The sequence below is a fragment of the Phalangium opilio genome, unplaced genomic scaffold (assembly GCF_054372755.1).
Source record: "Phalangium opilio isolate 3A_F unplaced genomic scaffold, DU_Popi_V2 ptg000032l_1, whole genome shotgun sequence".
Taxonomy (NCBI): Eukaryota; Metazoa; Arthropoda; class Arachnida; order Opiliones; family Phalangiidae; genus Phalangium; species Phalangium opilio.
In genome coordinates this window covers 9,293,992-9,366,080 of record NW_028324159.1, presented here as the reverse complement: position 1 = coordinate 9,366,080, position 72,089 = coordinate 9,293,992, and the positions used below count along the sequence as shown (strand labels likewise).

The following is a 72,089-nucleotide window of genomic DNA, read 5'->3' as shown; positions in this document are numbered from 1 at the left end:
TTGTGATAATTTGAAACTACATGAACGATTTGTTTAGTGGATGCCAGAGAATTCTTTAATTAAATTGCCATGAGTCTGGAAAATGGACTACAATTAATTTCCTCATTGATCTCGAGTTTTTGTTTTATAAAATGTCCGAAAAATGTGGGCACTCTGATCTTTTCCACACTGTATACTGCTGTTATAAGGCAACCTTTGTTTGAAGAAGTTATTTTGTGAATCCTTTTACCAGCCGTTGTCTTTTCTCACAAAGTTCACATAATGTCCCTCGGCTAACGATTCACCTTTATGAATAATCACCCCTTTAGTTTTAAAAAGCATTTTGTTCATTGTGATTTGATTTTCGAAACTTGATATTTTAGTCGAAACATTAATTGGTCGACCATCTTTGTAATCGCCACGTAGAAGACACAGAAATACGTACTTTCCGCTGGATATCAATACATCACGCTCTTGTATTGTAGGATTATCACAAAATATGCATCGCATTTCTGTTAATGTCATCCTTTTTTCCAAAGATTTCCAATCAATTTTATCTCGGTTTTCTAGCGGAAGATTGAAAATGTTGCTTTGAACAATATTTTCCGAATTTTGTTCAACTTGACATTTTGGACATTTGGTAACGTTTCGAGACTTTGACCAAAAAAGATCTTTTTGAGTCCTAGAGTAATCGCCTTCCATTTCTTGGCTTAGTGTCGTCAAGAGGACCATCCAAAATTCACTGGCGTCTTGATGCTCATTTTGCGCAAAGTGATTACCAACAGCTATTCACAGTTCCAAGCCTTTACGGCTAAAACTACCTTGAGAACTCTCGATGTCGTTTATCGCGTTATGGAGGCAGCGTAAAACAGGTTTTTCTACGAATGATTCGTTGTAAGATTTGACCAATCCTCTTAATTCCGGCACTAATGAGAGTAGTTGCAAAACGCTATTAGAATAGCATGTTACTTGATCATCGTTAGCTAAACCCTTCAAGGGAAAACTATCCAAACTCTGTTGGTCCTTCCTTTTTTTCTTTGGCATTTCCTGCGCCGTTTCGTCACATCTCACTTCCTCGCCTTCTAAAAGGCTTTTAGATAGAGTAGGTGCACTTCTTTTTCACCTCGGCTTGGACATTACTACATCTCAAGAATGGATTTAGGAAGGTTTTGCAGCCTTTGCTTAGGATAAAATGATATATATAAACCTTACGCGTACTTTACAATACTTCGATTTTTACCTATGAAATGATACACTCAAAGAAACCTCATAAAGGCCTATGGTTTTTAGAACTACTATTAAATATTTGGTCATTTATGACAAATTAATTCTAATAAAAAAATAAGTAAAAAATCAACTTTCCGTTTTTCCCCCGAATAATTTCTGGGTTTTCTTACTGTTTGTGGAAAAAACATCAAGTGTCATCTAATAATCAAGCATAATTGAAAAATTTAATCCACTTGGCGTTTTGAGTTGTTATTAAGGTTTTCCAGGCTACTTCCGGGCGACTTGCACGAACGCGAAAATAACGTAAAATGTCGGGCGTCCCGCATAGCTTTAGCTTGGACTGGGTTTGGATTCCGAGAGAAACTGAGACGCTAACTTTTCCGTTGAAATTTTCATTACCGAAATTGAAAAACCTATGTACACCACACCCATTTAGAAATCTAACCCGACACGTCAAGACACTAAACACGCACGTTTAGGAACCCATACGCATGTGTTTAGAAATTTGAAGGACATTGTTGAAATTTTCTGATGTTTAGTATTTAAATAGAACTAGTTCGGAGGTCAATCAATGTATGGTTTTCAGGCTAAGGTTTTATGCACCTTTTCATTTTGTTTTGAAACATGTTGAAGAAAAAGGTTTAGAAACTTTACATGTATAACCGAGATTTAATGACGAATTCCTAAACCCTGTTTTTTTTTCTGTGTAGAAAAAACAAATTTGAGATTAGCAGAAAGTCTTTTGAACAAACTAAAGAACTGCTTTTAAACTTGAAAGACGAGGAAGGAAATCTTCTTGTAAAAGGCAAAAGGGTTAGCAATTTCAATCACCAGCATCCTGGCAATATCAGAAAAACACCTCATGCCTGAAATGCCTCAATTAGAGTGAGCAATATCACATGACAACGAAACATCAACATTAGTCATTTAAATACAATGCAAACCAAATGTTTCATTCCTTAAATTTATTTGCTTACCTACAAATTTTCCCAAGACTACATGGAAATAATTTTTAACACAATTCTTTTAAAACGAGGCTGGAATAACAATCAAACATCAAAACAGTTTGAAGTCGCTTACAAATAATCTTTAGCGACTCGCCTTACTCCTACTTAAACAGGAAATGTAACTGCTCTGGAATATGCGCCAGAGCAATGCTGGCTCTGAATATCCTGCACAGATAAGGGCCAATGGCGTCTATGCCTTCCTGGAGGAGGGCGGGAAAGACACCATCTGGGCCAGGCGACTTATAGGGTTGAAACGAGTTTACAGCCCACTTAAGTCTAGAGTATGTAACTATCTTATTGGCGATGCCCCAGTCCGCCCTGTGTGCTCTCCGAAAGAGCACGGGGGGAGCGTCGGTGCTTGTGAGGTCAAAAGCCTTGGAGTCCGGAAAGTGTACCTTGAGCATATGCTTAAGAGTATCAGTCCCTGACTTGGTAAACTCACCTTCTGCCACCTTGATGGTGCTGAGCTGGTGAGTGTTATCATGAGCCAGGATCTTCATGATCTTGGCAGTAGCGGCCGCATCAGAAGGAAGGGGAAACTTTGAGGAGAGTGACGGAACGCCGTTCGCCCGACCGGGCCGGTTAGCTAGCCTAGTTGGCTAGCTGAGATGTGCTTTGTTTTTAGGCGTCGTTAGTCGTAAGAGGTTTTATTGTTTGCAATACAACAAATAAATCTCTTTAAGCAAATTTAAGCACTTCAATTCTGGAAAATTCTATTCGTACTAAAATGGAACATGTTTCCATAAAATATTTTGGCTGTCAACCAGCTCTAAATTTATACCTCGATTCTGTCAATAGCCGATACAAAAAAAGATAACCTAAAGCAGCTACAATAAAAAAAAATCAACGTCGTTATCATCAGATGATGACAGCGATTTTTCTTACAATATATGTGATACAATCTTAATAATAATAATGTTAAGTACAAAGATCTCTAGTCTGAAGTGCAATTGTTTTTATTCTGAAGTATGAAAATTATATTTGTTCCAATTTTAATTAATTTTTTTAACATATATAAACCAACGTGGGATATAGCAATTAATACATATAAAACAAGTAAACAGTATATTAAACTTAAAATCGTTTCAGTGCAGCTCTGACAGTATGTATAAATATTAAAACCCTTGGACTCTACTGGTCAAATGACCAGCTTAAAAATTTTCCTTATCTCTAACCCTGTTTCCGCGTCGACCTCCCATTGAATTGTGTATCTACTCTTTTAACATACTCTTTTAACATATCTATGTTACACTTCTCGTGCCTTTGAGATTATGGTTTTAATAAGTTCCTAATTGCTACTGACATATTTTAGCGGTTTTCGATACAGGTTTCAAAAAAATATAGTTTCTATACAATTTAGAGTCTCAGTTTTTCGTTTATTTTACAATAAATTAATGTGAAACGGATAAAAACGTAACCGACTACACACGAGTAGTATACCCGAGCACCGGCTGAGAGTCAGTTATCGCACATCCAAATTGAAACGTTCACAAGGTTTAGAAACGTTCACAAGGTTTAGAAACCCGCCTACTCCCAGTACTCGCAGATATTCAATTTTCAAAACGCAGATATTCCCAGTTCCCAAAAAATCAGGTTTGAAAACGCAGATATTCCCACAAACTAAAAAATCAGTTTTCAAAACGCAGATATTCCTAGTACCCAAAAATAGCAGGTTTCAAAACCCAGATGTTCCCAGTTCCCAAACACTTGGTTTCAAACACCCAGATGTTCATAGTTCCCAAACACTTGGTTTCAATCCCAGGTATTTGAAACCTAAAAATGGGTCTTAATACCCAGATATTCCCAGCTGAAGAACATTGTCTTCAAACCCCAGATATTTGCTTTTTTCAAACCCATTTCTATTCTAAGATAATTCTATTAGTTTCAATTCAAGATATATCTAAACTAAATCAAATTCTTATTTAATTGCAATATCACAAACTATTCAAATCCTTATATTTCAAACATGTCTACTCATAAAAAACATTGTCATGAAACAAAGATTTCAAGTCACAATTTATATTTTTCAAACAAATTGGAATGGAGAAATTATGTCTCGCGTGGCTTACAAAGCTAAACTTATCATACCACGATATTGAAATATTTAAAAAAATATTAAGTTAATAGGATAAATTCTTACGAAAATACTTGCCTTGTTTCACTGGCTCCTATTCGTTCCACAGTAGTTAGTATGTTTACACATATAATAACGAATATTTTTATTCATATTTTTTCATATCATGCAATTATAGCACATTTCAACATTTGTCACTAAAATTTTACTTTGGATGTCTTTAAAAAATAGAAACAATATACATTTTCATCCAAAATTATTTCACATTTGTTCATGTTTACCCACTGATAATCTGGGAACAGAAAATACTTTTATCGTAAAATTATTTGAATTTTGAAACTTAAAATTGTAATTATTTGACTAATGTTCACCGACAGATAATCTGGTATCAGGAAATACTTTTAACACAAAATTATGAGTTTTGAAAGTTAAAATTCCTCTTATTTGTCTAATGTTCACCCATAGATAATCTAGAACAGGAAATACTTTTATCACAAAATTATATGAGTTTTGAAACTAAAAATCCACTTACTTGGCTAATGTTCACCCATAGATAATGTGGGAACAGGAAATACTTTTATCACAAAATTATTAGAGCTAATTCCACTTATTTGACTAATGTTCACCCACAGATAATCTGGGAACAGAAAATACTTTTATCAGAAAATCATTTGAGTTTTGAAACTTAAAATTGTAATTATTTGACTAATTTTTACCCATAGATAATCTGGGAACCGGAAATAGTTTTATCACAAAATTATATGAGTTTTGAAACTTAAAATTGCGATTATTTGAGTTAATTCCACTTATTTGACTAATGTTCACCCATAGATAATCTGGGAACACGAAAAACTTTTATCACAAAATTATTTGAGTTTTGAAAGTTAAAATTCCGCTTATTTGTCTGTTTACCCATAGAAAATCTGGGAACACGAAATCACAAAATTATTTAAGTTTTGAAACTTAAAATTGTAATTATTTGACTAATGTTCTCCCATAGATAATCTGGGAACAGGAAATACTTTTAATACAAAATTTTTTGAGTTAATTCTAGTTATTTGACTAGTGTTCACCCCCAGATAATCTGGGAACAGGAAATACTTTTATAACAAAATTATTTGAGTTTTGAAAGTTAAAATTACACTTATTTGACTAATTTTCACCCATAGAAAATTTAGGAACTGAAAATACATGCATGACCCATTCCTATTGTACTTTATTAATTATCTTCACGATATTCTTCATTTAAATTTTTTTGGCTTTGCGATCATGATGCATTTGACTGAACCTTTTTCAGCTTAGTAATCATTTTCTCATTCACTTGAAAATTTTGTTCTTTCATATCTAAACGTCTTAAGCCATATTTTGCTTGCATAATGCCTCTAAGAGTTTTTTAGGACAGTTGATTTGTTTTGGACGTTTTAACATTACTTAAGTTGCTAGAATATCTTTCAGATATTGCGTTGGAGTAAAGAAGGCAAAGAAATAATTTGACTAGTTTAGGAAGCTCTGTGAAAAGAGGAACGTTTTCTGATTTTTGCATTTTAAACAGGGTTGTCCAATGACGAATTATTTCCGTTTCACTGATATTTTTAACCAATTGAATCAAATAACACACACATTCAACTATGATTACTTTTGGGTGGTTGTTCGTAATTAATTGAGAAACTGATTTATTACATCCTATCATTGTGTTCGTTGTGTCCGTACTAAATCCATCCCAATTACTAAGAGGTAGATTTCCTTTCTCCACAACAGACTTAAATGTATTATACATTTCAACATCATCTTCTTGTAAGCAAGGTACCATTCTAACGAAATCCACTTTCAACACTAAACTGTCATTACAATAAACAACAATGACAGTCAATTGCTTGACTACACCATTATCAGTGGTTCCATCAATAAATTGCGAAAATGAAGTCTTATTAATTTCTTCAACCAGTTGGTCATTGAAATATAGACCTAATCCTTGACGAGTAACGTGCTTCCCTAAATGCACTTGCTTTAGTATTGACTTATGTGGGAGAGATTTTATGAATTGTACCAGAGTGTCTACCGAGCTTAAAGGCAAATTAAGTTCACAAACTAAAGCACAAATTGCTGCTTCAGTTTGTTTAACTTCATTATTTTAGCTCCCTACTCCTACATTAAAATCAGTTAATTTTCTAGACTTGAATTTCCTGTAGTTTAAGAACATGTTTTTAACAGTTCCATGTTTTTTAAGCTGAGACTTCTTGCATGACACATTACAATCACATATAAAGCAGCTGGCTTTAAAACTGTCACTTGGGTGTTTTCTTAATTATTCCTTTAAGTCCTTGTCTTCCACCCAAGACATTAAAAATCTTTGTTTAGGCCTAACACTTTCTTAAATTCAGTTTTCTTCTTTGTTGCTTCAATGTTTTAGCTCCTCGTTTGTTGAATAGCCATCTGAATCCACTGCCGTACTATAGGGTTAAAATTAAGCCTAGGCTAGTTAGTTAAGTCACTCTAGTAAAGTTTACTACGCTGTAAAGTTTACTGAACTTACCAGTTCCCACCCTCTGGAGTCCTCTCTCTCTCGTCTCGACTATCCTCTTGTTGTTAAATTTGAAACTCCAAACTCTTCGATTATACTACCAAGATTCTACGGAGCCTAGACGCTAGCCGCCTTGGCCCTTATCACGAGGAACGAAACCGTCCCCTGCTTTTTAAATTCAAGTCGGTAGCCCACCGGCAATTTTTCGTACGGAGCATTGAATACTGGCGCAGTCACCAAAACTTTCAATACCCTTCTGCAACAACGTTCTGTCCATAGACAACTAGTCGCAGAACTTTGCGAAGGACGCGCAAATGGCGAAACTACTCTTGTCATTCACCAAGGTCGTCTAATCAGCTCTATCTCTCCTACAACTTCGGAATATGCTTCCGACAATATGTCGCCGATTGTGCTCTCGTACCCAAATGATATACCTCTTCAACGTAACCGCCATAGGCTCTCGGTCTATCCTGCGCAAAAAAACTAATTTCATCTCCACCTCCTACCCCTAACCACACCCTTATAGTCATATTATTTAATGCCCAACATTTGTACGGTAAACAAAATTAACTAATGGCATTTGCCTCTATTTGGAATGCCGACTGTATTTGCGTAACAGAGACGTGGGCAACTCCTTCACATGATGATGCTATCTTCATTCTCCTAGGTATAAGCCTTTATCTACCTTTCTTCATTTGTAGTTTATGGGGGTGGGTTGGGCTGTTCAACGTCTTACTAGAGGGGTGATGATGCAAGACAAACACCTACCTCTTTTCACTTATGATTCAACCTCGCTAACGCTAGACAAGATGTTAGAATGCAGTCAGTTGTGGAGAGTTAAGGCCTTTTAACGGGAACGAGGGGCTTATAAAATTTCTGAATAAAAAGTAACCGCGTTTGATGGCATGTGTCAATTGAGAGTCAAAATAGATTCTAATCCAAATTTTAATATTCAACATTATATTCAATCGTTTTCATAAATTTTCACAAACTTTTATAGGGGTCAAAATAAAAAAATTAAAATCAAACTTTATATCTAAGGTAGGTTTGAAATTTATAATCTCTATGGAATGTCCCCTTTAAGTTTCAAATTTAAATTTTAGGGGTGTTTAGGTTAAAATCGTGCAGTTACGCGCTAAAATAATAATGTTCAAAAATAGAAAGTTAAGATTTTTAAAATTGAATCAATCCGTCAAACAATTATAAGTTCATTAACCATTAGTTTCAAGTCAGTTTATCAAAATAGTTTCAACCATAGTTTCAAGTTTTTAATTTCTTACGTCAAGTTGCTCCTCTTCCATATTCCTCATAAGGGTTAAGGTTTCTTCTTACACGATTTAAGGTTTAATTTTATTTTCTTTTAATATTTCGCGCACTCGCGCTCCTTCTCTTCTTAAACTTAAGGGTTTAAAAAAATGTCTCCGAGATTTTCTCCCGAAAAATTAAGGATTCAAATTGAATAAAAATAAAGGTATCAAAATGAATAAAATTGAGGGTTTCGATTTAAAAATTTATTCCGCACGTCTAAGGATTTCTTAAGGATGAGCCGACAGGGTTTCGTTAATGAGTTCAGGTATCGACTGAGTATATATAACTTCTAGTTTCTTTCTAGAATCTCTGGGACAATGACGTTTGTCGATTGACTTTGGTTTGACGAATAGTGGACCATATTTATGATGTAGCCGGGCGGATTCATGTTATCAGCGAATAGGCAAAACTTTTTGTTTTGGAACTAAATACGGATTGGTCAGTTTAAGGGTTTAAAAAAAATGTTCTAGAAGTTTCTCCGGACAGGTACCAGGATTGTGACTGAGGGTCTTGTTGCTTGGGGTCTAAATAAGCGAGACATTTCTCTGGGTTCTTGGAAAATACTTTAGTGGCTAGTGGTTTCACTTTGCACTGTGGATATAGAAATATAGGATCGTTCTAGAAAGTTCTGTGTCAATTTTGATGGACTAGTTCCTCTTCTATTGTACGAAACCGTGAATATCTTTCCAGTTTATTTTAAAGGGATAGGGTTAAGTTTAAAGGGCTAGGATTATCTTTATAATGTCAATTTAAGGCATTTTGTTATTAATTTATGATTAATTGTAAATTTTATTTTTTTTTGAGTTAAGATGGTTATAGCACGAGACGAAAACCATCAAAAAAGAAAGGTGATAACTGCTTAGTTGAGGATGTCAAGGGAGAGAGTTTTAGATGGTATGACTTAGAGGCGTTGAAATATATACCATTCAGGGAAGCCCAAACGTGAAGCCGATTGAATATACCATTCAGGGAAGCCCAAGCGTGAAGCCGATTGAGATCAGTCTGCAACGCTTAGACATCCTCAGAAAAATTAATCACCGTGTACAACTTAATATCATCTGCGTATAGGGTGATAGAGCTAAGGACCTCCCTGGGCATATCATTTCTGTAAAGTAAAAACAGTAGCGGGCCTAAAACACAACCCTGGGGTACCCCATAATTACATCAACGGGATCGCTAAGGGTACCCATGAGAGAAATCCTCTTGAGAGCGTTTGGTAAGATAGGTGAATAACCATTTTATTAAACTCCCATTTATACCGTAACATGAAAGCTTGGATAGTAAGCGATGGTGAGGTACCGCGTCAAAAGCCTTAGATATGTCTAGATAATTAATGTCAACGGGGAGACCCTCGCCAAAAGCCCCCAGCCAGGTGTGAAAAGTCGAGAGAAAATTTGTGGTGGTGTATTTGCCCTTTATTGAGCCATATTGGCATTCATTGAGCTGTAGCGTGGGAGCATGGAAACCAGCACTGTTTTCTTTTAGCGATCTTTAAATTTCTACGTTTTACAATTCTCTCTAAGCCTAACAATGTTCTTGAAAGTTTACTTTTTAAAAAAAACAACCCAAAACCAAAAAACACGTGACCGAACGGTCAAAAATCTACTCGCTGACTTCTCGTGACCTCGCGCATGTATCTCTATCACCTCTCACGTGTCCTCACTAATACAGCCTATCTCATAAACTTATTACATATTGTTACAGAGCTATGCCGCAACATCGTTAAGAATAGTGGTTTCTAGATATTGTTCCAGGGTCTTACATATGGAAGAGGTCAAGCTTATAGGCCGGGAATTTGAGGGGTCAGATTTTTTTCCGGACTTCTTATAAACTTGGATGAAATGAGCCGTGAGCCAATCGCCAGGCAGAACTCCATTTAGTGAACAAGCAAAAATTAATTCTAAAGGGCAGGAGATGGTGTTGTCACACACTCGAAGAAAGCGACTTGGTATGAAATCGGAACCTGCAGAAGATTGTGTTTTGAGTTTTTTAAGGAGAAGACGAATCTGAAGGCTGAAAACGAGTTGCGCGAGAGGGTATCTGACAAATTGAGAGAGGGGGAGCGAAAAGAACTAGTGAAAGTTTCATAAAATCGAGAGTTAAACATGTTTGCTGATTCAGCTAAAGACGGAACAGAGCCGTCTGTAGTTTAATATCTGGGGTAGTACAAGGAGATTTGATACGCTGATTAACAAATTTCCAGAAATTGGCTGGATTAGAGCGAAGTTGTTTTAGTTTTCGATTTTCGAGTCGACGTTGAGCTTTATGGATTTCAGCCTTGGCATCAGCAACCACCGCGTTATATTCCCGTCGTAGAGAAATAACTCGAGCAGTCTGACCGTTCGATATAGCTTTTTTTAATTTACGTCAGAGACGTTTTTTTTTCCGAAATTTACGTTTGGTATTGTGTGAAATCCATGGCTTAGTAGGCAGGGAGTCTTTCGTATTTGGGGACATGCCAAGCAATAGTTTCGCGGATACGCGTAAGAAACGTCGACCAGCAGGAGTGGAAATCCGGAACCCAGTCAGTTTCTGCAATGGCCTTATTGAGTTTTTATAGTCAGTCAAGGCAAAATTAGGGAATATTTTGATGGGACAACAATTAGTCAAGGTTGAAGGAAAGGCCTTAAGTAAAGGGTAGGTGACTTGGATAATTGCGTGATAGCTGCGGCCCAAAGGGGATTTTCACTGACCTCAGGTTCGATATTGGAGTGAGTAATGACTAAGTCTAGAATATTTTAGCAGTGTTTGCTGGTTTTGCTTTAAGGAGCCGGTAAAGACACATGCTGTTTTAGAAATCAGGTAGTTATGAGATTAAATGGTGACCTATGATCTTGGGAATCTGAATCTCCTACTATCCTTTTTTCCTGTTCGTAGAAAGATGAAGTAGGAGCAGCTGTAAAAGTATAATTATAAGTTGTATTTGGTTTTAGTTGCAGGATTGTGTTCCCATCCAAAACGTGCTAGTCTTTGAATTCATATTTTAAGCGGTAACTACCAGCCTTTCCTCCATAATTCCTGTTGGGAATTTTACAGCTTTGATTTTGAAAAGAAAGAATTCTTCCTAATTGAGATGTACGTGTCACAACTCCTCTTTTCTTTCCGTTTTGGCACCCTGGTATCTCCACGCATAGCCATCAATCACGTTATTCTTGACGGAAAGCTTCATGGGCTGACCACACTTTGGACACTCATGCCCCTTTCCAATAATAATAATAATCTAAGCTCTGTCTACGAAGGGATTTCCAGACTAAGCCTGTGGCTTATTTACAGGTGGGTCTCTTTACAATGCATAGAGGGGTGGTGGCTAGCCCCTATGCCACAGCTAACCGACAGCGCCCTATACTATCTATTACCGTTTACCTCAGCAAGTTTTGATGGATAGGAGAAACCGGGTTGGACCGCGGAGGAAAACTCCTTTTAACAAGCGGGGAGAGAACTTGCAAACTCTACGCAGAAGGATTTGTTCCCAGATTTTCACCCGGTGCCACAGTCCGGGATCGAACCCGTGATTCTCTTGCTGCGAGGCGAAAGCGCTAACCGCCACCCCACTCCACCCCACCTCTTCCAACCATTGGCCTTCTCTTCCAACCATTTGATCGCCTCTAACGGTTTTTTGATCAATTCGCGGAGCTCATACTTAGTAAAAGTTTCTCCTTCGTCCACCAAGTTATCTTCTTCATTTTCATATAATTCGAGCTCTCCTCATCTTCAACCTCTTCTTCGGATTCAACATCTTCGAATTCAGCTTGAAAACTTTCCATATTTGAAACACTTGCAGCCATGTTTAAGATTTATTTATATCGTATTGAAAGAGTTACGCATGGACTGACTACTTGATATGCTTTATTTCAAAAAGAACAATACATTTTATTTCTGAAATTCGAGAGCAACGATCCTAGTGAGATGATATTTTCCGTCTGCAGGGGGCTTAAGTCGTCTGAGAATTGATATAGAGATGGGCCGATACCAGTTTTAACCGATACCGATATCATTTGATACTTAGAAGTTGCGGACGCAAGCTAGATGTGGTGTTCTCTTCCCCCCCTTGCTTTGGCTTCCCGCTCGCGTTTTTAACTTTACACACGCTAGCTTGGGTCCTCATCAATGCGATGTATCACACCTCCTCGGTGGTGAGAGCTGGTAACCACTACGTTGTGTGGGCTAAGCTGATGCGCGTCCTTCCCAAGCCAAGGTGTTGAGGCATCGTGCCGAGGGCTGCATGGTACTGGGGAAGTAAAACTACGGTATCGCTAACGATCCCCTCGGGGCACCAGGCGACACCCCGTTGTATCTAGCCTTCCACCCGGGTGGGGGACTACCGGGTGGTGACCTTTTTACTTGCCCCCTTACTCGTGGGATTCTTATGGAAACCTCTATTAAAACAAACTCTAACACTACCAAACCTACGGTGCAGGGGTCTGCTCAGTGCAGAACCCACACTGATACCACTACGCTAGGGCCTGTATCCAGCGATACTCGTGCAGATTTATCGGTGCTTGTGACTGGTAAGGCTTCGAAACGTACCGCGCGACGTCGTCTCAAACGACAGATCGCTAAGGAAAAGGCCAAATCGGGGTCTGGAACGGTCTCCACCCCCGCTGGGGGTGCGGCGACACGTGACACCCAGTTGAAGAGGCCTAGAACGGAGGACTCGACTCCCTCGCCCAGTACCTCGCAGGCGGCGTCGAAAAAGGCTAAGTCCTATAGAGACGCCGCCAGCGCCGAAAATATGGCCATTGTTAAAAAAGGCTATCCGAAGGCGGTCATAACGGAGGAAGACGTGGGCCCAATCCAGAAGACGATTCTAGGGGCGCTGGATGGGATACCTTCGCGGAGCCATCTACCGCGCCTTGCGAATTTTAGCCTGACGGCCGGGGCCCTGGTATACTCCTGCGAGGGTACGTTCACTGGTCAATGGCTGAAGGATAATTTAGCCTACTCGGTGGTGGCTGATGCGGTGCTCTCAGTAATGAGAGCTAGCGAACTCCCTAAGCCGTTTAAGGTAATGTTCCGCACCAGAGACCACATCACTAAAGAGCCGGCGGTGCTGTTCCGGCGCCTCAAGGCCCTTAACGATGGCTTTGCTACCAAATACTGGAAATGCATTCGGACATACGTGGACAGGGCAGTGCGATACTGGGTACTGTCCATTGATGGCTCCTCGCTGGAAGCCATTAAGAATGCTGGCTACGTGGGCTTCACTGGAGTGGACAAGGGTTCCTTCAAACTCCTACAGCACACGGAAACCACCAAAACCACTGCAGCCGAGGCTACGGCAGGGGGTGGGACTAGCGAGATGGGAGATCTCGCTGGTGTCGCTCTAGGCACAGAGGGGGAGGGGGTCGCTCATTCGGAGGCTTGTTCTTCCATGGATGAGTCCACCCTACTGGAAGAATCGGATGGGACCCTTCGGGGTTCAGCCGATGAGCGTTCTAGTGGTCCTGGTGAGGGGGAGGATCTTGGGACTGGGAGCTCGCCTGTCGGGGGAGGAGGTGCCATTAGCCCTCTCGGGACCGATGAGGTGTAGCTAGGTCCCTTCTGAACCCCTCTCTTAAGGACCATGGGGACGCTACGTGCAATTCAAATCAATTTGCACCATAGTAAGGCGGCCTCTGCGGTACTCTGCAGGAGGTTTGCTATAGAGGGTCTTGATCTGGCCCTCATAGAAGAACCGTGGATTTGCCATGGCAAAATCCTCGGTCTTGACGCGGCGGGGTCACTATTTTATGACCAAACTGCTGCTAGACCTAGGGCGTGTATTTTGGTTCGGAGGGATCTTTGTTGTATCTCTCTACCGCTGTACACGTCCCAGGACACGGCGGCCGTGAATCTAGTCCTGGCCACTGGGCATGCCAAGTTGACTATCACGGCTGCCTCCGCATACTTTGCCCACGACGCGGACTCTCTCCCGACAATTGAGGTGATCAATTTGGTCAATCAATGTGAAAAGAGAGGGGACAAACTAATCATTGGCTGCGATGCCAATGCTCATCACATCACGTGGGGCAGTTCTGACTGCAACAGGAGAGGTGATGATTTACTAGAATATTTAGTTGGTTGTAAATTCCATATTCTTAATCAGAACAATGAACCTACTTTTGTTACTTCTAATAGAAGGGAGGTCATTGACCTCACGCTAGCCACGGAAAACCTCGTGTCTTCCGTGTCTAACTGGCATGTGTCTAATGAGCCGTCTCTGTCGGATCATAGGCACATCTGCTTTACTGTCGCGACTACCTCTGTCCCGGTGGGGACGGAGATACGCAATCCAAAACGGATCAATTGGGCCGGCTATAAGGAAGACCTAATCCTACGCTACGGAGATGGTCACACCCCTAAACTTACTTCACCTAACGATCTCGATAGGGCTGCTGGTGACTTACAGTGCTCTATCATTGAGTCGTTCCACCGGAACTGCCCACTCAAGACCGTTAACCGCTCGAGGCTTGTTCCTTGGTGGAATGCGGATCTCAGCCGGCTCCGGAAATACACGCGCAGGCTCTTTAACAAAGCCAAGCGCACGGGAGACTGGACTGGATACAGGCAGCTCGTTAATACCTACAACAGGGCCATTAGAGCTGCTAAGAAGGACTCTTGGCGGACCTTCTGTGAGCCAGTCTCCTATGTCCCTGCCACGGCTAGGGTCATGAAGATCCTAGCGCACGACAACACACATCGGCTTAATACTATTAAGCTGCAGGAGGGTGTGTACACTAAGTCTGGGGCTGAGACTCTCAAGCAAATGCTGGAGGTCCATTTTCCTGACTCTACTTTAATCAATCCAACAAACCCCGACTCTCGATACCCTATCCTGCACAGGGCGAAGAGGGAGGACTGGCTTGTAGCCAGGCAGGTTGTTACGATTCCCAATCTTCGATGGGCTGTCAACTGTTTTGAGCCCTACAAGTCTCCGGGACCCGATGGGGTCTTCCCTCGACTTTTGCAGGAGGGCTTAGACCACATCGCCTCTCCGTTATGCAAAATCTATAGACTTTGCATTGCTCTCGGTCACATACCTCGTGACTGGAAACGCTCTAGGGTCATCTTTATTCCCAAGCCCGGGAAGGTTTCCTATCTCGAGGCGAAGGCATTTAGGCCCATATGCCTGACCTCCTTCTTCCTCAAATTCCTGGAGAAGCTGGTGGACAGGTACATTAGAGACGAGGTACTTTCGGTAACTCCTCTCTCTTCTTCACAATTTGCTTACCAAAAAGGTAAATCAACTGAGACGGCCCTTCACGGCCTTACGAATTGCCTGGATAGGGCATTCGAGTTTCAGGAATTTTCACTGGCCATTTTCCTCGATATCGAGGGGGCCTTTGATAAGGTCTCTAGCTCGGTTATTACTGAAGCTGTCAAGAGATTGGCATCAGCGACACTCTTGGCCGCTGGATCAAGTCCATGCTGACCGACCGAGAGGTGACGGCGTCTCTCCTTGGGGACTCTCCAGGGGTGACTACCAGTAGGGGCTGCCCTCAGGGTGGAGTGCTCTCCCCCCTGTTGTGGTGCCTGGTGGTGGACGAACTCTTGGAGAGGCTCAGGGGTTCTGGGGGCTGTCACTGTTTCGGGTATGCGGACGATGTGGCGATAGTCTTTACCGGGAAGTTCCCGGATACTGTCACCGCACTTATGAGATCTGCTCTCTCTAACGTGGAGCAATGGTGTCAGGCGGTCAACCTCACTGTTAATCCTAAAAAAACTGTCCTTGTTCCATTTACGAGGAAGAACACTAAGGATCTGTTCAATGATATCTCTTTCTTTGGCCAGGTCCTGACAAAGTCCACCGAGGTGAAATACCTGTGGGTGACCTTTGATTGTAGACTCACATGGAAGCCGCATCTTGATCGGTGCATCAAGAAGGCCAAAATGCTTTTCTGGAGGACCAGGAGCTCTGTCGGCCAGACTTGGGGCCTTAACCCCAAGGCTGTACACTGGCTCTATACTGGGATCATCAGACCCATATTATCCTACGGGGCACTTGTCTGGTGGACAAGGGTCCGGCTTAAAACGGTGCAGGCTGCCCTGCGCAAGCTTCAAAGGCTTGCCTGCATCGGTGTTACGGGGGCCATGAGATCAACCCCAACTGCTTCCCTGGAGGTGCTCCTTGACATGCTTCCTCTTCATCTTTTTATTGAGGAGGAGGCTATCATGGGGGCCTACAGGCTCCACATTAATGGCTGTTGGGTCCCAAGACTCTGGGATTACAGTCATACGAAGCTCTTCCGGGAGTACGCCGCACTCGAGCCGTCGCTTACGATGTGCTCGGACAAAACCGTTACCAGTTTTGACTTCACTAAGCCATTCAGCATCCACTTTCCCAGTCGGGCCGAGTGGACAAACCTGCTGTCTCTTGGCACTGGAGGTGAAACTATTTGGTTCACCGATGGTTCTAAGACTGACTCCGGCGCTGGCGCCGGCTATTACTGCCAAACCACAAGGGTCGGCTTTTCTGCATGCCTGGGCACCTTTGCTAGTGTGTTCCAGGCGGAAATTGCCGCGATCTGTTATTGCGCAGATTACTGTATTAACAAAGGGTACACCGGACGGACTGTGAGAATTTACTCTGAAAGTCAGGCCGCCTTGAATGCGCTGAACCAGTGTGAGATTACCTCTCAACTGGTGCGCAGCTGCCTTGATCTGCTAGCGCGACTGGCGTCCTGCAACAGGGTTCTGTTGTATTGGGTGCCAGGGCATAGCGGGTATTATGGCAATGCGCAAGCCGATAGTTTTGCGAAAAGGGGCTCGGAGGCCAAGCTCTTGGGGCCGGAGCCGGCCGTCCCCATCCCCTACGGGCACGTCAAACGGAGTCTGCATGACAGGTTGACTGTCATACAAAACCAGCTCTGGCATAACATGGAGGGCCAGAGAAAGACAAAACAGTTAGTCAATGGTCCCTGCAGGTCTCGCGCTAGAGACCTAATTTCGCTCAGCATATGGGATATTAGGCTGGCGACCGGCCTTCTGACCGGACACTGTCGGCTTAATAGACACCTCCATCTGATGGGTTTTGCTGACGACCCTCTCTGCAGGTCGTGCCGGGAGAAGGATGAAACATCCGCTCACGTACTTTGCGAGTGCGACTGCTTCGCCTCGCTTAGACTAGAACATTTTGATTCACACACTGTGGAGCCCTCAAGGGTCTCCTCTATTACGGTGGAGCGAATTCTTTGCTACGCTGTAGCTACGGGCCTATTCAAGGCCTGAATACGAGGATGTACAATATGCCTTTGGCATCGGTGCTAGGGCGCGTACCCTCCTCAACAACAATAATAATAATAATTAGGAAACCGATACGTACCGATACCGATATTTTCCCGATCCTTCGAATAAACTGATATAAAACCGATACCGATAAATTAACGGATATCAATAATAACAATAAATAAGAAAATAGATGCTAAAATAAAGTTTGGAAAATAGTAACTTTTTTGATAATAAATCACAGCTTGTAACTTGTTCCAATAAGATAATTCCTCATATTTTTGTAAATGTTCTAAACTCTATGCGTATCACAGAAAAACACTTTTGTCCCCTGTTAACACGCGTTAAACTTGAAGGTCAGGCATCCAAAGAAATAATACCAATTGTATTATGTAATAGTACAGTATTTAAAGAGTGCACATGTTCAAAAACGCCAACTTTTCGACATTTGAGGTTTCAGGCGACTTCTTTTTGAGTAACAGAATCCCCAGTTATACGTCTACTCACTCTGCTGTAATTCTTTAGGCTTGTGATTCGTTTAATATTAAGTCTTATCTACTCTCAACATAAGTAATTTTCATTCAAAAATATCGCATAGAAATATAGGTTTATTTTAAACCGATACCGATAAATCGGTTAAAGCCAGAATTGAATTTGTCGCGCTAGTAGCAGACGACATGGAGCTCTAAGCCTCCCCGTAAGCCAAAGTTTTAAACTTTTGAAACTTTTTAAATAATTATTTGCGCAGAAATAATTTTGCACCATAATTCTTTTCATCTCATTTTACATAAAATAATCGTAAAAACAAAAGTGACCTGCTACCAGGAGCTATTCTAAAATATGTCGTTTATCCTGGCTATATGGAAATTCACAAACGATAATACAGCCTCATTAACGGTTAACTCTTTCGTGCCCAAAATAGCTTTCAAGCATTTTTTTAATGTTTCACTAAGGTTATTAGTAAGAGTACATTCTTTAAAGGCTGCAAATTTACCCGTTACACTTTTAATGCACCCTCTAAGCAAAAATACTTTAAGAAATTTATCAACATACTCAACGAAAGGTTGGGACCACTTATCTCGGAAAGTATTGTATAAATATAGAAATTCCTCATTTTCACTTTTTATCAAATCCATTATAAATTCTATATGTGCATTTTTATCTTCTTGCTTGGCATAAGTGGACATTTTTCCGTATTCGGTAAGACGTAAGAGATTAGCCACAAACTCTTAAAAACAATTTGTGAATTGCCATGTACTTTCTGTCATGGAGCATCGCAATTACCAGATAACTAGGATTACCTTCCAATTCTGTGTTTCGCACAGCTAACATAGAAGTGTGAAAATTCCCTATACCAAAGGTTGTTTCGTAAGTTATTTGCTGTTCAATCTCTACGTTTTTGATGACTCCATCAATAAAGGTTTAGCCAGAGTTGCACCTGGCAAAGATTACGTGGAAATTTTCTAAGTAACTGACATCTAAAATTATCCCTTTTAAAGGACCATAAGTTAGCTCCATTAGATTATAATAGTTATCGTTTGATATCTTATTTTGAAGATTGAGCGTGGTACAGAAACTTGCGCCAATGTCTTCAACATCATCAGGAGTCATAGGTACTTCGTTGTCTTTTAAATGTTTCTCTTCAAGGCGTTGTTCAGCCTCTATCATGTTAGAATGGTATTATTTGAAGGGTGTTTTGCCAGTGGAAAGCTTGGTTTTCAAAAGCTTTTTACTGTAGGAAAATAGCCTACCAGATTTCTTAGCATTGCCATGTCATCGGCATTTAACTAAACTGTCATCACGAAGGTAATGAAGCGGTACAGTTGCATATTCGCTGCTCTCTCTGATACCTCGAAAACGCGGTTTGAAAATCTTGAATCCATTCTCTGGTCATTTCCAGGCTGTAAGTAAAAAATTCTTTTAATTGCACCTGAAGTCGTACGATACCTACCTGTATTTCACCAACATATTCTATCTGAAACTAATACATCTTTTTTTTTCAGTTTTAGGAGCTTAAATAGGTATGACCACCTTTAGGATTCACAGACAGTGGCATTGAGGTGGAATATATTGGGTATCGTGAACATCTCATCAAAACCTCTGTCAAAAGTTCATTCGCAAAACCACCTGTCATTTTTATGAAGAAGTTACTTTTTGACGGCCCTTGGACAAAACTATATTTATTAATTGATTCTTAATTTGTCTAGTTAAATATTCTAGACGTTACGTCTCTTTTTTGGGTATCTAGATTTTCCTTAGATAAAAATGTGCTGTCCATTGTTTGATTGGTACGCAGGTTTTTCTTGTGTAAATAATTTAAATTAGGATCTTGCTCCTGTTTTGTTTGAAGTATACCTGGGTCTCCCCTAGGTGCAGAAGCAGCGTTCAAAATCTTATCTTCCGTAGATTCCTATATACCTTACTCTCCCATAGGTACACTTGGTACGTTGAAAGATGAATTCTCCGTTGCTTTAGGATGCGTGTAATAAGAACCAAAACGATATAAAGAGTGGGTATATTTTACTGATGACTAATATTTTTGTAGCACCCTAGGAGCGAAGGCACTCGGCGTTGCCCGTCAGCCCGTCGGGACATTTTTTATTGCTTTTCATACTGACATTATTCCATAAAGAATGGTTTTGAAGTTTTTGGCCGCTATTTAAAAAGATGGCAAAAAAGAGCACCCGAAAGACCTTTCAGCCCGTCTATAGCTTTCAGCATAAGTTTATCATTAAAGGAAACCAGTGTACTAAATATTTGTGAAATCCGCTGAAACGCGCGGACTCTGTTTCGTAGAGAAGTGTTTTTACATTTCTAGGCCGCATTTATTAGGATGGCGGCGGATTGGAAAAGTATTTCTTAGTACGCGCCTACTACTTATGAGTAGCGTTTCTGCAAATTTTCAGCCTTCTAGGGCAAGCGGTTTGGGCTGAGCCTTCGCCAACATTATTATCCAGGCCTGAGCGCGCTCCTTTTCCGAGATTTTTTCCGGTATCTTTGAATTCGCCGAATGCATCCGCAAGGGGCGCTTTTCAGATACTCCTACGTCACAGACAGACGTCACAAACTGACGTCACGAGCAAAAATTTGAAAATATTTGCGTCGCTTTTCGGTTATTTCTTCGTCAACATTTACGTCTTGGGAGTTGGGACGGTGGATGAATTTCGAAAGTTTCAGCAGAGTGTAAGTTAAATTTTCGTTGTAAAATAAATTAAGAAGTGCGATGTATATTAAAATTGAAAATCAGTAAATATTTTTAATGTAGAAAATGTAGTAATATTTACATATAAGTTGTGAAGGAAATCCAAATTTTCAAATAACTAGATAAGCTAAGGCTTAGCGAAATTCTTAGTCTTTTTAACTTGTTTTGGTGGTTGTTATTAACAAAATAGATAAATTGGAGCCTTTTCTATCATATTGCTAATTAGATTTGTTTTTACCCTGATACTTTTCCTAAATATTGCAACATTAACTCTAAATCGGCCTCTCTAAATTAGGAGCGTATTAAATTTTTAAGTTATTCGTGCATGGTTCTACTTATTAGCTTGAGTAAAATAGTAATATTATTTTCTAGTGCTCGTAAGTATGGACAGGATGGCTATAAAATGCGTAGTACCCTCATGTAATGAAAGTACTGGAACGAAGAGTAAAAAGAGAAGCCAAAATGAAGATAGAGTACAGTACAGTTTTCATTCATTTCCTAAAGAACCTGAGAGAAGAAAGAATTGGATTTGTGCAATATTTGAAAAAGTTCCTACAGATGATATTAGTCATTATGAAAAAAATGTATTTTTCAATAAAAATTCGCCATCTAGGCAGTTATCACCCAAAAGAACAAAATTGGATTGTACTAGAACCCCTCTATCATCAATTGAGAATGTGTCAAATTCCAGACATTCAATTTCAAGGACGCTTAATTTTTCAAATGAATTGGCCAACACCGAAACTTTGTCCCCTACACCAAATAGTAACATTTCTCCTGTTACAAGATGTAACGAGACCCATGACGATCTTTCTCCTGCCACAGTCCCTTGCTCTTTTGGGCACCATGAATCTCTTAGTGGTAATGAAAATCAAAAAAACCATATAGTCAACTCAACTGGAAACAGTGAAAGCAGGGAAAAAAGTGTGTCAACAATTAAATTTGAATTTTCAAGCTCAAATGAAGAAGACTAAAAATCTGACTACTGCAAATAAGAATTTAAAGAAAGAACTGCTTAGTAAAGATATTTTGCAATTGAAGAAAATTAAGGAGCAATGTCTAGCCAATAATACTCAAGCAAAGTTCCTTTTAGAACAATTTCAAGCTTTTGGGGAGAAAACGTTTCCTTATCAGGAGGCAACTCTGAGAATATGTTGCTTGATATTCAAAAAATCACCGAATGCCTATTGTTTTATGCGAGATCTTAAGATTTTACAATTGCCACATCGTACAACTTTGAAGAGATATATAGGCAGTTCAAAACTTTCACAACTTTTACTAGAAAAGTTTCTTCGGCCCCTTTTGAGCAACTATGCGTGTGATGCGTCTGATCGTAATGAGAAAAAAAAAGAATCTAAATAACAAACCTTTATCTAGGAAAATCTTAAAAATTTAAAGGATATTTTTTTTAAAATGCCATTGTAGTACAAGTTTCTAATTGTGATAAATTTAAATGTGATGTTATACCAAAGTTAAAAACACTTTTTCATAGTTTTAAATTTAAAATGTGATAAAAAAGTCTGATGTTGTTTCAATATATGTTATGTTGTAACATTCCTATTTTTAAAATGTAACACTACTTAAAAATGTGATAATTGTTTCAAAGAAGTCAAAAAAAATATTTCATGTTTTAACATTAATATTTTTAAAATGTGACACTGCTTAAAAATGTGATACTAGTTTAAAAGAAGTCAAAAACAATTTCATGTTTTAACATTCCTATTTTTGAAATGTGATGAAAAACTTGCTACAAACATAAGACAAATAAAAAAAATTCATTTACAAATGACTTATTTTATATTTTAAATATATTACTTAAAACCATTCCCTTAGATTTCTAATAATTCGTAGTTTTCAATTACCCAAGTTCATCCCTCTACCCACAGTTTTTCTGGGTTTTAAACTTCGCGGGAGGTAAGAGGTTCTCAAAAGCGCCACCTATGCGTGGTGCCCAAATACGCCTTTACTCCCTTTCCCGAGATAGCGCGCTCAGGCCTGTATAATAATGTTGGCGAAGGCTGAGCCTTGATTATCAGTCTATCAACTTGTCCTCTTGAATTTAAATCTAACTTGCCCCTTCTAATTCAAATTCAACTGCCCTTTCTACTTTAAAATTTAACTTGTCCACCCACTGTAATTTACCTTAATACTGATATCTAAATTTAACTATTTTTTTTCTTTTTTTTTCTGAGGTACTAACCGAGCCCTAGTGGCTTATAAGAACTATTAGTAGCCAATAAATAAATCATTCAGTCAGTAAGGGTTTATATAGATATAAATTTAAAAAATTGTCCAGGGATTCGATAATTTGAAGATTTATTAGAGGATTTGAAGATTTGTTTTGGGATTAGAATTTGAAAGCCATATGATATTATTAATTTTAAGACCTTTTTTCGGTAGGCTTAGTTATTTTAAACAACTCTTTTGAAAACATGCCATATATTATAACTTTATTTCGTGCGATACTAGTTACTACCCCTTTAAAAACAGTCAATTTGGTATCGTCCAAAATGGGGAAGTGGAATGGAAGTTATGGAACGCTTGACTCAAGGCTAGTAAATGGAAGAGAATATAAAGTCCTTTCGTGGGAGGGAAGCATTCCCTTCATGACTGCTTCCCCCCGGAACATACGGACTTTATGTAGTCAGGTAGGGGAACGCTTCAAGAAATGTAGCAGTCACGTGGTATAACTTTCCGTGTGGATTTAAAACATGAGAATCATTTGAACGTTGAGTTGAAGAATGAAAATTTCGAAATAATTTCAAGATTGAAGGGAGTATATGGGATGAAGATTGAAAGATTGGGAATGTTTCAATTTATTTATTATTTTTTTTCAATTTTTAAAATTTATGGAAGTTGTGAGATTGGAAAGATTTATCAAGGATTAGAAAGATTTTCTGGGATTTAATTATTTCCCTTAGATTTGAAAGATTTTCTTGGATTTGAAAGATTTTCTTAGATTTGAAAGATTTTCTTACATTTGAAAGATTTTCTTACATTTGAAAGATTTTCTTACATTTGAAAGATTTTCTTACATTTGAAAGATTTTCTTACATTTGAAAGATTTTCTTACATTTGAAAGATTTTCTTACATTTGAAAGATTTTCTTACATTTGAAAGATTTTCTTACATTTGAAAGATTTTCTTACATTTGAAAGATTTTCTTACATTTGAAAGATTTTCTTACATTTGAAAGATTTTCTTACATTTGAAAGATTTTCTTACATTTGAAAGATTTTCTTACATTTGAAAGATTTTCTTACATTTGAAAGATTTTCTTACATTTGAAAGATTTTCTTACATTTGAAAGATTTTCTTACATTTGAAAGATTTTCTTACATTTGAAAGATTTTCTTACATTTGAAAGATTTTCTTACATTTGAAAGATTTTCTTACATTTGAAAGATTTTCTTACATTTGAAAGATTTTCTTACATTTGAAAGATTTTCTTACATTTGAAAGATTTTCTTACATTTGAAAGATTTTCTTACATTTGAAAGATTTTCTTACATTTGAAAGATTAAAAGATTTTTCTGGGATTTGAAAGATTTTGAAGATTTTTAAGATTTCAAGATTTAAAATCTTCTACTGTACGAGATTTGAAGGAGCGTCGGACCCCTCGGGTGAATCAAATTAGGGATCCCCAAAATTATAAAGAAAGTCCAAACACAGAGACTGAGATAAAACAATCGCCTCGTGTAGTTTAGCTCAAACCAACAAGGGGAAAATATAGTGTTATTACAAACTGCATTAGCAATGACAAAAAACCCTTATAACAATCAAAACAATCAATTAGCTAGGTGCCTCTTTGATGGGGGAGTCAAAATAGCTTCATCAAAGAAAGCCCATCACGAAAATTAAATCTCCCAGTAGTAGGTGAACAAGAATTGGAACTTTATAGTATCGGAAATGAAAAACCACAATCAAAACTATGCAAAAAGGTTAAGGTAGTTTTACAAAACAGGGAAATAGCTGAAAAACAAATAGAAATAAGCCTAACTGAAATTCCATTCATATGCTCCGCCGTTACGTCACTAAAAAGCCCTGAATTAGTCACGGTAATGGAAGAAAAAGGCTTACAACTTGCGGACAACACGCATGGGTGGAAAAATCACGACTCAGATATAGAAATTTTGATAGGGGGTGATTTCTATTGGTCTATTTGCACTATCAATATGACTAGATTAAAACCAAATCTAGTTGCAATGGAAACAATGTTAGGATGGGCGTTGCATGGACCCACGGGGAGAAACGGCCCAGTTTCAAATTCAGATGTTGCTTTATTCGCGGGGAATAAGCAGGTGGACATAGCTTTAAGAATTTTTTTTGAGTTGGAAGGGTTGGGCATACAAAGCCAAGAAATATCCTACAATAAAGACGAGGCAACAATAGGCCAACTATTCAACGAAATCACTTTCAAAGAGGGAAGATACGAGGTCAAGTTCCCATGGAGCGTAAGCCGAGATAGATTACCAAACAATCTATCCCAGGCTGAAAGGAGATACGAGGGATTAGTTAAAAAATTCGAAAAGGACCCCCTCTATTATTCTTGAATACAAAAAGGTCATCGATGACCAACTGGAAAAAAACATAGTAGAAATAGTATCCAAACACGAGCTAGAAACAATTAAGCCAGGAACCTACTATCTACCTCATCAAGGTGTAGTGAGAAACGAAGTAACTACCACAAAATTAAGAGTAGTTCTTGGTAGGTCATTCCACGGAATTAATTGCCCCTCATTAAATGACTGCCTGGAACAAGGGCCAAAAAGTTTTGTGATTTGATCCGGCGATTCTCTATGCTTCAGGAAAGGCAACCTTTTGATATATTTTGGCCACAATGATTTTAAGCCAATTATTCCTTCCATTGTAAGCATAGGATTTTTGTCATTTGTCGACAACATCAAATCTGACCATAAAAAAACTTTTTATTTATAGCTGGTATGGATTCAATGTTAATTCAAATCCTTACCTGTTCCACATATTAATAAGGCAATAATTGAGAAACTAAATTGTCGAAAAAACAGTATACCAAAACTGTACCCAGAGTGTTAGAGGGTCACAAGGCTTAAACCGTAGGCATTAGACATATGCCAAAAATTACCGAATCTCCTGCATGACTAAACGAGGAAACAAGACTACAACACAAACTAAAAGTAAACTTGAATTTTACCACTAGACCAAAAACCCGCCTTTATACAATTTATTATTACCAAAAAGTTTTTAATGCCTAAATTTGGTACGATGAAAAGTGTTTTAGTTCAGACACAACGCTATACAGCAAGCGTGATCGAGTGGGCTGTAATTGAGAATTTCTGATTCGCTTAACAAAACGACGCCCAGAAAATTCTCGAAGTTCGAAAGAGTACGAAACGACGCAATTTATGATTTCTGAAGTTTCATCGTGGAAATTTTGTTGTAGTTTGTTGCTATGAGAATCAGGTTATGTCCCGGTTAAATTGTGATTAATGGGTTTAACATTTTGTTGCGTATAATTTGTCCAGTAATGTGATATGACGTAAAAGTAAAGGTATCTATTAGCCGACCTAAAACGCGGTTTAAAAGGTCGAAAGTGAGGAACTGTTTCATCAAACCGATTCACGATTATCTGAAAACGTTTCTTCCTGGATCTAACGATATTAATTACTTTAGCGATGGTGTAAGCTCACAGTTTAAAAATCGTAAAATTTTTATTAAGTTATGTCACCACGAAATTGATTTTGTAATAAAGGAAGAAAATTTTTTTTAAGTTATGTCACCACGAAATTGTTTTTGTAATAAAGGAAGAATGGAACTTTTTCGCTACCAGCCATGGCAAAAGTGCTTGCGACGGCATAGGAGTACGGTACGGCAAAACGCCTTGTAGCCAGGGCCTCTCGCGAATGCTTATTACAGAAAAATAGTCACGCCGAATCAACTTTTTTGAGTGGTCGAGAGAAAACATTAAAGGGATAAGATTTTTTTGGGTTTTTAAGAAGAAGTTCAACTTCACAAAGAGATATTAGAGGAAAGATTTTCCAAAGCTTCTACTGTGATTAGAACGAAAAGCCATCACAGATTTGTCCCCTTGAATAAACGTGAAATTGAAATGTACCGCGTATCATCGGATACTTACAGCACAAAATTTTTTATTGGGATAAATGACGATAAAAACACTATTGCTTTTTTGGATATATCAGTGGGACAATAAGTTGCTGCTATTTACGACCAAGAGTGGTACGTTGCCCTTGTGCTGGCCTCCTTTAAGGATGAAAGCGATTTCAAGCTGAAATTTATGGTGAGGGACTTACAGATGAATTTGCTCAGATGGCCTATGAAAACTGACGAGTGCTTTAATTAGTCTCACTGAATAATATTATATGCTTATTACACAGGCTTCAAGCAATTTTAGAAGATACTAAAAACTCGATGATGATTGCCTTAAGCAAGTTCAAAAAATGTTTCATACTTTCATCTAAACGTAATTTACCATTAAAGTAAATAAATATTTTATATTTTGAAGCAAAATTTGTGTTTATTTGAATTAAACATTTAGGCTCTAACTAATCAAATACTCTAATATATTAATTCACCGTTGGAAAGGTCTTTTCGAGCTCTATAGTTCAGGATAATTTATAAGACTTTTCGAGTTGGAAGTTTTTCTCCATAGGCCCAAGAACGAAACCCCCGAAAATTTATTTTTTCTCAAAAATGCTTTTGCAACTCGTGAACAAAACTAGATAAGGTAATTTTGAGTGGCTTAATCAATTCCCCTGGTTATATGGAAATCTGATTGAATTCGCACACAAAACTAGAAAGTTATTGCATACTTTCTAAAAGGTACCAAAATGACTCATGAGAAACACCGTTTTTCTGGGTTTTACAAATTTTGACGTAAAAATTAAATCGATGAATGTTTTTAAAAACTATTCCGGTTACTCTTTTCTAATAGCCAAAGCATCATTTGGGCCAAATTTCATCTAAATCCGCAGACCCATGGTTAACGACTTGGCTCATGTCACATTGAATGACCCTATAATATTTTGTGCATGAAGCGCTGGGGTGTTTTTTACTTCAATTATATATTGTTCCTTCCCTCACTAGTTACTTTATATTAGGACAAGATTTCCTAGAGGAACAAAGGGTTAAATTAGATTTTGAATCTTCACAATGTTTAGTGGGTAACCGAAGGATCCCTTTTTCAATTCCATTGGAAACAGATCCAGTAAAGCAGGAAATATTAGATAACATTAGGGAAGTGGTTTCCGCAGCCCCTATTTCTAATGACCAAGGTCTTCAATTAGAATCCCTATTATTAAAATTCCCTGAATTATTTTCCGATAAAGTAGGAAGAACAGGACTAATCTTCCACGAGATTCATACGGGTTCTAGTCCGCCCATAAAATCTCAACCTTATCGCGTTAATGATGAGAAGAAAAAGATTATTGAACAACATGCTAGGGAAATGCCAGAAATACATGAACCGAAATTATCTACGAGGCTTTTTTTCGCCACAGGCAATGCCTCCGAGTAAATGGGGAGGGAGTCTAGAAGGAAGCCTAGTAAATTTTACCCTCCTGCGACAGCGGGAAAAATAATTTTGGAATCATAGGTAATTTCGTTGCCATGGTGACGCCAAACAATTTTTTTTCTTTCTTTAAAATCGTCGTGACGTCGTCTGCAAACCTAGGCCTAGTTGTCAATGGTGCACTGGTTGGTTTGTGGTGCGTTTGCAATTATGCTTAACGTGGAAGAATTAGTAACTTACTTAAAAAACCTTTCAAGACCATTTATTGCTCAATTTTGATTAAAAAATAAGGCACTTGATTAAATATTCACTTCTGGTTAATCCCTACAAGAAGAGCAGACTGCCATTATTACAAAGACTATAAGAAACACTTTCCCACAGTATATTTTTAGTCTGTGTATAAACATAGCTTCTTGTAGCAATCGCTAGGTAGCGTATTCAAAGCTCCCTCTTGAATCAGAGATGATTGTATTTCTAACAGGGTGCTATAAAATACGGCGCCTAAGAAGGAGAAACAGAGAGAACTTGCCTCTAGCGTTAGAGGAATATGTCTCCGATAATTTCGGTCCATGTATTTCTGGAAATGCTGAATGACGGGATCATTAGATCCTCCTTATCTCCTTGGGCTTCGCCCGTAGTTTTAGTTGATCAAACAAACCGGGGAAAACCCTATCGGTTTTGCATTGACCACAGAAAACTAAATACTGTTACCATAAAATACCCTTATCCCTTGCCCAATATAGAGGATATGCTAGCTAGAGTGGGAAAACCTAAATTTATTACCACCCTTAACCTAAAATCAGGTTATTGGCAAGTAGAAATTCACCCTAAAAGTAGACCAAAAACTTCTTCTGTGACTCATATGGGAAAGTACGAGTTTAACGTACTCCCTTTTGGGCTTTGTAATGCCCTAGCTCTTTCCAGCGTTTAATAGACGAGATATTTGAAGACGCTGATTATTTCCAATTAATTGACTATTTAGACGATTTAATCTCCCTTTGTGAAGATTGGGATCAACGCCTAACGTGTTTGGAATATATCCTAAATATATTAAAGGAATCGGGTCTCACCCTTCAGTAATTAGGGCTGGGAGTATCGAAGATTTTTGGTATCGATACCGGTATCGAGTATTGAGCATTGTAATCGATACCGGGTATCGGTATCGGAGAAAAAAATACTCGATACCAAAAGTATCGAGTACTTTAAAAAAGCGCCACCTATATTTGATTTTGCGTATTAAATCAATATTAGTTTTGTAACTGGTGTTTATTTCTCGGGCTAGCATTTCTGCAATATTATAACATTTAATTTAAATTTATTAAATGTAATTTTTAAGATAAGAAACTATCGAGTCCATCCATTGAAGAATTCAATTAAGTTAGTAAATCCCTTATAATGAATAAAAAACCAAACATAATGAAAACTGTAAAATTTTAATTCAAAAGATTTTTTTAAAACAATGTTTTTACACAAAAGTTAGTCTTTTTACATGAATATTGTTAAGATAAGTTTATCTTTTAAATTAATTCACGAACATTTATCACCTTGTCTTTGTACTTTAGATTGAGTCTCACTTTTATGCATAGATAGGAACTCTTGAACTTTTAAGTTAATATTAATGTAACTATTAAAGTTAACAATGTATATTTTATTAGTTAATTCACGAACAATTATCACCTTGTTTTTGTACTTTAGATTGAGTCTCACTTTTATGCATAGATAGGAAATCATGAACATTTAAGGTAATATTAATGTAACTATTAAAGTTAACAATGTATATTTTTTAGTTAATTCACGAAAATTATCACTTTTTTTTGTACTTCGCGTTGCATCTGACTTTTAAACATAGATAGGAACTATTAAGATAATTAAGTTACTATTAAAGTTAACAAAACATAAGTTCAATTTTTTGTTAATTCACGAAAATTATCACTTGGTTTTTGTACTTAGGATTGAGTCTCATTTTTAAATATAGATAGGCCTAGGAACGTTATAGTTGTTTTTAAGTTAACAAACTAAATTTTTTAGCTAATTGACTAAAATTATCACTGGTTTTTCGTACTTAGGATTGTGTATCACTTTTATACATAGATAGGAACTAATATGACCAAAAACTCAAAAATAAAATATGAATACTGGTTACGCCTAGGGTATACCAAAATGGCCCCCATATTCCATAAAGCTTAAATAGATAAATTAACTAAACAAGTGGATGATGATATATAAGGCTTAATTCCTTTAAGCTTACTGAGACGACTCCCATTCCTTTCGACTAAATGAGCTCAAAAATGTTAGATTTTTCAAATGCTTGCCGCTTAAACTTTTGCGTTTTTCGGAAATAACATTTCCAGCTCTTGAAAATAAACGTTCAGCTGGTACGGAAGTACCCGGAATTACTAAATAATTTAAAGCTACCGCAGCTAACTCTGGGAATATTAGTTTATACTTAGACCAAAACTTAATTGGGCATTCTGTTCTTTCTATTAATGGAAGGCTCAAATATTGTTTCAATGATGGATCAATTTCACCATCAGAGTAAGAGTGATCTAAATTAACTTTCGAACTTTTAATTAAAGTTTCATGAACACCCCAAATGCTTTGAGGTTCAGTAGTAGACGGAGGTTTAGGTGCAGCTAATTGTTCTGTTTCAGTTACAAGAGTATTAATTTTCATTTTCCTGTCAATTTTTCCAAGCATTTTGGAAAAAGCCAATGGCGATTCAAAATGTGTTTTCTTAAATCTAGGGTCAAGAATTGTTGAACAAGCAATTAGTTCATTTTGCTCTAGAAAACGAAAGCGCTTGGAAATTAGTTCCAATAGTTTTGCTCTTAATGAAATACCACACTCCGTTTTACAGTCTTGTTGCGAAATGGAAATTTTTAAACATCTACCTAATGGAATTAATTTTGAAAGAGTAGTATGCTTTTCTGAAGAAATCTCTGTTGTTACCTCAAATAAAGGTATCATCAAAGATTTCAGTTCTAGTAGTTCATCAAGTTCGGATGCCGAAATTATTGGCGGTGCTTGCCTACTTTTAGACAAAGCTACAACAACACTTTCGTGAAGCGTGATATAACGTTCAATCATTAAATAACAAGAATTCCAACGAGTTGGTACCTCTTGAATAAGTTTTAAAATAGATTTCCCTGTTTTGGTCTGTGCATCATTTAATTGGGAAGTAGCTAAAGGACTAGATTTAAAAAAATGTACAAGGGTTTTGACTTTTTTAACTAAAGTCTTTTGTTTGTCGATAGATAACGATTCTTGGGCCACCAGATTTAACGTATGAGCAAAACACGGTAAATGTTTAAATTCGCCAAAGGTGTCTTTTACGGCCCTAACAATATTGGCTCCATTGTTTGTGACACAGCCTACCACTTTCATAACTGATATGTTCCAATGAGCTAAAATTTCAGATAGTTTCGTTGCAATGGCCTCCGAAGTGTGGCTACCTGGGAACTCCTCTACCGTCAAATTATGCGATCTATGTTCTTCCTCAAAAATGTAATGAACCGTAACCCCAATAAAAGAGGTGTTAGAACAACTTTCCGACCATGTATCGGAAGTTAATAAAACATGTTCTACAGAATTAATTACAGATTTAAGAGTTTCAACTAGTTTTGTGTATTTTAAATCTAAACCAGCCGTTACTGTTTTCCTACATGAGAGTTTATAACGGGGGACTGCAACTTTCATTAAATAACGAAAGCCCTCTCCGTCAACCACACTAAGGGCAATAGGTCTCGAGCAACCATGAACTGAATAGCATCAGTGAGTTCTAAATTCTTATTGCCTCCCAAATTAAATGCTGCTGCTCTATGAAAACTTTCGGTTAAAGTTAGCTGGTTGTGAGTTTCTGAAGCTACTTGGATGCTAGGTTTTTTTTTACGCTACTGATTCAGTTGAAGATGTACTTGTACTTGGTAACGAAGTCGCGGTGGGGTTTTCATTTTCGATTGAAGTCGCGGTTCCCAATAATATAGTGGGGTTTTCATTTTCGATTGAAAGTGCAGTAGGGGCTTTTGGTACTAAAAGGTCAGGTTGGTCTGCCTTGGATTCAACGTTTAGATGATGATTAGTTCGTAAATGTTTAAGTAAATTACTCGTGTTACCAGATGTCGAAATAAGTTTGTCACAATAATTACATGCCGCAATATTTTTAGTTCGTTTAGTGAAATGATCCCATGCTGCACTTTTTCTCTTAATGGGGGCCATTTTGGTATACCAATAATTTATGGTTGGTTATACAATAAAAATACTAAATACTTCTCAACCACATTATTAACTATGAAGAGAGTCTACATCACTCTTGTCTTTGCAATGAAAGAAGTGTAAAATGAATCTAACCTAAAATGGACTATAAAACTTCCACTATAAATTTTAGAAATAACAAAATTGACTTTCTCAAATAACAAAATAACGAATTTCTTTAAGAAAATTTAGGTGTGGGATGACTTTTAGATTTCCAAGGGCAGTTGCAGCTTTCCCAGGTTCAATACTGGTCAATATCCAAGTTTCGAACTTACAGATTTTCAAGTGGTCTTTTCATAATCACATATTTCTTTGGATTAGAGATGTAAACGTAGAAGTCTTCAAATGAACATAAATGGACCAAAAGTGGAATTTTGGATGGACTTCAAATAATAGATAGTCAAACTGCACCCAAGAAAATGGTGAATGCCTACTGAAAATAATTAGTGGTAATTACATACAGCGGAAAGGACAAAATATTGCAATTATTTCAGTTCATACCATTACACAAAAGACAGCCTTGAATATTGACTCCGCTTGACTAAGTAGTAATTATAATGCAAAAGTAGCGATGGCATCCTAGGATTGTCAGGCTCTAAGAATTTGTAATTAAACTGCATTGTATGTGAATGCCTAAAATACTGAAAATAAATATTGGTTACTAATTATATACAGCAGTAAGGACAAAATATTGCAATTATTTCACTTCATACCATTACACAAAAGAGGACCTTGAACATTGACTCCCTTTGACTAAGTAGTAATTGTAGTTAACTAGTAGATTCATAAATTCAATGCAAAAATAGCGATGCCATCTTAGGATTGTCAGGCTCTAAAAATTTGTAACTAAACTGCATTGTATGTGAATGCTTAAACTAATGAAAACAAATAGTGGTTACTAATTACATACAGCAGAAAGGACAAAATATTGCAATTATTTCACTTCATACCATTACACAAAAGAGGACCTTGAATATTGACTCCGCTTGACTAAGTAGTAATTGTAGTTCACTAGTATATTCATAAATTCAATGCAAAAATAGCGATGTCATCTTAGGATTGTCAGGCTCTAAGAATTTGTAACTAAACTGCATTATAAATAAAATAAAAATCATTACATTAAATTATTTAACTCACAAGCTTGATAGATAGTATTTCAATACTTACTTTTAATTAAACCAACGATTGGTTACTGACAATCGACAAATTGAAGAACTGGGACGAAACCCAACGCGGAATGTCTCTATCCTTTATAAACAAGACGGCCCAAGGGCTCGTAATAGTAGCCACATCGTACGAGTGAATAGCCCCTCTATACCCTACCCTAATGAGTGGATAACCCCTCTATAACTTACCCTAATGAGTGAATAGCGCTATCTTTTACAATGCTTAAATGATTTACCGTGCATAAAATCAGAGTTAATAGCCCCTCGATGCCCTACTCTAAACAGTGATAAAATTATAACCGTATAAACTTACTTACGCTGTAATTCTAATATTCCGGCGAATCGAAGAACAGATATTTATGCCCAGAAACGTTTGAAAGCGAAAGTTTAGTTATAGTGATTATCCCCTCGAATTACCTTTAGCAATGCTAAAATGATCAAACGCGTAACGCTCATTTAACACTATGTTAGCTCTATCTAAACCCATACCCCAAAGATACAAGTTCAGAAGTATCCGACCCCAAAGATACAAGTTCAGAAGTATCCGACCCCAAAGATACAAGTTCAGAAGTATCCGACCCCAAAGATACAAGTTCAGAAGTATCCGACCCCAAAGATACAAGTTCAGAAGTATCCGACCCCAAAGATACAAGTTCAGAAGTATCCGACCCCAAAGATACAAGTTCAGAAGTATCCGACCCCAAAGATACAAGTTCAGAAGTATCCGACCCCAAAGATACAAGTTCAGAAGTATCCGACCCCAAAGATACAAGTTCAGAAGTATCCGACCCCAAAGATATAAGTTCAAAAGTATCCGACCCCAAAGATTCAAGTTCAGAAGTATCCGACCCCAAAGATTCAAGTTCAGAAGTATCCGACCCCAAAGATTCAAGTTCAGAAGTATCCGACCCCAAAGATTCAAGTTCAGAAGTATCCGACCCCAAAGATTCAAGTTCAGAAGTATCCGACCCCAAAGATTCAAGTTCAGAAGTATCCGACCCCAAAGATTCAAGTTCAGAAGTATCCGACCCCAAAGATTCAAGTTCAGAAGTACCCGACCCCAAAGATACAAGTTCAGAAGTATCCGACCCCAAAGATACAAGTTCAGAAGTATCCGACCCCAAAGATACAAGTTCAGAAGTATCCGACCCCAAAGATACAAGTTCAGAAGTACCCGACCCCAAAGATACAAGTTCAGAAGTACCCGACCCCAAAGATACAGGTTCAGAAGTATCCGACCCCAAAGATACAAGTTCATTATAGTGATTACCCATTTTAGTGATTATCCCCTCGAATTACCTTTAGCAATGCTAAAATGATCAAACGCATTACGCTCATTTAACACTTTGTTAGCTCTATCTAAACGGGGAAAATCGTTATCTATTTAATTAGCACATAAATAAAAAGAAAATAAATATAAAAACCCCAAACATACAAATTCATAAGTATCCGACCCCACAGATTAAGAGGTACCCCACCCCACATCACCCCGACATTTTAGAGATAAAAATAAATAATAAAAAACTCGGGGTTTCTATCAAGTCTCTATGGCTCAATGGTAGAATCTTTGCTTACCACGCCAACGACCCGGGTTCGATTCCCGGCTGCGATCCGAAAAAATTTTTAATTAAAATTAAATCTCTAACCGAGCCCAGTTACCCCTATGGGTGGGTTGTGGTAATGTGGAGTTCCTTTTAAGCCAAAAAATAACGATAACGAAAGCGAAAACTCCGGCCACATGTACTACTACTACTACTACTACGGCTCGGGTCAAACTAAGAGCCTCATCGTATACTACGATGTGGCTAAAAATGAGTAGCCGCCATAGCTTAGCTTACTATTGCTTGATTTCGTTAAGTCGTTCTCACGCCGCCGCGCGACGTCGCGCTTTCCCGCTAAGCGCAAAGGCTTAAAGTTTTAAAAAATAATAGCTAGCCGCCATAGCTATGTGGTTTTCCGCGTCACTTATTATTAGTTATACTCGTTTAACATTGTTAAATTATTAAGATTAATTCCGATTAGGGGTTGGCACTTGGGAGTTTAAACTTACAACAGCGACAGACAATTTAAACAAAGAAGTTGAAAGAAGAAGAAGTGAAGAACCTCATCGAGTCATCGCAAACATCGCAGATAATTAATGGCGGCAATTTACGGCGTATACCTGCAGACTGACCGAGTCGGTAGTCCGTCACCCTCACCCGGATCAGCGAGAAATTAGGGGAGGCCCGCCCCTGAGCGCATGCGCCGTGGCCACGGTGGCCAATCACTTCGCAAATTGCGCATCGGATGACAGTGACGTCATGCAACACGCGGGTGCCGCATGTTGAACAAGCCAAGACAAGAACGAGTGACGTCAGTCAAGAGTCAACTCTAGGAACGGACGATGGACCCTCTTGGGACTATGTCGATGAGGGAAACATTCACGTGATAAAATATATAGCAAATGATTGGCCACAAGTTATAAAAATGAAACCTTCCTTAGATCGCAGGGGGGGGGGGGAAGATAGGGAAAAAAGTACTCGATGCTTCGGATTTTTTTAAAATACTCGATACCTGTATCGGATCTCAGAAACGGTACTCGATACCGGTATCGAAAGATTGAAGTACTCGATACCAAGTTGGCATCGAGTAGTATCGAACAGCCCTAAAAGGGTGGACATTCAGGAGAATGATGCCATTCTATGCACTTCAGGTTCAGTCAAGAAGGACCATTACAAGAGACTTGGAAGGGTATGTAGCGAAGATAAAAGAGAAAATCCAAAGTGTTTTTTATACTTTGCCGGCGAAGTACTGGGGAATAGAGTTCCGTTTTATTGACGAACCATGGACTTTCTGAAATATAACTATTGGTTTTAAGAGGTTTGGAGGGAAAACATACTTGTGCCAACATTTTATCCAGCTTAAAGCAGATTTTGAGAGAAGCCGACCTTGAAATTGGCTAAGTGAGTAAAACATTTTGAACCATAAAATATTTTTATGAAATATAGCACTTATAAAATAAGTTACAAATCATTTTATTGGTTATGACAGTTTGCGCTGATAATGAGTCAAATATGATCAAGGTATTTAGCATGACTGACTTATTCGAAGATGAATAGCTTTCAAACATGCGCCATTTACGCTTTGTAGAGTGAAGTCAACGAGGGTCAAGAATTGGAAGAAGCTGCCCGAAATTCGAACGACTCCGATTCGGTCCACCTTTCAGACCTTGACAGAAATACGTATCGTTGTAAAAGTATAAATTATTTTTTTAGAAATAAAAATTAACTATTTTCACAGATTGGAGTGGTTTGACCACCCTATTTGGTGACGAAATTGTCGAAGAGAGAGAGCCAAGAGATTCTCAAGCTAAAGAGAAGGAAGTTGATGTTGATCAAATCGATGATGGATCAAAAAAAAATAGTGAAGCAGAATCATCGTGTAGCTCTGAGATGGTGGATGATTTGTGCCTGTCACCGTCGGTCCCTTCTACTTTTCGGGAAGATATCCCTTTGGATTCCTAGTTGGAAGAAAAAGGGTTGGGTAAGCCATACGCTCCAACTTGTAGTGAATGCCGGTATAAAAAGCGATGAAGCCGCCCTAGCTTTTTCGGGAAAGCTCAATGAAATTTTTAGTTTTTTTCCGAAAGTCGTCTACATGGACGATGGAATTAAAAAGAAATTCGAAAGGGGAAGACAATTCCCATTGGTGGTGTTCGTTGGAACGCTTTCTTCTTTGCAACAGAGCGAATTTGCGAGGTAAGATTTTATAGCGTTGCTGTTAACTGGGCAACAGTTGTCATCACGACCTTAAAAGGACTGGCCTGAGCTGTTGGGGTGAGGAGGGGTGTCAAACTGTTGGTTAGCACATTGCTACCCACCCGTCATTCCTTAAGGCTAAAGAGCTGTTTGTTTTTCCCCGAAACTAACGGCGGACTTCTTTCCAACAGCTCCGGCTAGACCCTTTAACACGAATTTCGGCTCGTAGACTGTACATTGCTAGTGTTCAGACGTGGCTACAGCCAGAGCAACATCAATGCGCAGCATAGCAAAGTGACGAACCGAATCTCGTGCTTAAAACCAAAGGAGTGTGTAAACATTTATTATCTGCATGAGCCACCATGAAACGTTTTCTTAACCTGGCGCTAGTTTCGCTTTGGTTCGTGTGGTACACAATTTTCTGAAATTCTTTGTTTATACTCCCTCTAAGGCCATAATGCAATTGATTAATAATACTTAGGCTGAAATGATCGACGCCGTTAACAAAACACTTCGCAAAGCGAAAAAAGAAAAGTATTGGGTGAAAGTTTCCCAACATTAGAACACGGCATGATAGAAGAGGCCAAAGAATTAATCGGACTCCTGGAACCGCTGAAAGAAGCAACAGATCGGCTACAAGCCGAGGCAATCCTTTCGCCAGAAATCATTGGCGAATTAATGGAAACTTTTGATTCTATTTATCAATTTGACTGCGAAAATTTTGGAGTTATGAAAGCCGAATTGTTAACCCAAATGGAGGATAGGTTTTCACCAACATTAAATGATCCAGACTTCATAATCGCAACAATACTGGATCCAAGACAAAAGTCATCAATTTTTGGAGGTAAATATATATAATTAATCATATACCTACAAATTACAAGTTTACATAGTTATAATTAAAGGAATTGGCAGACTGTCGTGAAAATAGCACATTCAGGATTTCGAAATTTCATAAACCTCAAATTTAATGTATATCTAAGCTTTTAAATAAAAATACCAAATAAATTTTTTTTAGAACAGTGCCCCTGCATGGGCTAATTTGTACGGCCGGTTCAAAACGCCCACAAAAGAAGACGCCAAAGACGTTTTTAAGGAGGTTTTTCAATTTGTCAGTTACGACGACCATTCCTGTTGATAAACCGGCAAAAACAAAGAGGAAACAGTCAGGACCACTAAGGTTCCTGAATAAAATGCAGGACGCGGGAGAACAGGTGCCGCAACAAGAACTGGAAACCAATCTGGATGAAAAACTGTTGAAGCATCCAAGCCCACACGGTCCTGAAATCCCAGACAGATGGGAAATTTTGGAATTTTGGAAAAGTAACATCAAAAAATACCCAACGCTAGCAGAGATGGCAAGAAAATATTTGGCTATACCAGTGGCAACAGCTGACACGGAGAGAATAATGTTCTCAAGGGCTGGTAATTGCCAGATGGCTAGAAGAGCCAACCTGTCCTTGGACACATCGAACAGCTGATGATTCACAGAGAATACAGGCTACGACAGGTAATACCATCACATCGTGCAGTGACACAACCTGAGATGACAGAAAGAGTGTCTCTTTTTACCTCTCCGAGTGACGTATGTCACGGAGAGGTTCTGTAACGATCGTGTGTGTCTGTGTGTGTGTGTCTGTTGTTACACCCACGTGACCGCGTTCGCAGTTTCCAAATCGGAGCAAACGTGTTCGCCATTTCCGAACTGCTTTCACAGTCACGGAAATGGCTCCTCTACTTGAGTTCTCACACCACCATCTTCTGGTCTTTGTCCATTCCACACGGACACCAGTCTGTACTTACTGGCTTCTAATCACCACCATCTTTTGATCTTCGTCCATTCCACACGGACACCAGTCTGTACTTACTGGCTTCTAATCACCACCATCTTTTAGTCTTTGTCCATTCCACATGGACACCAGTCTGTACATACTGGCATCTAATCACCACCATCTTCTGGTCTTCGACCATCACACACGGACACCAGTCTGTACATACTGGCTTCTAATCACCACCACCTTCTGGTCTTCGTCCATTACACTTGGACACCAGTCTGTACATACTGGCTTCTAATCACCACCACCTTCTGGTCTTCGTCCATTACACTTGGACACCAGTCTGTACATACTGGCTTCTAAACACCACCATCTACTGCTCTTCCGTCTATTCCACATAGACACCAATCTATCTCATTGGCTTCTAACTCCATTGTCATCGTTTGGTTTAAGACATTCGCGGCGATCAGCCAGGGTTACGAGAAACGTCTAGCCTCCCTATGGTGGATTGTCCACCAAAGGTTTTCGCAATTGCGGTTGTTCTTGCTTTTAACTGTAGTTCGACACCCTTATATACTACCTATTTGAGTAAGGCAAAGCAACCGGCGTATGCTTCATTTCAAACGCCAATATTAGTCAAGTCTCTGAAGAATGTTTAATTGTTCTTTATCAAAACGATGTAACGCTCAATAAGGCGAACAACAAACGAAGAAAATATTTAATATTAATTATATTTATTTTAATATTTAAGATAATCTTGTTTCTCAACTCAAAATTAATACGGAAAGAGTAAAAAAGCAGTCTATGTTTTTGTCTGTGTGTGTACGAACCTCTTAGTCCTTACCCCTCTCAACCAGTGACAATTCAACCAATCCTGTAAGCGTAAGGTAGGTTCGAATTAGCAGACGCCTGCACTAAACCAATGGCGGATGGCGCAGTAGTACTTGATTATTTTTAAGACTAATTAAATTCTAATTATTTTGTTATAAAAGATCAGCTATTTTTTGTGTAATATTTTCCCTTTACCCGCTCTTTTCCTTTCAGTTGTTAAGGCTGTTATGCCAATAGGAAGTAAATTTGTTTCTGATATATTGATTGGATACAGTAGCTGAATCATATAAATTTAATTTGTTGACCATGGTGGGAGTAAATGTACAAATGTTTAAAAACTTGACAGATAAACCTAAGATCGATTAAAAAAAATCGATATTTACTTTGAACAAGAAATGGCGGATTTGGTTAACGTACGTAATTATTTCACGTGTGCATGGGGGAAGTAGATTGAACAATGAATGACATTCGGCACATACGCGGAGGGATACGTCGATTATTTACTTTGTTACGTTAGCACAACAACTATTGAAGAACGCGTCGTCTGCTACTCATTCTGGAATCTGGACTCTCAGGCCATTAATGGAATTGAATGGACTCCAAAAAAAGACATTTGCGGTGATCATTTTTGTCAAGTTGACTATCACGAAAGCTCAAAAATACATATACCACTATCGGTTAATGCGGTTCCTTCTCTGTTTTTACTAGAATCTAGCAATTTACTTTCATTATCATAAGCGCTTTCTAAACATTTACTATCTATATTACGAAGTTATAGCAGACGCCATAGCCCATAGTAACAAATATGTATTTTTTAAGTGAAGTAGATAAAGTTATCCGTCCGTCCCATAATTTCAAAAACGATGGTCGCGCGAAAACCCGATATCCAAATAGAACTCTAAAAGAATAAATGTTCTGAACTCAAGGGCTACTATCCCTAACCGGAAGTTACAAGAAAATTGGACCAAATATCAGTTTTGGTCCAATAAATTGGGGGAATGAAGAGGAGAATCAAGGAATAATTCGGAACATGAAGTTGGCGATAAAAATACATGGGAAACACGGTTAGTGAACAATCCCTAGCCTTAGTTAATCCATGCAACATAAGCCAATTTGAAAATAAATAGAATTATTTAAAATTCTTTGTTTATTAGGCCTATATAAAATTGTTAAATTACATTTCACTGACTACTATTTCGTTACTGATTAGCCTCAAACAATTAATTGAATTAAAATTAAAATGAAATTAAAAGTTTTTTAAAAACAGTGTTAAAAATTAAATTAAAAGTTTTTTAAAAACAGTGTTAAAAATTAAATTAAAAGTTTTTTAAAAACAGTGTTAAAAATTAAATTAAAAGTTTTTTAAAAACAGTGTTAAAAATTAAATAAAAAGTTTTTTAAAAACAGTCTTAAAAATTAAATTAAAAGTTTTATAAAAACAGTTAAAAATTATTGCATTATCAGAGCTAATATCATCACCCTAATTAATTAAAAATTTAAAAATTAATTAAAAATTAATTAGAAATTTAAAAATTAATTAAAAATTAATTAGAAATTTAAAAATTAATTAAAAATTCAGGAATTCCAGCCATAAGAGTCTCTTTGATCACTCTCTGGGCTCTTTGATCTTCGGGAGTCAATTCTTCAATCATAGCGGAAGAAACAGGTTGATATCTTGGGAATTTCATCTGGTGATCTTTTAGGACGTGGAAAATAACCTCCAAGGCATTAGGTATAACACCTGGATTTTGAGGAGAGCCTTGGAGGGTGTGGGTTTTCCCCGAATTTGTGGCTCCATAGGGAAAAACCAGGCAGTTTTTGCCATTCCTGGTTTTTGACATTGACGAATTCTTGAACGGTACCATCAACAACTTCCAAGAAGAAATCTTGCTGGCACGTATCAGGGCCAAAAATCTTTGTGAACGTAAATTTTATGTTGCGGCGGTCAGAGTCCCGAGAATTGTTTTTGAAGGTCGCTGAAGAGACGGGGGCTTTTAGAATCACGTCTTTGTTTGACAGCACCTCCATGCACGTCTGGAATGAAAATAGAGGCTTGTATTAACACATTAAACAATATGGCTAATGATTATAAGTTTTTACTGCCATAACCGCAGCTTTTTGCTTTTTCGCTAACTTTAATCTTTACATACCTCATTACTGTCAGCAGGTTTTTCATTGGCAGTTAACGGTCGTATCCGTAAAAAGGTATCCATAATTTTGTGTTGTAATTGGGACTTTGTGGTTAATTTCTTGCGAATTGTTATCGTGTCCGCAGCAGCCATCGTAATTAAAAATTTTAAAATTTATGACTAATAACAATAAAAACGAATCCCAACCACACTGTGAATACAAACCGTCCACAACGTCTTTTTATAGTTCAAAATCTGGAGGCACCAAAGAGAATTTAGAAGGGGAGCGGAAGGGGTGGTTTGGAATGTAGCGCAACGTCGTCTGCTAAACGTTATCTAGGCAGGTCGATTTCCGGTATGATGCGTTTGTAACAGAGAGATTTTAGAACATGTGACCGGAAACTCGCCTACCCCAAAAAGCTCAACGCGACATCTTGTTTGGGCTTCATCACGTTTAATAGAGTCAAAGGGGGGGCCTTCCACTCCACTTCTAAATTCTCTCTGGAGGCACGAGCCACACGAATATGTTAACCAATGAGAATAGGGCATAGATAAAATATACTCTAAGGTGCTGGAGTGGAACTCAGATGAAACGAGGAGATGTGGTTTTTTTTATAAATAAGTCTTTGTCAAATTAGAAAGAATTTATATCGAGAGGAAAATAGTTTTTATATTATAAAACTAAGTTCAAGTTGGCCGGGAGTGCGGCGCACTCCTGTAAGCCAAGCTTCTGGGCGGCAAATTTCAGGGAATACGACACATGTCGGCGATCCTACCCTATAGGTGCCGACTGCCCCGTGTCAGCCGGAGGTGACTTGACCCCCACAAACTTGGAAAAGGAAAGAGGAAAAAGCGCTTCAAACTAGTGTCGCCTGCTTAGCCGTCTGTCGTAAGAAACAGATGATTCCTGATTTTACTAATAAATATTCACATACGGTTATTTCGAAACGAAAATCTAGTTTGTTGTGAAGCCAAGAAGATGAAAATGATGAATACAAGAATAAAATTTCGAGATAGATAATAACACCATTTTAAAATCTATCTATGTATAGTGTTAATCATATACCTTGGCATGGTAAGGGTTTAATTCAAACTTTATGCAAAGACCTATGAAAATCCTATAACCTAGTCACTGCCTGTCTATTAATGATTGATTATCATCAAAATCTAAAAATACTGCATGAATTATTTCATTGGAAAAGGTTTAAAATTTTTGTTGTGTTTTCTGTTTCTACTTGTTGTATCTCAAAACCAATCAAAATGAATCAGCCAATCATGTTTACTTAGATTATCGGTTAAGAAATAAAGGGTCCGCCCGAGTTGAATTCCCATGAAACCCATGCTACGCAATTCGTTTGATCAGGCAGATGATACAAATAAACTAGGAATAGCCATGTTGCCATAAATCCCAGATCCAAATTATGGTTTCGTAGCACCTAAAACCGTGTTTTTCAAAAAAAAATAATAATTATTTCTTAATTAACGTAATGGCTATGGTTCTTTAATTGAAGTTAGCTGCTACAGGAAGAGCTATTATATCTCCCCCTAATTAGTTTCTACTAAGCGTTTGGCAGCGCCTCATCAAATGTCGCTATACGGGAAATTATGACGTTTCATCTGTGGTCCTAGCATAACAGTACCTTCTTTGACTCCTACGCCTAATCGCAATTTAATTCGTCTAGATGAACTTCGGAGCTTCATCAATAATTGTTCTAAAGTCCCAAATATGAAGATTCGCTATTATCCAGTTTTAAAGTTAGTCCAAAAACCCAAATTTTGCGTAGATCGCCTGTAATTACCCCACACTTTGAACATGATATCTCTTGGCGATATGCTTTAAGTAGCTGAAAGTTATTGCCAAGCTTTTCCTTCTAGTGGGTGATTTCAAAATATCCATTACGATATTTTTCTACAATGAAAAATAGTGAGGTTTTTTATTGTTTCAACATTCTTGCAAGGACCTTGTCACCTATGTATATTTGCGATTCCGTCAAATGATCCCTTACCTAACTGAATCGAATGAAACCGTATAGTATTGTAAATTTCAAGCAAAGATAATCTATCCGTTTACCCCACGATTTGAAATTATAATGAAGGTCAAGCGTCGATCCTATTTTTACTTTATGTGGTAAATTTCTGTCGATTGGTTTTAAAGATTCGCCCTTTCAATCTTTTTAGAGTGTCGAAATTCAGATCAATGAAGAATCGAATGAGCAGGATTTGGTTTTTTGGCAGACGGGAAGAATGAAAGAGCAAATGGATTTGTATCCGGAACACTTGCTTTGTGACGCAACATACAACCTAAACAGTTGTAAAATGCCGCTTTGCATCATTATGGTTGTGGATGGAAACAACGTTAGTGAAATCGTGGTGTTTTGCTTAGTTAAACTGGAAACTAAAGACTCTGTAACAAAGATGTTCCAAGTTTTTCAAAAGCATAACCCGAAATGGGTTAACGTGAAAACGGTCATGGTTCGCACTTCGGGTTTTTTCCGATGTAATTTAAATAAATAAATAAATAAAGATTTTAACTGAAGAAATTAACTTAAAACAATTTAAGGCCTATGTAAAATTAACACTAGATCCAAACGTTTTCTAAATAATTATTTTAAAACTAAGGATTGTAAGAACAAAATAGTAATAAATCAGCAAAATTTGACATAATAAAACCAATTGCAAATTTTTATTTATTTTATTATGTTATATTCATCATGAAAATACTTTAAGCCAGACGTTTTAATATAATTGAAGTGTATAACCGCTCCAAAGAGGAAAAGATGTCCTCCTAACCAAACCTAAATTAACAGTATTTTTTTGGAGAAGTCCATGAAGATAAACATCAATATTTTGGAAAAGGCGTAACATTGTCAATGATTTATAAAATATTACTAATCTAACTTAACCATATAGTGGCGTTTTATCTTATATTCATCATGAAAATACTTTAAGCCGTTTTAATATAATTGAAGTGTATAACCGCTCCAAAGAGGAAGAGACGTCCTCCTAACCAAACCTAATCTTACAGTATTTTTTTGGAAAAGGCATATTATTTGAGAAGTCAATGAAGATAAAGATTAATATTTTGGAAAAGGCGTAACATTGTCAAGTATTACAACTAACCTAGCTTAACCAAATAGTGGCGTTTCCAAGTCAGTAAAAATGTATTTAAAACGCTTTCAATAAAAAACGACACTAATAGAAATTAAACTACATAACATTTTGGGGTCGCTGTTTTCGACCAGAAGAGTCATTTGAATTGTAAATACAAACCCGCCGTTGGGCTAAATTTATTAAAAACATTGGCGGGATTCGGTCTAATGGAATTCAGTGCAATGGGAAGATACCAAAAACCTACGGTTCATTTATTTATTTAATTATCATTATTTTTCATTATACTAAATGTTTGACGTAACCAGGGCCGTCGAGAGAGGGGGGCAATTCGGTCCATTTTCCCGGGGCCCGTACCTCTCGGGGGCCCGGCCGAACCTGGACCTTTTTTACTTCTAGTGTATAATGGCAGTGAGCAGAAATATTTTTGTGCTCACTGATAATGCTTGTGAAAATATAAATATAAATCTTAATAAAATGAAATCATCAACTAGAATTTAAACAGTCAAAGGCAAAAAGAGAATGAAGAGTGGTAGTTTTATTGTTATGGGTTAAGGCAAAGTAGTCAAATAATTTTAAAAACACAACATGTAGTTCAGACAGCGTCTCGTTATACTCGCCTGCATTTTCTGTAAGATAATTAATGGACTTGCCAGGGCCGTCAAGAGGGGGGGGATTTATGTTCATGGTTATGGGTTTAGGCAATGTAGGCTAATAATTTAATAACAAACATGTAGTACAGAGAGTGTCTTGCAGTAGCTCAGTTGTAAATTGATATTTTGTGAGTTAAAATTAAAGAAACATAAAGAGCATCATAATTTTAAGTTAGATGAACTTCTAAACTAGTTATCCGTACTAAAACAATAACATAAAAAATATGACACGCTTCGCTTTGAAAATTCTACACGGTATAATGTTCTGAGCGGTGTAGCAGTTCCAAAACCAAGCTTTGCATTTTTTTTGCACATTTATATTTTTTTTGTTAGGATCTCACTTCTTTTTTATTATTATTTAAGAAAAACTTCTTAATTTCGTCTCAACTCAGAGAGCTTTAATTCGGTTTCCCAACTTGTTATACGTAGCTTTTAAAGTGAGAACAAAGATGCATTTTAAGAAATTTCAAAATTTTCAAATTTTTTCATACCAAGAACTGATTTACCATAAGAAGGCATACGTCGCAATTTTTTACGCTACTACTCTTACGCCGGTGTCATTGAACAAGTATGCCCCACCCCTTTCATGTCCGTCATTGCTCTGCGCTTTCCCATCGGATCCCGTGGGAATAGGTCATACAGACACGATTGACGTATCCCGAGTTTCCGACTAGAGAAAAGAATAACTTCCAGCAAAGTAAACAGAAAATGGAGGTTGTGCTGAAATGGTACGACAATTGTTTTAACTGCCATTAAATAGTTGGTTCAAGGATTTTGAATGTGTCTCTATGTGAAAATCGTTCGTTCTATAATTATTTCTAAATAGAATCACGTGTAATTTCTTATGGAGTGGCGTAGCGGTTAGTGCTTTTGCCTCGCAGCAAGAGGATCCCGGGTTCGATCCCGGACTGTGGCACCGGGTGAAAAATATGGGAACAAATCCTTCTGCGTAGAGTTTGCAAGTTCTCACCGCTTGTTAAAGGAGTTTTCCTCCGCGGTCCAACCCGGTTTCTCCTTTCCATCAAAACTTGTAGGGGTTAACGGTAATAGTTAGTATAGGGCGCTGTAGGTTAGCTGTGGCATAGGGGCTAGCCACCACCCCTCTATGCATTGTAAAGGGACCCACCTGTAAACACGCCACAGGCTTAGTGTGGAATCCCTTCATAGACCAAGCTTAGATTATTATTATTATTTCCTGAGTTCGAAAAACCAAACCAAGGCTTAACGAAAATATTAAGTCTTGCCTCCGTTTCCAATTCCCCCCACTCATGAGGGGGCATGTTCGACTACCATTCGAGCACCGGACGCTATTTTATGCCTTCTTGTCGTAAATCACTTCTTTCCCTTACTTTATAATTTAAATGCTTAATAAATCACAAATTTTAGGTCTCTACCACGTCTAGAAGTACGTTAAAATTTTTATGATCGGCCAGTGAGTGAAATAAGAAAGATTTGACTTAAGGTATTTCCTAAACTATATTAGGTAGATACTTGAAATTTGGCGATAGAGGTAAACCTATTAAGAACTTTTAGTTAATGGAAAAGTGTGTTTGTAGTGCTTTCGGCGAGTGCACGGAATGCTTAATTTCGCGGACCCACTGCTGTGCACCCAGATAGTTTCCCTCCCATGAGTTGGAGAATTTTTCTAGTGGCCCGATCCATAACCTTTCCCGGGGCCCGCGAAGTCTCTCGACGGCCCTGTCTGATCGTAATATTTAATACGGATATAAATTTGTTACTCTAGCTCAAATAGGAACTAAATGGCAGCCAAATGAGAATATCCAGAAACGTTTCTCCGGGACTGTACCTACTAAAAGAAACCACACAGGTTAAACGATGTTGCTTTGTCTTAAGTAGACGGCATTCGTTTATTAACTAGTCTGAATAAATAAATTTAAATTATCATATTTTTTTGAACATCAGTCTTCTTAGCAACTTACCGATTTAAATTTTTTTTTGGTGCAAGCTTGAAAATTTGTCAAGCCAGCAACAATAAAAACTATGTCCTTCCTACATGAAATCCCTTCAAAATAATTAAATTCATGATAAAATAATTTCGGAAAATGTAATTGTTCTTGAAAAAGCGTAGATGTGTAATTTTTTCAATTAATTTAGAGGGAATGGATCGATTAACAGTAGAATCAGTTGATTGAATTTAATATTGATTAAGGATTAAATGGATAAAAAAACTAAAAAAATTGCAATATCTGAACCTTCGCCAATTGATAAATCTCACACATATCGTTTTTTTTTTGTCGTCCTTGGTCCTAACCAAGACTTTTTTTTATAATATCTGTTACTTCAGTCTTAATGTAATTAAATTTTGAGTAATAATGTTTGCTTTACCGTCATACATTTCGGGTTGAAAGAAGTACTTTAATTACATTTAACTTATATAAAAAACATAGATTTCGATAAGCATATAAATTGTACTTTATTTATGAAAGAAGTTTAAAAATTACAATATTTGAAATATAGAATAAAAATGTTTATTTGTTTCGTACACTCTATACATGTACAGTGTTGTAGAGATCAGACCAACAGCTTCCTTTATGTACAACCCCCAATACTGCCAACGGGTGCTGTCATACTTAACTATACAGGGTGTAAATAAATGGTTAGAATTCATGTTTTATTGTATGCTAGTGACAACGAGTGACAAGGTACAAAACGAATACTGGAGAATATGCCTGTGTGCATCAAAATATTTTAAAGCACAGTCCTACGATTACTCTTAGAACTTGGGCCTCAAATTACAACAACTAAACTGTTTGGTTAACACCTCAACGTAAATATTCGAAGTGTCTACCATTGTGGTTGAGGCACTCTTCCAGACGACTGTCCATGTCTTGCAATACATTTGCAAGCAGTAAACTCATGACGCATGGTAAGACTAATGGTATTGCTGTCTTATGAAATCCTCGCCCGTTAAGGCTTGATGCAGGGGGATATGATAATGCCCTTGTAAACTGGCACAAACAGTAGAATGGCTTACTGCAACTTCTTGTTCCACCGCTCTACTATTAGCATGAATTGGCTTCAAAACGTGCTACGATGTCAAAATCTCTATCCTCATTACAAACTAACAGTCTCTTCTACGTTCACGATCTTGCACTACCGAAATAACTAAGGTGCTCGCCAATGTCGGAAAAGGTGCTTCGCACCGGATGTTGTCGGTGTGAAAACTGTTCGGGATAAAGCACTGCCTTTAGTTGAACGTTACTGCTACCTTCACCCAAAATAAACATCCTGTCCAATTTGTCCTGGTTAGAGTAGGTTGGCATTTTGCTAGGAAACGAGACTAACTACTGTAATTCTACTACTTAGCTGCTACACTGAAGACTCTGTATATCAAAACGGACCGGAAATACCTCAAAGTTGAGTTTTTAAAGATTGCCAGCTTGAGCAGGTCATGGTGTTTATATTGGTGAAGGTCGCTTTTACGTTCGACACGTGACACCGCGGTATGTTTTTGATGCTCCAATGTTCTCACCCGATAGGTCCAAACAATTACCATCCTGTTTTTCGGCTCAGCCTTGCGGTATTGCGTTCAATTTTGGTTCCCAATTTTTTTATTATTATTTCTTGTATTTCGCCTTTCGAGACTTTGTTTTTGTATATTTTGTTAACTTTTTCGTTTTGTATATTTTGTTAACTTTTTCGTTTATGGCTAAGTCAAACAACGCTCTTATTCGCTAATATAACACGCGAAATCGCCCTATTCCCGATCCTTTATTGAATGCGGACGGTCATAATTCCGACGAAGATACTGACTCGTTTCACCACAGAGATTTGGATATCAAAAATTCTGAACCCATGTCGTCAGTATCTTCTCCGGTCTCCTCACAGCCGTTGGTGGTCGCGAATTCCGCGGTTAGCAACACAATAGTCACGACAATGAGCTCTGGCGTAACACCGAGTACGCCAAATTCCGCCGATATTACCCAGATACAACAAATGTTGTCTAGCTTTACCTTGGCCCAAACTCAATCTTAAACGCAATTGTTAGCAGCCCTAACTTTACACACGCCACCCTCGACCACAGGAGGTTTAGCTAGTACCCCTCAAAATTTTACATTAAATAAGCAAAGTAAAATAGCTTCGAATCCGTCTAACATCGGGCTAAGTTTACCCGTAACGGCTTCTTTAACCAATACAGTACCGCAGGTTACGAATAGTTTACCTTTAGTGGTCCCAAGTGCGCCACCAATATTGAGCGGTCAAACACCCTCCCAAATTTCTCAGCACCCCGGTGCCCATAGCTACATTGTAAGTGGTAGTACTCCAGCTGGTTCAAATAATTTAAATCACCAGTTTCAAAATTGTCAATTTCACAATCGAAATTATCCGATTAATCAGTACACAGAAAAACAATGTTTCGTATCTAAACGTTTTCCTAAACATCAAAATGCAAACGTGTTTACGGTTAAATGTAGAGTTTTTAAATATGCTTATGGCCCGTAGTATTTAGCCACTACACATGTTTAGATGTATCATGTTTAGGTTTGCAACATTTATTTCTCTTGGTGTATAGTTTTTAAATGTATTTAGTTTTACTCACGTATAGGTTCCTAACGTGTTTAGGTAACTAGTCAATAGATATTTAACGTGTATAGGTAGGTAGGTGAATAGTTATTTAACGTGTATAGGTAGGTCGGTGAATAGTTATTTAACGTATACAGGGTGTTTCTGAAAAGTCCATCACAAATTAAGGGGCGTGTTTATGGGACCAAACTGAGCGGAAAGTACCAAAGAACATGGGGTGTACAACATTTTGTTACGGAGATATGGCCTTCCAAACATTCGCCCCTAAAACAAGGAAATAACCAAAAATGAGGAGTAACACTTAAGACCGACTAACCAGCTTGTTTAAAATTACTAGACAATTTCAATAGCCTTTAATCGAACAATTGATTTCTACCTTTACTAATCAGAAGCGTATAAATGAGTAGAAGTATGCCTACGGTGGTAATGTAAAATTAATCCCAAGTGACATGATGTTTCAAGATCTTCCCAGCACCAAGTAAAATGGTTCTGATTGAAGGGACTTTTATTAGCACAGCGTAAACAACGTTATTTTCAGGAATTAGTCCAAATGTCCACGGGCGGCATTACAAAAACGAGGCAGTCTTTCGAATGATACTTGGACATGTTGGAAGATCCCTGGCTTGTTCCTGTTATCTCAAACCGTAAAAAGCTACGCAAATCTTCATCATCACGGACAACACTCTTGTACGTTAGGTATGACCTTGAGAAAACCTAAAAGGACATCTCGAATGTATTTGAAAAACCCATCTCCAATTAAGGGGCGTGTTGTTTGTTTCCAACAGAGTAAACTCGCCCAGAGAACAATTACAATGCAGAGCCACGTTTCGGCGTTAATGGCCCACAAAGGTGGTCCCAAAAACAAGAACAAACTTTAATTTGTTTCGTTCAGTAAGTGTTTCATGTGTCATAGATAAAACGCCATGATTAATGCACGAAGAAAATGAATTTATTGACAAGTTTTAACATTTAATTGCAACTAGTTACAAAAATTGTTCAAAGTGTTCACCACCCGCGTTAAGGCACACATTAGCACGTCTTACAAATGATTCCCTTACACGTTGAAAAATGCCTGGAGTTTCGGAAATTGTTTGACAGCCGTGAATTATTCGTCGACGTAGCTCTTCAACATCGGGCACTTCAGTCTGATAAACTAAGTCTTTCAGGTGGCCCCAAAGAAAGAAATCACAAGGGTTCAGATCGGGTGATCGAGCAGGCCACTCCACATGTCCACCTCGACCTAACCACCGCAAAGGGAAGGTTGCGTTAAGATAATTTCGGACCGCGATGCTGAAATGTGGTGGTGCACCATCGTGCATGAACCACATTCTGTTTACCAAACCTAAGGGTACGTCTTCGAGTAGTTCCGGTAAATCGTCCCGTAAGAACTGCAAGTAAGCCACACCGTTTAACCTGGGCTCTAGTCCGCTGGATTCAAACCTTGAACCTTTTGAACATGGAAAGGATGAAACCGGTGGCTTCTGAGGATTTTCCACACGAGCGTGTGGTTTACGCCTAATCGGCGACCAACTTGGCGGGTACTTGATTCAGGCTCGTCCTCGAAAATGGTGAGAACTTCGTCTTCTACGGCCTCTGGGATGGCTCTCGCTCTAGGTTGAGGTCCAGCCGGTTGGATTCGTCCATCTTGCCTCAAACGTCTGTCCACAGCCTCGAACGTCAGTCGATTTGGTAGTCGCCTCTGCGGAAATCTTTCCTGATACAAGCGTACAGCTGCAGCGGCATTCCCCTCGGCTAGTCCATACATAAGGTGCATATCCGCATATTCGGCATTTGTGAAGAAAGGCATTGTAACAGACTTCGTTGAATTATGAGTTTAATAAAACAAACACATGTACGTGAAACCTCTTTTATTCCTTTCTTAAAAAACATAGTGCTCTGTTTTAGTGCTCTGTTTTTTAAGAATAAGCGAAGTTCTCACTATTTTCGAGGACGATCCAAAAACAAGCAGCCGCCAATTGGTTTGCTGATTAAGAAAAAACCACACGCAACTTGCGTTAGAATTCACAAAGTACAATTCAGCTTAAACGTGTGGTGTAGTATTGTGGGTGACAATTTAATTGGGCCATATTTCCTAGAGCCCAGGTTAAATGGTGTGGCTTACTTGTAGTTCTTACGGGACGATTTACCAGTACTACTCGAAGACGTACCCTTAGGTTTAATAAACAGAATGTGGTTCATGCACGATGGTGCACCACCACATTTCAGCATCGCGGTCCGAAAACTTGTCAATAACATTTTCTTTGTGCATTAATCATGGCGTTTTATCTATGACACATGAAATACTTACTGAACGAAACAAATTAAAGTTTGTTCTTTTGTTTGGGACCACCTTTGTGGGCCATTAACGCCGAAACGTGGCTCTGCATTGTAATTGTTCTCTGGGCGAGTTTACTCTGTTGGAAACAAACAACACGCCCCTTAATTGGAGATGGGTTTTTCAAATACATTCGAGATGTCCTTTTAGGTTTTCTCAAGGTCATACCTAACGTACAAGAGTGTTGTCCGTGATGATGAAGATTTGCGTAGCTTTTTACGGTTTGAGATAACAGGAACAAGCCAGGGATCTTCCAACATGTCCAAGTATCATTCGAAAGACTGCCTCGTTTTTGTAATGCCGCCCGTGGACATTTGGACTAATTCCTGAAAATAACGTTGTTTACGCTGTGCTAATAAAAGTCCCTTCAATCAGAACCATTTTACTTGGTGCTGGGAAGATCTTGAAACATCATGTCACTTGGGATTAATTTTACATTACCACCGTAGGCATACTTCTACTCATTTATACGCTTCTGATTAGTAAAGGTAGAAATCAATTGTTCGATTAAAGGCTATTGAAATTGTCTAGTAATTTTAAACAAGCTGGTTAGTCGGTCTTAAGTGTTACTCCTCATTTTTGGATATTTCCTTGTTTTAGGGGCGAATGTTTGGAAGGCCATATCTCCGTAACAAAATGTTGTACACCCCATGTTCTTTGGTACTTTCCGCTCAGTTTGGTCCCATAAACACGCCCCTTAATTTGTGATGGACTTTTCAGAAACACCCTGTATAGGTAGGTAGGTGAATAGTTATTTAACGTGTTTAGATTTGTAGACGAAAATGTTTTAAACGTGATTTGCTTATAATGAGTTTAGGTTTGCAACGTTTATTTTTCTTGGTGTATAGCTTTTAAATGTGTTTAGTTTTACTCACGTATAGGTTCTTAACGTATTTAGGTATCTAGTGAATAGATATTTAACGTGTATAGGTGGGTAGGTGAAAAGTTATCCAACGTGTTTTGATTTGTAGACGAAAATATTTTAAACGTGATTTGCTTATAAGTCGTTTAGGTTTACTTTATGTTGGTCTAAGTTAATGAAAAACCATTTAAGTTAAATATGGTTTCTATTCTTCAAAAAAAGTTTTATTCTTCATCAATTTTTTTTATTCTCCATCATATTTTTTTATTCTCCATCAATTTTTTTTATTCTCCATCAATTTTTATTTATTCTCCATCAAATTCTTTTTAGTGCTCCATAAATTTTTTTTATTCTTCATCAATTTTTTTATACTTCATCAATTTTTTTTATTCTTCATCAATTTATTTTTATTCTTCATCAAACTATTGTTTTTAATTATTATTCACGAAAAACTCGATTGTGCAAATTGACAATCAGTGATAACATTATTTACTTAGGTCACTTAGAGAGTACTTTTCCACAAATTTCAAATATTTGTATGATCTTTTAAATGCTGACTTTGGGGTGTAGTCATTTAATATGTATTCTTGGTAAAAGCCAAGAACTTGACTTGGGACTCCTGGATAAGAAAGATCGAACACGTAGTAATACGCCAACAGAGAGAAAATAGCCTCTCCCAAAACTTATGGAAATGTACATTTCAACTTCTGTTCTTGGTACAGGATAAATATTTGCTTTTCGCCATTTTTTTGAACGATGACCAATTGCGGTGCGTCGATTAAGTTTGAAACTGGAAACTCGTCCTGGAAGTATAATCATTTATTGGAATCTATTTAAAATATATCATTAGGAAAAAACTACAGAACATACTTGAGTGACATTTACAATTGAAAAGGGTTGATTTTTTTTCGATTTCTTGCGTCCACAATTTTTTTGGGAACCTTTCACTCGACCAGTAGTAATAAGGCTACGCTCTAAAAACATCACAAGTTCCAGATCTTTATTCAATTGACTATTGTCTTCATCCTCCAGATCATCACAATGATTTTTCAAAATTTCATTTCCCAAAATTTCCTTCAGTTTTTTAAAATTTTCAAGAAATATCTTCATGGAATCCTCTACCTTCAGAATAAGGTTGAGTTCCGCTTCCAGCTAAAAGGAAGAACATAATTATTTAAAAAAAAAATCATTTTCCTACCACTAATGAAATTTTACTCACAAAACGAACATCACTAAATTGAGGAAATTTATCCAATATCGAATTATGATCCACTTTATTCTGGAGCATCCATTTTCTTCTCTTTGTATACGTTGATCGATTTAATTTTAGTACCTTTGGAATATCTAACTCAGGTGCTTCAAACAACGCTGTAAGTTCCAATAATGCACTATCGTACGATATTTCCGGCATCTCAAGTTCTACTGAACAAGCTTCGTCTAAAGTTTTCGCCAATTTAATTTTTCTTTTTATTAGCACCAAAACTTTCACAATCCTTCAGTTTCGATTTTTCCATCCACCTTATGTGCCAAATTCTAGCGGACAGCTTGTCTGTCAAAAATTTCTAAGGAACCAGAAATGGAAATTGCTGTGGTTAGACATAACTAATATTTCAGTCCAAAATCAATGTACTTATACGCCCTTTCAACTCAGTTTCGAATGTATCTTACCCATGGCACTTTGCTTTCGATGTCCACTTGAATACAAGGATATTTTTTGAACATGAGGTGTCCAACCAAGTCATACTCTTTTCTAGTATTCATCTCGTGTTTTGCTAGTAATCCGTACGCAAGTTCATTAACAATTTTCGAGAAAATAGCCATTGGTTTTTATCTTGAAGTCTCTTCTCTGTGTAATCCGAAAATCTAGGAAGTTTTATTTGTAAGGTATGAGATTCTACCCTCGCCTGAAATTAAATTTAATTATGGGGTTGTATACTAAACTGAAACTGAAATAGCTTTCAAATAAAATAATTAGATAGGCTCTCTGGCTTTTTTCTCAAATGAAAACTTACCGTCAACTCTTGTGATGATGAAGCTCCAGCTGAAAATTCCTCGTGTAACGCACTTGAAGAGCTGGCAGAAATTACGGAAATATTCTCTTCGTTTGAAAAATCATCGGCGTTGCGATCCTAGACTAAAACAGTCTAAGCATATGGTTTGTTAAATATACCACAATGATAGGATTGACCGAAAGATTCTTGAGTAGGACACAAAACATACCTGACGTTGTAAGAGGTTAGAATCTTGAGAAATTGATGACATATTTGAAGATCTATACACTTCCCCTTCACCCAATATCATTATTTGGTGAGCGCAACAATGTATGAGAACACTCCAATCATCAATTTCGGTACCATCTCCTTCCAAGACAATTTTTACAAAAGGGGTTCACGAAATGTTTAATTTTGAACATCCTGAAAAGGAATATAACCAAACCGTATAACTTTCTAAACGAAGGGTACTACCAGAATAATTTACCTTGATCCATAAAATCTTCAAAATCCTGAGCAAAAATAGCCTTCTTAATTTCTCTTTTCAAGTTGATAATTTTGAAAAGAGACATTTGTTTCAAATATATTTTAAAATATGTACCTGTAATCATAATTGTGTGTCAAAAGAGATTGTGACATTAATAAAAATGGTAAAACACATACATCTAAAAAACATATTACAATTAAGCCCGTGTTGGGCAAATTAATCATGCATAAATGTTTCAATATTCCAGAAATAAAAAAATGTCTACGAGAATTGAGAGATTATACACACCACGCAATAGAAAATGAGGTGGTTGATTAACACAGCTCTATATTTGGGGCGTTGTACAGCAGTACCAAGAACTTGCCGTCCATATAATGGCAAATTTGAGGCCACTTAAAAGCAAGTTTCTTAATTGGAATTAAAAACGTTTCTCCGCAAGATGGTCTTTTAATTATATAGCGATTCAAATGGTTGTCAAAGTACTGCGTGACGGTTTTCACAAAAACAACGTATGAAACCAGGTTAATGCAAACAGTATTGATAACAATCATAAAAGCTGGTCCAGCTTCTTCTGTGTATTTCTGCACCAAAATTGTGTCTTTTTCATACAAATGACCGTAAACCGTTATTGATGGACTGACAAGCATGGTAAACGTCTCGTCTGCATTTTCATCAAACATACGTAATGAGCGTTTTAAATCATTTTCAATACCAATTTCGTAGCCTTCATTAACAAGATCCACGTCACCAAGAAAATGTTGATTTTTCCCACCATTTCCATCACCTTGTTGAAGACAAAGCCATCGCTGATGCATAAAAGCCATTGTTTTAGGAACAGATTTAAAACAGCGCCACCTTTTGTCTTTGAAGTAAGAGTGTTTGCTCTCCCACCTCATACATGAATGAAATCTCAAGGGGCCATAGTTCTTTAATTGTTCAGGAAAGTGTACCAAATAGTGCATTTTTGGTGTAATGTTTGAGTTGGGATAGAGAATTTGGAAGTTTTCGTTATGTTCAGCGACTAAGCATTTGAGGTTTAAATTGCGCTCTTGTTTGCAATGGAAGATAGACATAATTGTTTTATTTGAGTAAGTAGTAGAAAATTTCGCCAATGTGGGTTATTTTTCGGTACTTCAGACCCTATGTATAATGGCATAAGTAATAGCAAAGTTTTCATTGCTGACGCAGTCTGTTTTAGGTCTCCCGATTTTTCCAGATGTTTTTTTTCTATCAGCGATGGTTTCACCTCTTTTTCTACTTTGCTATAATTGAATGATTGAATTGAATAGTTTAGCTCAGCGAGGGTGAACAGTTTTATCTGGTATATGAAGTGGTGAAGCATTAGTTTACTTTCGTACTTTACAACTCCCTCGAGTAGCACGTGCATGGGATCATGTAAAAGGTCTTGCGTTAAAGTTAAGTCTGGCATTTCTGAAAGTGGACTTTTGCTTTTAACACCATATTGCTTAGACCAATAAATTTTGGCTTTCTTCGATCAGCTTTCTAAAGCCTCTAGCCTATCATTATGTTCCTGCTTGTCACGAAGAGAAAACGTTTCAGATACCAATGACTGATTAATATCAGGCTTTGTTATCTCGCAAGTTCTAGAAAATTTAAAGGCAGTTCCAACACCCTCTTTAAAACCTCCAATTTCTTGTGCAGCTAGAGTATCTCCTAGGACATAGGCTAACTTCCCTTTCACTTTTCTCTTGACACTATTTACGTTGCAGCTAACACCAGTAAATAATTCCTTTAAATCTGTGTTGAAGTTCTTCAGTAAAGCGCTCAATCCAAATGACTTAACATCTTTGTGTTTAGCAACTGCAAGCAGTTGCATTGAAGTTAACTTAGATCGTAAATATGGCGGAACACTTAACAACTGCCAATAAAAAACTGACTTTGTGCTTTTTCGCGTGGGCACCAATTGGATTTGCAAGTTCGAGATCATCTAAGTATAACGCGAAGAGCAAATTTATCTCCCGATCAGTTGGTTCTTTTGAGGAACTTTTGGCTTTCATGACCGCACCATCAAATATGTCACAAATTATTTCAGAATTTGCTGATTCAAAAATGGAATCTTCCTCTATGATTTCTTCTATTTCAGGCATTAATAATAGTTTTTTGACAGAAGTCAGGAACGGAACGTAAAAGCCAAATACAGTTTTAACATTATTCTTATTCGCCGAGGGTTGAGAGACTGATGGTTTATCATAATCTCCCATCTTGATTGGTAAAGGTGCTACATAATTCATTGAAGACATGAAAAATTTCTATCTTTTGTAAGCAGTTTCTAATCCTTTAAAAGGTTCTTGTTTTTCAGCCTGATTTAAAATAATTTCGTTACTATACGTAGTTATAAGCTCGGACGTCATATTCATGATGTCATTTATCAAGTCATCTGATAGTCCATGTTTCTCTTTTAAATTCAATACATATGACGCTTCAATAAATTGCTGTTTACTGGGATCGATAGTAAAATTTCTATCAACCTCTTCAAATGCGGGTTGAAATTCACCAGCTGGTGCAATTGGTATATCCTCATCACGTTCAGGATGTTTTCTAAATTTATGACTACGATATGAACTCGCATTTTTGAAAACTGCCCCACAAAAGTTACAAGTGAAGGTAAAGGTGGCCCGAGTGTTTATGATAACGCACAATATGCTTCAAAAGAGCTTCATCAGATTTAGTATAATATGCACAATACTGACAAATCTTGAGAGACACTTGATCCATGATTGATAAATTTAGAAAACAAATAATATTACGGAGTGGATGTGAAACTTCACTTATTATCTATGAAGTCAAGGAGCTCTTTAATATCTAATTAGCAAGCCTTAAAACGGCCTATTAACCTTTGAATCTGCCAGATCTTAGGGGAAAATAGTTGCAACTTTTCCTTTGTAGTATCATTCCTGGCAGCGCCACCAAACGATGAATGCTTTTTTGTGAACCGTGAATTTGACTGAAACTGCTCCAGCGTAATTCCCTAATTATATTACATCCTCTGCTATGGCGACTGTTTCAAATTTTTACAAGGCAATTAACCAAATTGTTTTTAAACTCGTTTTCAAGTAGGCCTAATGCACCCTTGACTGAAAAGTTAAGAAGGCAAACTCGTAAACTTGAGAATAATCAATTTGAAGATTAATTGATAACAGTCAAATCAAGTTGAAGATTAATTGATAACAGTCAAATCAAGTTAAAGATTAATTTATAACAGTCAAATCAAGTTAAAGATTAATTGATAACAGTCAAATCAAGTTAAAGATTAATTGATAACAGTCAAATCAAGTTGAAGATTAAATAATAACAGTCAAATCAAGTTGAAGATTAAATGATAACAGTCAAATCAAGTTGAAGATTAATTGATAATAGTCAAATCAAGTTGAAGATTAACTGATCAAAATCTAATCAAGTTGAAGATTAACTGATCAAAATCTAATCAATTTGAAGATTAACTGATCAAAATCTAATCAAGTTGAAGATTAACTGATCAAAATCTAATCAAGTTGAAGATTAACTGATCAAAATCTAATCAAGTTGAAGATAAACTCATCAAAATCTAATCAAGTTGAAGATTAACTCATCAAAATCTAATCAAGTTGAAGATTAACTCATCAAAATCTAATCAAGTTGAAGATTAACTCATCAAAATCTAATCAAGTTGAAGATTAACTCATCAAAATCTAATCAAGTTGAAGATTAACTCATCAAAATCTAATCAAGTTGAAGATTAACTCATCAAAATCTAATCAAGTTGAAGATTAACTCATCAAAATCTAATCAAGTTGAAGATTAACTCATCAAAATCTAATCAAGTTGAAGATTAACTCATCCGTTAACACTGTCTTAGTATCGGTACCGATATTAGAATACCAAAACTTAAGATTAACTCACTTAAGTTACACTCAATTTAAGATTAAATGAATAAATTTATACACAATTAAGATCCCATTAAAGGGAGGGTGAAGTAGAAAATTAAGTGATTTTTATCGATTCTTCTACTAATTATAAGACCAGTCTGCATAGTGAAACCTTCAGGAAATACTTCCGAATGATTTTAAAATTCAAATTAGGTTCAGATTTTAAGAATAATTTTAAAGAAGGACCTCCAACCAATCGCATAACGCCCTGCCTTTTCATTAACAAAATTCACGTGGCACGCTCCATGTCTCGTGCCACGTTATGTCGCGCGCAAATTTGATCAAATCTCGTGATAAATTTCATTCGACACGGAACGTGCCACGAAAATTTTGTTAATAAAAAGGCAGGGCGTTACGCGACTGGTTGGAGGTCCTTCTTTAAAATTATTCTTAAAATCTCAACCTATTTTGAATTATAAAATCATTTGGAAGTATTTCCTGAATGTTTCACTATGCAGACTGGTCTTATAATTAGTAGAAAAATCGATAAAAAAAATCACTTGATTTTCTACTTCACCCTCCCTTTAAGAGAAACCGACTGCTGCCGACTGGATTCAATTCAGTCAAAATTTTGAGCTAACTGATATAAATTCAATCAAATTTTAAACTTAATTGCTTGTAATTAAACGCAACTGAAGGTTAACTAAATATTGAAACTGAATTAGCTCCAAGATTTCAAAAAACACTTTTAGTAATTCTTCCTCGAAAGCCAGTTGGGCTAACTGAAACTCAGAGCTCCTTATTTTGGTATATTACTTTAGATATTTATACTATTGTTGAAGACCAGAAGACGAAAATGTTTCACGAAATAATAGTGTTCATAATTAATGATACTTCGGTCTCCGTTAAGTCTTACAGGTTAGAGCCCCCCCCCTTAAATTCTGACCAAGCTTACTGTTTCACTCTAAAGAATTTGATTATTCTGAATTAAACACGATTGAAGTTTTACATTTAGTATATAATAATCTTATACTAATATACAGGGTATATTTTCCAATAATTATTTTTAGAATATACTCACCATAAATGTAGATAAATTTAGCCTTTCCTGTTCCACAACTGCAATCTATGTTCGAGCCAGACGAAAAAGTAAAATGTCGGTGGTACTCCAACGCCTGAGATTACCACGTGGTGTTTAAAACCTAACCGGTAGCGCCTATACACCAGAGGTCGTCGTAAACGGATGGTTTTAAATCTAAACGCGGCGTTTATGAAAATGTTTAGTATCCGAAACCGTTCATAAAATAAACTTTTGGTGGTCCCTAAACGTGTAACAGCTGTTTATAGTTTTAAGTAATTAGGTTCCAAACGCCTAAGTGCTTAAATATTAGACGTTTGGTTCGAACGTTTAGTTTAGGAATATGTTTAGATATGAAAAATGTGTTTGAAACCTAAGCGGTGTTTTTTCTGTGTACGTTAAGTAACCCTCTTTGATGACAGCGCTTACTAAGCGATGTGAGATTTTCCCTACTGTACACTTTTTCGCGTTTCCGGTTTTGACGTCATGATGCTCAGCGCTTGCCCATCAAAAAAAAAACATCTAAACGATATGTTTTTTTATGATGGAGTGAAGTAGCGCTTGACTGTTGAACACTTGACAGATGAAAGTTGGCGCAGGATTTAAAAATTAAATTCCAATAATGCTATTCCTAAAGTAATTGTATTAGTAATTGTATCGTCTTGTGGTCCTCGTTCTTCTGGTAACTCTTTCTTGGAACGTCATCTTGTGTTATTACAAAGATTCTCCCTCTGATCTTCTGCTTCTTGTATGTGAACTTGTCTATCGTCTTGTGGTCTTCTCTCTTCAGGTGGTCTGCGTCCTTCTGGTGCGAGTGTTCTGTCTTCATGTATTAGTGTTCTATTCATTGAAATATTCTCCTTATCTAAATCTTCATTATCTGTTCCCTAGTTATCAGACTTGTCTGTACTATGACTTTCCGGCCAGTACTTGTTAAAATTGTAAATATATTCTTCATTCTTAGTTTCTCGAAGTTCTTCAACACCCAATTTAGATTCGTTAAAAGATACGTGTTTAGTTTCATTAACTCTTCTCTCCCTTGGAAACCAAATACGATAACCTTTAGTACGGAACGCGTAACTGACCATGACCCCCAATTTCGCTCGATTTTTCAGTTTACTACGATGTTGCTTGGGTAAATAGGTTAACGCCAAGCATCCATATCGCTTGAGGTGTCTTACAGATGGTTTTCGCCATGACCATCTTTCCTCCGGTACTTCATCCATGATCTCTGAATGAGGTAGTCGACTTGATAAATAATTAAACGCACACAATGCCTCGCCCCATAATGATTGCGGTAACTTCCCATCTTCTATTAAGGTTCTAACCGAATCCATTAGGGCACGATTGTATCTTTCAGCTACTCCGTTCATCTCAGGAGAATAAATATTTGACCTTTCGACTTGAACACCATCCCTTGTACTTTATCTTCAAAATACCTTGCCGTATATTCCAAACCATTATCAGTACTAAGGTGCTTCAATTTTTCCCCTGTTTGTCTTTCTGCCCAGGCCTTGTATTCTTGATATTTCTTGAAAGCATCAATCTTGGAAATCATTAAATAAACCATTGCTTTTCGTGAGTAATCATCAATAAAGGTTATCCTCCCATAGTCTTCTTAGGCGCGGGACCCCATATATCCGAATGTACGTACAAGCTGTAGTACTCTATCAGATTTAATATCCTTGATAGCCTTTGAAACTGACTTTGTTGCCTTTGAAAGCCTGCATGACATACATGTGTCCATTTCCCCTCTAAAATTTGGTAAGCTACGACCATGTTTTTCTTCTCTAATTCTTGTAATCTTCTGATATTTGGATGCCCCAACCTTTTATGCCACATCTCTATTTCGCTCAAATGACTAATCTGAGTTTCTGGACGCTTATTATCAGGATAGTGAGTTATCTTGGTACTGTATGCCCGGTTGGTGGCACCGAAGGCATGCAGAAGGGCTTAAAGATGAACTAGATCGGAAATTGTAATTATTTTGTATAGTGTTAAGCTGGGAGAACCATCAAAATATCTCAAAAGTTGGGAAAATTCGTTTAAAATTACTCCTTTTAAATTTGACAAAAATCATTTTAAAATCGCTCGTTTTAAATTTGACAGAAATCATTTTAAAATCGCTGGTTTTAAATTTGACAGAAATCATTTTAAAATCGCTGGTTGTAAATTTGACAAAAATCATTTTAAAATCACTCGTTTTAAATTTGACAAAAATCATTTTAAAATCACTCGTTTTAAATTTGACAAACTCCATTTAAATTTGACAAATTTCCAATGTTCGCGAATTAGTAACTTCAACCCACTTCAACCTCACCTTCAAGCGGATGGTTTCTAAAGAATATGTTGTTTTTCTTAGATGGCCTCCACCACTTCCGAAGACCAATTTTGGGACATTCTTACTCATGCATTGGGTACAGATTTACCTATAAACTTAAAGAACTTATTGAAAATGATGTGATTCGATAATTCTGTTTCAATGGGATCCATAACATCAGAAGATATTTTAGAAATGGAGAGATTTGCTAAAGAGGAAATGTCTTTTAACCTGCCGATTTCGTGTCTTTTAACCTGTCGATGTCGTCTCCGTTCGCCTACCGATTTCGTGTCTAGCAACCTGCCGATTTCGTGTCTTTTAATCTGCCGATTTCTTATCTTTTAACCTGCCGATTTCGTGTCTTTTAACCTGTCGATGTCGTCTCCGTTCGCCTGCTTATTTCGTGTCCGTTCGCCTGCTTATTTTGTCTCCGTTCGCCTGCCGATTTCGTCTCCGTTCGCCTACCGATTTCGTTTCTTTTAACATGCCAATTTTGTCTCCGTTCGCCTGTCGATTTCGTGTCTTTTAACATGCCGATTTTGTCTCCGTTCGCCTGTCGATTTCGTGTCTTTTAACCTGCCGATTTTGTCTCCGTTCGCCTGTCGATTTCGTGTCTTTTAACCTGCCGATTTCGTCTCCGATCGCCTGCTTATTTTGTCTCCGTTCGCCTACCGATTTCGTGTCTTTTATCATGCCAATTTAGTGTCTTTTAACGTACCGATTTCGTGTCTTTTAACCTGTCGATGTTGTCTGTCTGCTTATTTCGTGTCCGTTCGCCTGCTTATTTTGTCTCCATTCGCCTGTCGATTTCGTGTCTTTTAACCTGCTTAATTCGTGTCCGTTCGCCTGCTTATTTCGTCTCCATTCGCCTGTCGATTTCGTGTCTTTTAACCTGCTGATTTCGTGTTCGTCGCCTACTTATTTTGTTTCCGTTCGCCTACCGATTTCGTGTCTTTTAACCTGTCGATTTCTTCTCCGTTCGCCTACCGAATTCGTGTCTATTAACCTGTCGATGTCGTCTCCGTTCGCCTGCTTATTTTGTCTCCGTTCGCCTCCACCAGACGTATTTAAATTCAACGATTTCGTGGAACGTAGCAGTTTAACTGTTACCTACAATTCGCGTCAATTACAAGGAGATTCTAGTTCAACCTTTGGAGGATATGTCGTCTATTTTTCACTTTATCGGTGTAAGGGAATAAATATGTTTGAAATAGTGAAGAGATTTACTGAAAATAAAAATGTTAATGATCGTATGATTGCCGAGTATATGTACAAGAATTACTCAATAAATCTCTTAAAATATTTTATTTTCCATTTAAATTCCATGTTTAAATTACTGTAAATGAAAAACTATTTCGAACGTTTATTACAGTTTAAATTTGAAAAATCACTGCCAGAAATATAGTTAAGTTAAATAACATTAGTTACCACACCTCTCCTCTATAATATCAATTCAGTGGTGGCCATAAGATAGTGTACGGATTCCATCATGCACAATATATCGTTTGTTATTACAAGGATTGAGAGATATCTTATTCTGCATGAAGGTGAAGAGTTCGTTCTTACAACTCGTAATACGCTTCATCGAGTTAATAGAACTTTTTTATCGAATAAAGACACCCGATAATCTGAGTGGCGTATGTGTTTCTTTACGACACGTTTAGAAATTCCCTTTAAAGTTTTCTTTTCATCCTTTTCTCAATAAAAGGTGCATATTGTGGTCTAATAATAGGTACATTTTTTTTTGTTCATGTGTAGAGCAGCTTGCCATGCGAACCCGGGACTTGTAAACTCGTGTGCAGGGTTTAATCCATAATATCCAACACACATGTCCATAAAATTCTCGAAAACGTCTGCTAACTGAAGTGTCTACCATCACTCACAGATCGTGAAAATTGCCTAAATATAATTAAAATATTTAACATTGAATCTCCTCCAAACTTCTTGAGCATTATTATAACTTTCCTTAGATACATTTTCTTCAGTTAGAACACTATAAAAAGCATCTTTAGATGGTAATTGTGTTTCACTAAACCTTTCGAAACTGTCCATGTATTCGTATGGGTATGTCTGTTTACACAATAATAGTTCTACTTGTTCAGACGAAAAAAATTGGTGTAGAACAAAGAAATAATTTGACCCTTTCTTAGAAACATTCGCTACTAGGGTTGCGAGGCTATCGGGTAAAAACCGGAAAGAATTCTAAAAATCTCACTGAACCGAAAGAAAAACTGATGTAAGTTTCTGCTATTGATGGATTTTAGGAAATATCCTTCTCCTCCTCGAGAGCTTCTGCAGTCTGATTCCAACAGACGATGGTTTCAAGCGGAACCAAATACCTCATTTGTTCGTGTCTAGTCGCCAAGTCCCGTAGTTGAGCTATCACCCGACTAAATACGCGGACGCGCGGAACCACCTAACGAAATGAATCACTCACGCATTTTTGATCGTCATGTTGGACTTCATCACCTTCAGGCCATTCTAGATTTTCTTCTTTTCCATCCTCGCCTGCCGCTTCCCCCTCCCAGTTACAATCTTGGCCACCATTAACTTCCTCTAATTCCTCTTCAACAGGATTTTTTAGGAGCTCGTCACCGCCATTATCTTTCTGTTTATCGTGCTTTGTATCTACGGCTTCCCCGCTAACAGAATCGATTCTCCCCTCCCCTTTAGTTCTTTCGGGTTGCTTTCATCCACGAGAGCAGTGTCTTTCTTATTTTCGGTATCGGAAAACTCCTTCCGAATCACTGTCAGAGACATCAGAATATCGTACGTCCGAATCATCCACTATGTTTGCATTAGCGGTATGATCTTCTGCGGGCGACACAGAGAGATCCTTTTGGTTTTGTCCTTTGGTTGATTCGCCAATTGGTTTAACTTTATTTTGGTCTATTGGTATTTCTTTTAACTTCTTGGGCTCTTTATCGGTGTTTGACTCATCATCAGACGATAGTAGAACAAAACAATCCTCAGATAATCCTTCTGGATTTGTTCTATGAATTTCGTTTTCTCCAGTGTCATCACCTTCATCTTCTTCTACAATTTCTGCCTCGAGAGGTTCTCTATCTTCCCAGTCTGACGGTTCCTCCTGCTCTTCGAATTCCATAATCATGGCTTGAACCGTCTCTTTTTCTGTCATCTCATTGACAAACGCCACATTATTAATAACTTCTGGTGATATTTCATCGGAACATACATCTTGCACTTGGTCTTGGTCTTTGTCCAAATCTTCTACCGTTCACATTGGAACTAAATTCCGTACCAAATTATTGAAATTTTCTAGTAGACTGCCCATTTTACAAAAGTTGGTTTCAATCTCACACTTAAATATCATCTTAGAACGTTACCCGAAAGACGTTCATAGTCTCTCTAAATCAGACTTGGAGCCGCGTGACAAAAAGAATTTTAAAGCAGTAGAGAAGATTTGCGAGGGGGAAATAACTAAGTATAAAATAAATAAATATTAAAAAAATTGGGATTATTCAACAAAAAGTGGGATTTATAATGACGGAGTAATCTCTTGGCGGTTAATTTGATATTAGGCAAGATTAAATGGGATTACACTTTTAATTCGAAGATTCATTAGGATTAATAAGGTTTATGTAACATTGAATCGGATTAAATTTTCAAGCTGGTATTCACTGGTAATACGCTTTTTGGGAGGGATTCAGGGGTTTACGTTTTTAAAGATGGATTCACAGCGATTCACAGGTATAACGTTTTTAGACAGAGGTTCACCGGTATTACGATTTTTGGGAGGGATTCACTGGTATTACGTTTAAGGGGAGATATACGGTTGGTATTATATACCCTAGTTACTTTAATGACCGAAAGGCGAAATTGAAAAATACATTATTAGTGAAACTTTGGCGAGGCTTTATTATACGATTCAAAATCAGGTACTGCAGAGTTCCTTCGCTTTCAGGAACTTCTTCAAGAAGATTAAGAACTTTGCTGTGACTAATCTTCTTTACTGCTTTAAAATTCATTTTGTTACGCGATTCTAAGTGTGATTTAGAGAGACTATGAACATCTTTCGGGTAACGTTCTAAGATGATATTTAAGTGTGAGATTGAAACCAACTTTTGAAAAATGGGCAGTGTACTAGAAAATTTCAATAATTTGGTACGGAATTTAGTTCCAATGTGAACGGTAGAAGATTTGGACAAAAGACCAAGTGCAAGATGTATGTTCCGATGAAATATCACCAGAAGTTATTAATAATGTGGCGATTGTCAATGAGATGACAGAAAAAGAGACGGTTCAAGCCATGATTATGGAATTGGAAGAGCAGGAGGAACCGTCAGACTGGGAAGATAGAGAACCTCTCGAGGCAGAAATTGTAGAAGAAGATGAAGGTGATGACACTGGAGAAAACGAAATTCATAGAACAAATCCAGAAGGATTATCTGAGGATTGTTTTGTTCTACTATCGTCTGATGATGAGTCAAACACCGATAAAGAGCCCAAGAAGTTAAAAAAGAAATACCAATAGACCAAAATAAAGTTAAACCAATTGGCGAATCAACCAAAGGACAAAACCAAAAGGATCTCTCTGTGTCGCCCGCAGATGAAGATCATACCGCTAATGCAAACAAAGTGGATGATTCGGACGTACGATATTCTGATGTCTCTGACAGTGATTCGGAAGAAGTTTTCCGATACCGAAAATATGAAAGACACTGCTCTCGTGGATGAAAGCAACCCGAAAGAACTAAAGGGGAGGGGAAAATCGATTCTGTTAGCGGGAAAGCCGTAGATACAAAGGACGATAAACAGGAAACAAAATGATGGTGCACCAGATACCAATGGCTGTGCCATGATGACATAAGCCAGCGCCGCTGGGCAGTTGTTAGAAATATGGTCTTCCATTTCTTTAGCTGAATTGGGCGGAAATTCTAGGAGGATAGGAAATGCCGTTTTTTCTTTGGTGCGCAAAACTAAACCAACTATTTGGTTGCTTTTTGGGTCGTACTGTACTCTCCCAGTAATTCTTGTAGCGTCTTCGCTAATTCATACTTTCAATGGAAGGTTTTACTCAATGAGGAACTCCTTAATTCCAGTCATTCGAAGCTCTCCCTCGGTAATTTCAGGGCCATTGTCTTTAAGGCACTTTAACACTGTAGTAACAGATGGCAAAGGTAAATTTGATTGAGTCTCTTACAACAAACGACCCCGATGATAAGCACGTAGGTTGAAAACAACTTTAATGGATTGTCATAACGATGACCAGTTTTGCCTCTTTGACACTTTTTTCTAGCAGTTTTCATAAGCCGTAAAAGAAAAGGGCCTACTTTTTCATCAAGAGCGGATACAGAAGCGTCAATTTCTTTGGTCGAATCGTAAATTTTCGATACTTGTGTTTCACTTAGTTTGTTGTTTTCGTTAATTAAAATCGGAATTTTGTCTAAAATTCGGTAGTAGGATGTAATTCTGTGTTGAGTGAAATCACTTGTATTTAATTTTCTTCTTCTTCTTTCGAGCCTACTGTATTTGACATGTTTCCACTTGCTCGTTGGAACCTTTGTAACATTTTGAGCTTAAATGACGTGGTGGGCTCCGATTCCACGCCATTCCTGGCTTCTTCCGACAATATTTTCCCCTCGTGATCTATTTTAGCATTTTTTAAATTTGGATCATCAGCCTCGGCATCATCAATGTCCGTGTTGTTAGCGTTATGGGTCCTTTTCCTGTTTGTAACCAATTCGGTGAATTTCTCCGTTTGCTTTACTTTAAGATCAGATAAAATTGATCCTTGCTTCAGGTCTTCATTACCAGTTACTGTTCAAAGATAAATCTGAGAAGGCTAAGTGACTTTTTAAATGTTTGAGAAAGTTAGATATGACTTCCACTTTTATAGAAGTGTTGAGGGAGTTTAATGTTAGTATCGCAAATTGGACAAGTAACGTGAGCTATAAATTGTATTTGCCCTTGACTGTCTACCGGAGCTAAAGCTTGGACAGTAATATGAAATTGCGCTACCTTTTTTTTAATTTCAGAATCATCTTTGAAACGGCCATTTATCCACTGCATAAGTAAGCCTTTAATTACTTCCTGTTGTTCCTGTCCATTATTTTTATCTACTTCCTGTTGCTCTTCTTCGTTCTCTTCATTGCCCGATATATAAATTGCTAGGGGTATTTCTTTGCTTGACGATGACGCACTCCCTGAACACCCAAAAACTTTATTTTTCTTTCGAAAATGTGGAGCCGAATTGGGTAAAGTAGTTTTGTGGTTTAGTCACAATTAACTGTTTAGCCCTCTCCAGCAACCTTTTATGGCCAGGCAAAATTTGGAATTTATCCTTTTTATTACCATAAAGTCCATTATATTCCTTTGCGTCATAATTTGTGCCTAAAAAATCCGTCGTTTCCTATCTAGCAAAGTTCTCCATTTCTAAAATATCTTCTGATGTTATGGATCCCATTGAAACAGGACTATCGAATCTCATCATTTTAAAGAAGTTCTTTAAATATATAGGTAAATCTGTACCCAATGCATGAGTAAGAATGTCCCAAAATTGGTCTTCGGAAGTGTTGGAGGGCATCTAAGAAAAACAACACATTCTTTCGAAACCATCCGCTTGAAGGTGAGGTTGAAGTGGGTTGATGTCACTAATTCGCGAGCATTGGAAATGATCTAGAAGGATCCGCTTATTTGTCAAATTTAAATGGAATTTGTCAAATTTAAAACGAGCGATTTTAAAATGATTTTTCTCAAATTTAAAACGAGTAATTTTAAACGAATTTTCCGAACTTTTGAGATATTTTGATAGTTTCAATCGATACCCCAAACGCGCCGATTTTAACGCAATGGGGCACGGCGGCCTACCAGGGGTAACGGTTTTTCGCGCTTGTGAAATGGCCGTTACAACTCCCCCACCCAAAAATTATTGGCAGGGCTGCGTTCCTCTAATGCAGGGAAGAAGAGGTCATCCTCCTCTTCCATACTGCTGAAACAGTCAAGCGCGTCCGAGAATTCGGACGAACTCGACGGGACCGATGACGTCTCTGACCACCGGGGAACCACGGCTGCGGCCCCCCATTCCCCTCGCTCACCCCGACGAAATCGTCAGGGTTGACTGTCCTTCCCCTAAATATATTTGGGGTGGGACCCTCAACACGGCTATCCATTTGCATCTGGCCCGCAGGGCACCAAGTAGCGACACTTCGCTTACAAGGCTGTTGGGGCCCCTTGGCTGGCTTCTTCTTTGCAACGGGGTTAGTGGCAACCCTCGCTGCCGCGCTCTGCGCTGATGCGCCTGGGGTGATCCCTTGCCGCAATTGCATGTGCATGTACAACTATTTAAATTGCGCGTATGCGCCAAATAAATTAGTCATCGAATATTTATAGGGGTTCCTATAAAACCCGGAAATCGCAAATAAAAAGTTTCCCCCACCCAAAAACTTTACAAAGGGTTTCCTCTTTTAGAACGTAAAAAAGGGTTTCCTCTTTTAGAACGTAAATTGTACGAATGCCTAGGGTGGCTCTTTTCGCTCTCTCTTCGCTCGCTCCTATTACGTCTAGGCTGAACTTTACTGATAGCATTGTCAGGCGAGTTTTCACCGGCGACTTTGCTATCCAGCGGAGAGTCTCCCGTCCAGGGTGGAGTGTACGCTTTTAAGTTGGAAACGTGCGAGACACCTGCGAATTTTCGCGAGGTTTTCTCCTCCAGCCTGTACGTCAACGGTGTTGTTCTTTCCTGCACTACGAATGGGCCGTCGTACTTTACGCAAGCGAAGCCGTGAAACCACGACTCGCATCGGAAAGTGGGTGCGAACGGCGCAAAACAAGGTCGCCACGTCGAAAATACACATGTCTCCTGCTTCAGCTTCGAGTCCTGCAGGTTATGCCTTGCATGATCGATAACATCATGAAGTCAAACCTCAGTCTCCCAGCATATAGATCTGGGTTTCGGTTCTGGTAAATATTTACCGGTTCCAATTCCCAATCTAACGGAGCGCAGAGCTCCCTACCGAAATTCATCGCCGCGGATCCAGTCGAGCTGTTTTCAGCTGACCTTAAAGCGAAGCCCAACTCAGGAATACGAGCATCCCAATCCCTATGTTTCTCAATACTTAAAATAATCATAGGATTGATATTCCTATTCATGCGCTCAGTAATATTCACCTGAGCATGATACGGAGATGTATTTATCGGGCGTATACCCAATCTTTTACATGTCTCCTTGAATTTCGGACTGGAAAACACAGAAGCATTATCAGTAATCAGTTCCTTTGGGAATCCAAATCGACAGAAAACTTCAAATAACTTCTCCCATATTTTCTCCGTAGTCATTTTTCGTAAGGTGTAGGTTTCTACCCACTTAGTGAAATGGTCTACGATGGCGAGCAGGTATTGATAACCCTTGGAGCTGCGGGTATGGGGACCCATGAGATCACAGGTCACTAATTCCCACGGCCTTTCGCTACGAACGCTTGATAGCAGCCCGGGCTTGAATTGTGCAGATGGCTTCGATTTTTGACACATCTCACAACCCCCAACATACTTTAAAACGTCGCGCTTCAAACCCGCCCACGTGACTCGGGATTGTAAACGTTTATACGTTTTACAAACACCCAGGTGGCCGGCAAGGTGCTCGTCATGAAAATATTTAATTACCTCAAGCCTCAAGCTTCGAGGTAATACTACCTTCCAAGCTTTCTCTAGGGCATCCTCATCCTCCTTGTCCCATGGTGCGAAGTATCTTAATAGAAGACCGTCTTGATCCATTACATACCGATCCATTACTGCCCCGGCCTTTATTGCCGTTTCCGGGTCTACAGAGCTTCTAACACGCTCTAACTCCTCGATTAAACGAGATAACTCTGGATCAGTAGCTTGGGATTTTATTATCGCCTCTCTATTAAAAGGTAAACCCAACTTGGGTGTGTCACCCCCCACTACTTCATTTGCAACCAATGTG

The 72,089-nt window shown here is 37.8% G+C and overlaps 3 protein-coding genes and 2 long non-coding RNA genes across 6 annotated transcripts; all 5 read right to left on the bottom strand.

Annotated features, from left to right (window-relative positions):
* Positions 1 to 30,273: 30,273 nt before the first annotated feature.
* Positions 30,274 to 32,244, bottom strand: LOC149685937 (E3 SUMO-protein ligase ZBED1-like). Its single transcript, XM_089871078.1, has 2 exons — positions 31,950 to 32,244; positions 30,274 to 31,610 (listed from the first exon to the last, which is right to left on the bottom strand). The coding sequence occupies exons 1-2, from the start codon at positions 32,242 to 32,244 to the stop codon at positions 30,274 to 30,276; spliced, it is 1,632 nt and encodes a 543-aa protein (XP_089727204.1).
* A 418-nt stretch (positions 32,245 to 32,662) lies between these two features.
* LOC149685936 (uncharacterized) lies at positions 32,663 to 33,510 on the bottom strand. The gene is made up of 4 exons (XR_016384107.1): positions 33,448 to 33,510; positions 33,231 to 33,368; positions 32,994 to 33,155; positions 32,663 to 32,921 (listed from the first exon to the last, which is right to left on the bottom strand). It is a non-coding gene; the product is annotated as an uncharacterized LOC149685936 (long non-coding RNA).
* Positions 33,511 to 41,345: 7,835 nt separating this feature from the next.
* LOC149685935 (kinesin-like protein KIF20A) lies at positions 41,346 to 42,071 on the bottom strand. Its single transcript, XM_089871077.1, has 3 exons — positions 41,940 to 42,071; positions 41,598 to 41,823; positions 41,346 to 41,548 (listed from the first exon to the last, which is right to left on the bottom strand). Exons 1-3 carry the CDS (start codon positions 42,069 to 42,071, stop codon positions 41,346 to 41,348), a joined length of 561 nt encoding a protein of 186 aa, XP_089727203.1.
* Positions 42,072 to 51,327: 9,256 nt separating this feature from the next.
* Positions 51,328 to 53,293, bottom strand: LOC149685934 (uncharacterized). Its single transcript, XR_016384106.1, has 3 exons — positions 52,728 to 53,293; positions 52,533 to 52,638; positions 51,328 to 51,464 (listed from the first exon to the last, which is right to left on the bottom strand). It is a non-coding gene; the product is annotated as an uncharacterized LOC149685934 (long non-coding RNA).
* Positions 53,294 to 55,933: 2,640 nt separating this feature from the next.
* On the bottom strand, positions 55,934 to 57,339 carry LOC149685933 (uncharacterized). Of its 2 annotated transcripts, XM_089871147.1 has the most exons (3): positions 56,648 to 57,339; positions 56,188 to 56,560; positions 55,934 to 56,013 (listed from the first exon to the last, which is right to left on the bottom strand). In XM_089871147.1, the coding sequence occupies exons 1-2, from the start codon at positions 56,970 to 56,972 to the stop codon at positions 56,214 to 56,216; spliced, it is 672 nt and encodes a 223-aa protein (XP_089727273.1). In that variant the 5' UTR covers positions 56,973 to 57,339; the 3' UTR covers positions 55,934 to 56,013; positions 56,188 to 56,213. The 2 variants fall into 2 exon arrangements, with proteins under 2 accessions (XP_089727273.1, XP_089727272.1); XM_089871146.1 differs by having other exon boundaries at positions 56,188 to 57,339.
* Between the last annotated feature and the right edge of the window lie 14,750 nt (positions 57,340 to 72,089).

Bases quoted from the DNA above. Each gene is read 5' to 3' on its own strand.
- LOC149685937 (XM_089871078.1), bottom strand. From the start codon at position 32,244: ATGGCCCCCATTAAGAGAAAAAGTGCAGCATGGGATCATTTCACTAAA. The intron at 31,611-31,949 runs GTACAAGTACAT...TTAATTCTGTAG, and splicing joins CACCGCGACTTCGTTACCAA to AACATGTTTTATTAACTTCC.
- LOC149685933 (XM_089871146.1), bottom strand. From the start codon at position 56,972: ATGTCTATCTTCCATTGCAAACAAGAGCGCAATTTAAACCTCAAATGC.
- LOC149685935 (XM_089871077.1), bottom strand. From the start codon at position 42,071: ATGGCTGCTGCGGACACGATAACAATTCGCAAGAAATTAACCACAAAG. The intron at 41,824-41,939 runs GTATGTAAAGAT...TTTTCATTCCAG, and splicing joins AACCTGCTGACAGTAATGAG to ACGTGCATGGAGGTGCTGTC. The intron at 41,549-41,597 runs GTTTTTCCCTAT...ACACCCTCCAAG, and splicing joins GGAATGGCAAAAACTGCCTG to GCTCTCCTCAAAATCCAGGT.